We start from the raw sequence: 72,089 nt of genomic DNA, 5'->3' as shown, positions 1-72,089 counted from the left end.
TAATGATTGCTTTTTTCTGATGGTCAGGGTGCCAGCTAGAATAACTAAGATATGAATTAGAAAAGGTAGCCTTCCTATGAATGGTAGATGTCAAAGTATGCATAATGGGATCTATTTTTAAATTTACGTCTAAATATGCAATCTCCTGTTTGTTGAAAACATAGGTGAATTTCAAAAAATACACTGTCTGGTTAATGTACTCTACAAAATTATTTACTTCTTTGACACTACCTTCCCATACTATGAACAAATCATCTAAAAAAACGGGTATAGTGCCGAATGTTAGTCTTAAACCTACTTGCAAAAACATATTCCTGCTCCCAATAAGACATGATATAATTAGCATAAATGGGGGCACAAGCCGCCCCCATAGCTACACCTGTAACTTGCTTGAAGTAATGTCCCTCAAAGAAAATGTAATTATTGTTTAAAACTATCTCCATCAAGGTAATGAACACATTTATTCGATCCTGATCATACAGTCCTGTTTTTAGAAGTTGCCACTCTAACCATTCTAAACCTATATTATTAGGTATAACAGAAAAAAGATGAACAACATCAATAGTAACCATAATAATGTTGTCATTGATTTCCACAGTTCTAAGTTTATCCAAAAATTGCCAAGAATCCTTGGTGATGTGGTCAAATAATTTGATCCCTTTTTGCAAATGGTAATCCAAAAATTTACTTATAAAGCAAGTTTTACTACGTTTACCATCTACAATGGGCCTAAACTTAACATCCTCTAGCCCCTTATGTATCTTAGGGATCCCAAAGATGCAACTCACCACAGGATACTCGTTATTAATAAAAAAATACTCTGATTTGTCAATTTGTCCTTGCATCAGCAAGTCCTCAACTAGGAGATCCACTTTAGAATAGGCAATATTAACTTGGTTTAAACTACTTTCCTCATATGTATCCCCACTTAACATAATTGACATATGATTGATGTAATCATTTATATCCATGACAACTAAACCACTGCCCTTATCGGGTTTCATGAATCTAATAGATCTATCCCTGATCAATTCATTTAATAGGCCAAATTCCTCCTTGCTTAAATTATTTGCATTATTAAATGCCTCAAACCCACAAGCAGTCTTACTCTTTTTAATATAATCCCTGATGTCAAGTTCACAAATCTTCTCAAACAAACCGACTGCATTATTAGAAATAGGCATAAACTTACTGGGCTTTCTTAAAACCTCCCCTCTCCGTCCAATTCCATCATGAAACATCAACTTCAAATTCATCTTCCTTGTTAATAATTTTAAGTCGATAAGAATATCACTCAAATGACCCCTAACAAGGGGAACAAAGGTAGATCCCTTTGATAATAATTCTACATGTCCAGTTTCAATGACTTTACTGGAAAAATTGTCACTTTATAATGGGCCTAAACTTTAAAATAATTTAATTAATAACAATTTTTAACATGTTAGCAATAAAATTAATCAGTGTAACTAAACATACATAGGATATGCATAAGAATTTTATAACTTTGTTTTTCTGCTGAAATTGTTCGAGATCAAAAATATTTCTGTTCCTGCCATTTTATTAGGGATCAGCAGGTGGCATTAGTGCCACATTTTTAGTGTGCTCTGATGTAACTGTAGTTTTGATTTATTTTGCCTTTTTAAGAATAAATACATTGTGGCTTGTATGGGAGTATTACAGAATTGTATATCAAGATGGTAACAAACATTGGTAATTCTGAATTTATTTCTATGTAACTGAGGTTGCTTCTACGGCATTATGATGGCTGTCTACATTTTGAAATTTATGATCTCATTGCGATGCAGGTATTCCTGAAGTTTCAGTATGTTGTGCTGTTCCGTGATTGAAACTAGCATAACTAAGTATTTTCATCTGTCTTTAAGGGTTATAAGTTGTTTTAAAGATATTTAATGTGGTACAGATTTATCTTTGAAATGTGTTAATGCAGGGGTCAAAATGGTGGGGTCAAAAAGTCCCGTACTCTTATGTGAATTACCCATCCAAATTTTTGCCATCATTTTTTTTCCTTTTGTTGCCACCAGGAGATTTGTTTCTGGAGCTAGTCCTGGGCTTACATCTGGTAGGTACAGCAGCCTCTATGCGGCCATTGACATGGTTGTATAGAGTTTCTGAGAGCAATTCAGCATAGGCTACTGTGTTCATGGGATTTTGGGGTACATGAAATTTGACAAACCATCACTTAATAAAAGGGTAATTTGCCTTGGAATAGTTCTTAGCTGTTAGTGATTTTATGGAAGTTGATTTTAATTTCAAAGGAGACAGATTTATGGTCAGACTTCACCTGGGAGGACAAGACATTGAGGGGGCACTCTCCCATATTTTTGAGGACAAGGTCCAGTGTGCTGGAGTCTCTAGTGGGCATATTCACTATTTGGGCAAGGGTGTTTGCATTTACAAAATCCAGGAACCTCTGTGCCTGTATATTTGAGGCTGTGTAGGATTCTTAGTCTACAGAGGGATAATTAAAGTCTCCCATGAGTAGGGTGTTAGGTTGGATGGTAAGTGTCTCCAGTAGGTCCAACTACACATTATGAACTTCTTGGGACATGAAGGGTGACCTATAGCTGACTAAAATATAGTACAGGATTTTGTCTATGGTGATCTGCACATGGAGGAACTCCAGCAAGTCTTCCTGTTTGACCACTCTAGAGGTATGTTTGTTACTGATGTATATTGTGGCACCTTCACCTTTAGTCCTTATCTGTGCAGCTACTGGTCTAAATGTGTGGAAGACACTAAAATCTTGCACTTTGGAGTATACTCTGCTGCTTTAAATCATGTCTCTGTAATTGAATACAATCTATATTCTCAAGTATGATGAAGAGCTGGAGGGAGTGCAGTTTTTTTTTTTTTAATTTAGGTTCCTGGCATTGAACAGTAACATTTTGAGGTTCAGTTGAGTTGATTTTGCTATGTCAGTAGGGTTGTCAGTTTGGCATTGCCTAAAGAAGGCCATATGGAGGTGGATAAAGTTTTAGCCAGCATTCAAAAGCCTAGAGGGGAAATGTGCAGTCTATCTTTGGCAAAGCAACGTGGTCTGTTAACCATGTCCTCCTAAGCTGACAAATATTGGATCCCTTTAGAATGACTTCAGAAAGACAGCCAGTTGTTGAAATCAATATCTTTTTCCACATATTGCGGCATCATCCTCAGTAATGGTAATATGCTGCTCAATTCCAGCCTGAGACAGTCTGAAAGCTCCATAATGCCTCTCTTCATATAGTTCAGGAAGGTACATCTCAGGTAATTTTCACTTACGTGGACTATGATATAATCATACTGCTACTTGTGGCATAATGACTGGAGTGCATGCGTGATTTCACAGATCCTGGCTCCAGATAAGCAACTAACAGTTATTTTATCATTCTTCAGCCTCATTGGCGGGGCATCAGTATATCTTATATATATATAGTATATAGTGGAGTCTGCTATGATGAGAGTAGCAATGTGGTGTTGCCGCTGGGTTGTTGAGGAACTCCAGATCAGAGTCACTCTGGATTTTTGGTTTATTTGTGTTTGGATGTGTTGGAGTTATAATACATAGATAATGTTAGATAAAGTATCCAGGTCAGAACTGCTGACATTCCTTTTCTTGTTCAAAACATAAAAACACTGCAGACATTTCAGTCAAATGGAGATTAATGTTGGTTTCACTGAACTTCCACTGGAAGCAGCGCAATGATAAAACATAGTTATTCCTGGTTGTTGCATTCAAATTATGCTGCAAGAGTGAGTAACAATACAAATTTCGCAGACACTCCAGAATCTTCAAATTTAAGGAAGTGGTTGTGCCTCAATTTCACCCAAGTGATTGTCTTACAGATATATACATATAGAAATCAAAAAGGTAACTAAACTTGTCAGCATTACAGTGTTTATTACAGGCCTTTTATTCTTACCTCTTTTCTCAGCTGCATGGATTTAACATGTTTTCTAAATACAGTAATAAACCTGACAATTTATACAACCATTTCACTCTTAAAGGAGAATGGCAGCCTGTACCCTCCATATCTATATATAGCTTTATTCACCCTAACACATTTTCACTTGACAGTGTAAATAAAGAAGTTATGTACTCACCATAACGTTCCATGTGAGTTGTTCATCTCGCATTCATTCTTACAGATGGGTTTGAAGCCGATCCTTGGCTCTGAGTCGGTCTACTACAAAGCTCGAGGTCTTCAGACAGCTCGAGGCCAAGTCCCTATCCCATGATGCACCTTGAGTTACCTCAGGTCTTGTTTGCTGCCTCTAAGAATACCATATGCCATTCTATCCGTTTTTTTAGGTAAAAACCATAGAAAGTCAGAGCAACCATGATAAAACTAGTATCTTGGTCCTTGAAAAACCCTGAAGGGGTTAGGAGAGTGGGAAGTAAGAATGAAGGTGAGATGAACAACTCACATGGAATGTTATGGTGAGTACATAACTTCTTTATGTGAAATTGTTCTATCTTGCTGTTCATTCTTACAGATGGGTAGCGTCCCAAGCACCATCTTTCTCGGGTGGCTCACGGGAGTATATTTTTCAGGACAGTAGAACCAAAGGAGGCCCTGTCCCTGGAGTCCCTATCAACTTTGTAAGGAGTGATAAAGGTGTGATGTCTTGACCAAGTGGCTGCTGCACAATTATTGTCTATAGGAAGCCTAGCAGAAAAAGCAGAGGATGTGGACAGTGCTCTGGTAGAATGAGCCTTAATTTTTTGTTGTAAAGGTAAATTGGCAGCTGAATAAGTGAAAGTGATGCAATCAGATAACCATTTAGATAATGTTGTTTTTGCCACTGGCATACCTTTCCTAGAATCTGAAAAGGAAACAAAAAGTTGTTCTGATCTTCTGAACTCCTTGGTTCTATCCGGGTAAAATCTGAGCTGTCTATGAACATCAAACTTGTGCAGCATATACTCTAAGTTGTTGGTGTGTTTGGGGAAAAACACTGGTAAATCTATGATTTGGTTAAGGTTAGCTTCAGTACAAACTTTAGGTAAGAATGAAGGATTTGTTCGCAGCGACCCTGTCAGCATGACAAACCAAATACGGAGGTTTTATGGACAAGGCCTGTAGTTCTGATACTTTTCGGGCAGACATGACGGCTACTAAAAAGATAGTCTTCCAAGACAAAAATTTAAAATCACGTGAGGAAGCTGGCTCAAAAGGTGGGAGAATAATGTGTGAAAGCACAACATTTAAGTTCTATGGGGTATAAGGGGATTTCACTGATGGACTGAGGTGGAAGGTCCCTTTGAAGAAGGCTTTGGATAGTTTGTGTGAGATTATGTTCAATCCTTCAATATTAAGATGAAAATTAGAGATGGTGGCAAGCTGTACCTAAGCTGTAGCTGCTGCTGCTCCTTCATTGAAAAGCATAGTCAAAAATTCTAATACAGAGGAAATGGGGGCTTGGTAGGGATCAGTATTATTCTGAGAAGCTCATATAGAAAATCTCCTCCATTTGCTAAGGTACAACTTCCTAGTGGAGGATTTAAGAGAAGATATTAAAATATGCTGCATTTCATTTGAGAGGTTATGGAACCCGGCTATGTTGAAAATTGGAGCAGCCAAGATGTCAAATTTAGGAAATGAAGGGAGGGATGAAGAGCCCCCGACAAATGCGTCAGAAGGTCTGGAACTGGGTCTAGAATCCAAGGCTCTTTCAACAGATGAAGACAAAGGAAGGGGAACCAAATCTGATGAGGCCAATGAGGGGCTATTAGAATGATGGTCCTTCCCAGGGCTTTTGCTTTCTGTACTACTTTGGGTATCAGGGGAATTGGTGGGAATGCATAGAGAAGACCTGTAGGCCAATCGTGTACGAGTGCATCCCTTGGGGAATCTCCTGGAGGGGGAATCAGGGCAAAGTAGCTTCTGCATTTTGTGTTCATGTGGGAAGCAAAAAGATTGCAGCAAGGCTGGCCCCATCTGCAGAATATTCTCTCTGCTATCTCTTTTTTGAGGGACCACTTGTGAGGCAACAAAATTGCCCTGCTCAGTTTGTCTGCAATCACGTTGGATTTCCCCAGGATGTGCATTGCTATCAGAAAGTGCTGGGTGGATGTAGCCCACTGCCATACTCTTAGGGCCTCTCGACAAAGGGGTTAGGACCTGGTTTCTCCTTATTTGTTCAAGTACCAGACCACTGACATTTTGGCCGTCTGAATCACAATTGTCCCCAAAGGGAGAGAGTCCTGAAAGTACTGCAATACCAAGAGTACTGCTCTCATCTCCAGGACATTGATATGCAGAAGTGTCTTTTGTTCGGTCCATGTGTCTTGGCTGTTCTTGAAAATGCCCCCCACCCTATCAGGGAAGCATCCGTTGTCACTGTAGCCGATGGTGAGGGTAGGATAAAAGGATGACCTATCGTTACTTGGAGAGGTCAACCACCACTGAAGATCCTTTTTGCATATGTTTGTTACAATAATGAGCTGAGACATTGGGAGCTCTTGATAAGACCATTGTATGAACAGCAGCCATTGTAAAATCCGCATGTGCATGCGACCCAACAGAATCACTATTATTGCAGCTACCATCATCCCTAACAACTTTAGCACTTCTGATGCTGGAGCCTTGTCTCTGGATATAATGTTCTGGATTTGCTGACGAAGTAGTAATATCCTTTCTGATGGGAGTTTTAAAGTGGTGGTGGTGGTGTCCAATTCTGCTCCGATAAAAATGATATGTTGCGATGGAAACAAGACAGATTTTTCTGAATTTATAGTAATGCCCAGTTGATTGCAAAGAGTAAGAGTGTTGTCCCTGGCTTGTATTAGCTGATGCTTGGTGGTGGCGGTGAGGAGCCAATCGTCTTAAGTATGGAAACACCTGGAATCCCAAATGCCTCAGGTGAGCCATGTCCAGACATTTGGTGAACACTCTGGGAGATGTAGTGAGACCAAAGGGCAGGGCTCGAAACTGGTAATGATTGGTTCCAAGCCGGAAGTGCAGATGATCCCTGAATGGTCTGGCCATTTTTATATGGTACTCATCCTGGAGATCTATCAAGCACATCCAATTGTCTTTCCCTAAGAAGGGAAGTATCGACTAAAGTGTGACCATCTGGAACTTCTCTTTCTTGACAGATCGTTTTAGTCTGCTGAGGCCCAAAATAGGTCTCCAGTCCCCTGTCTTTTTTGGAACTAAAAAGAATCTTGAGTAAGTTCTGGATCCTAAAAACCACTCGATACACAAATCAAATTTAACCACAACTCTCTCCAGAGATAGCAGCACCTGTATTGCAGTCCACTGAAGAAAGACTTCACCAAACGTGTAAAAATTCAATTAATTTAATAACACAATCACAAAGAAATGAACAAAAATAGCTTGTCTCTAGCACCTCGGCTGCCATTAGCCTTTAAAGAGTAACTTTAAGAGGGTGGCCTAATGGTTAAGGTGTTTGTCTTACAAGCACACGGTGCAAGGTTTGAGTCTCCCAAGGGATAATTGGCTAGGCTTAAAATGGCTCGCAAGGGCAGTTAGCTTAGTACTAACCTATGAACTCAAAGAAGATTTTAGAAGTCCTCTATCAGTTTTCTTTCCTTTTATGTAGTACTCTGCTAGAAAAGGAATGGCAAATGGAGCAGCTGTCTTGCAAGTGCAAGGATCCGAGACAATAAACACAGTTTACATGACTATCTGTCACTGACATCTTTTGTCCACACTTTGGACATTTTTTAAACCCAGACTTGGGATGTTTGTCTTTTTCCTTGGTCAGCCATGTTAAATCCTACAGTACCAAAAATATCTAAATGTACACCAACAGACTGTAACATCAAAGAAGAATGCACACACACACACACACACACACACACACACACACACACACACACACACACACACACACACACACATACACACACACACACACACACACACACACACACACACACACACACACACACACACACACACACACACACAGTTTTGCAATCTTAAACTACAGTAATTAGCTCTTAAAAAACAAACGGGCTGTATATGAATAAATGTAAGATAACTATAACTATCTAAACACACTCACACAATATCTAACATTTATAGAAGCTTATGAAACACTATATAAAGCTATATAAATTATCCTAATATTTTTATAAAGGAAAACCAAAGAAGGGAAAGGGAATACTAAAGGCCTATAAAAAACGAAGGCCAAAGGGAGTATAAGAAAAAGTCAGAAAGGGCTAACAATCTATCAAGCTATTAATATTTTAAAGTTTAAAGTTATAACTATCAATATATAAAAGAGAAAATAGTAATTCTTGAGAAAATATGAAATACTGGCATGAGCTGTGCTAGGAAACCTTTGTCTGTTGCAATGGCAAACTAGATATGAGGTAACTCAAGGTGCATCATGGTATAGGGACTTGGCCTCGAGCTGTCTGAACACCTTGAGCTTTGTAGTAGGCCAACTCGGAGCCCACCTGTAAGAATGAACGTCGAGATAGAACAACTTCACATGTACAGTTCACTCGTTACTCATTTTACACTCCACTTATTCCAATAATTAAGTTACCTTGCAGCCTTTTTATATGTCTCTTATTTTTTCTGTCACCCAGAGACAGAATTTAACTTGGTCTCCAAAATGTAGCATAGAGGTACAAAGCCATGGTCATAGCTTACTTTAATGCTGACAATATCCACAGCAGGCACCCACAACTTGAGTATTAGCCAAAATAAAAGCATCACTCTGCCACTACAGCCATTTCAGAGTCATGGTTTAAACCTCACTGGTTCACAGGTTTGTACTAGGCTAATGAACACAGGGGCCTTTATAAGTCTAGCCTTGCATTCCACATATATCTGCCAAGTTTGGTACCCTAAGGTTATTTTGAGAGGTAGATGTAGGCTAGAGCTTGGGTGGTCAAGCATTTACAGGCTGCCTCTGCCCATAAGAGACATAGGTGGCAGACCATGGCTGCATTTCTGATTCCTCATCCACTGGTCCAATTTATGTTTGAATTGGGTTAGGGAAGAACTGTGCTTTATATGGATAGGAAGCCTACTCCAGAGAAGGGCTAATTTCTGTGGCACATAGTTGTCCCTCAAACATGTCCTATTTATGTTGCAAGCAAGGTTAAAGTCTCTAGATTAATTAATTCAGATGCAATTTGTTTTGTGGATACACAGAAGGTCCATCAACGTGAGATCTAAGGATGCCTTGTAGGCTAGGCATAGATTGCCCCTCAACAGTCTGTAGGAGACTCTAGGCATAGGGCTTTGAGACAATCTATGGTGGACAGGTTTACACTCTGTATTCTTTTTCTGAAGAACCTTTGTAGATAATCCAGTTGTTGTATGTGCTTTATGTATTTATTAATCAAGTTAAGTCCATTAGAAACAAGTACCCTTTTTCAATGGTAATTCAGTGCACTGTCTGGTTAACAGACTAGCTCAAAGTCAGACAGAAGGCAAGCAACCACCCTCATCTCACTTTACCAATCCTTTTATAGCTTTATAATAGGAAATAGTGTGCTTCTTTTCACATTTAGGCACTTTATTGTTGAGTTCATTTGTAATTCCACCAGTGCTTGCAGGTTTTACTTCTGCTGCATCACGTACTCCTGTCTTACTGGAGATCACTGTGAAGCTAACATTGCAGTCTTATAATAGTCTCATCGTCTTTACAGTGACTGTTAAATGCCTTCATATCAGCTAGAAGATAAAGGTAGAAGTACACCAGTACTGGAAGATTTTAAGTTACACTGCTGTATCAGCACCCAAAACAGCCGGTTTTGTTTGTCAGCTGTTTCAATGTTTGTTATTTTCTGTCTTGCAGAGTCAGCTTTAATGGTTTCCTTATTTCTGGATTCTACCACCTGACATAAATTATTTTAATCACATCATTCTGCCTCACTAATCATATCCTCCAAGCATAGATTAACAGGAAACTCATTGACACAGTCTTTATTGACTTGAACAAAATAATCTGATTCAGTGCAACATCAATTTCTACAAGACTCGACAAAATTATCACCTATTGTCCACATATCCACAATGGAAGCACAACTATGCCAAGCAACACCCATTCAGAGTTAAAGAAGGGGCCCCTGTCCCATCCTCAGCAAGAGTTCCCAAGGGATTAATCCCTGATTCCTTGCTGTTTGCTTGTTTCAACAATTGCAAAACCATTCTCTTTTACATTTTGGCACTATTTCATGTTGATGACATTGCTACTTGGATGCTGAAATAATTTTGAATCTGCATTCGTGCCAGACGTAAAATCTGATATGGCATTTTTACTCTTTCTTGTTTTCCTTGTGTCAAACATTAAATGTCAAGAAATCTGGTGTCACTATCTAGTACAGATTTAATGCTAAGCTCAAGCTTCACAGAATTGGTCCACTATCTTGCCATTTGGGAGAAACCTTATGATAGATATGAAAAGATCCAGCAGCAGCAGCAGCCAGTAGGACTGAAACCACAGGCTTTCAGTTAGCCTGGCATCAAATACTTTCCCGGGCCACTAGCCCTCTCCTTTATAATGTTCTGCCATCTAGTCTTCCCTCTATAGCTACTTTGCCTCAGGGTTTTACATTAAATATCCCTTTAGATTTTCCTCCCTTTTGAAGATCTGACACTGAGCCAAACAGAGGATTTAATCTGCACATGAAAAGGACCACGTACAAAACGGCAACACAAATCAGCAATTTCATGGGAAGCAATAGATATTTCACATCAAACACATCACAGGAAGTGTTCAAGGGCAGAGGAAAGTTTAATAACACTGAATAAAGTTAATTCTTTTTCTGGTATTGACTTTAATAAGATTGATCCTTTCAAAATTGACTTCATTAATTTGACTATTTCTACTGACCATTACAACTTATTTAAGAACAGTTTCACCTTCATGTCCATATTTCAAATCAGTTTTTGTGTTGTTTACCTGAAAGCTTAATTTAAGTTTGCTCTTTAAAGATGTAGATAGATCTAATGCTAACCATGTTTAAAAAACAAAGAGTGTGTACAATCTGCCAATGTACCCTGCATTTACGCCATATAAATAGATTTGTAAGTCTGCAGTGTTTGATAATAAAATATGAAAATGCAATATTTTAACAGCAAATGTTCAAGTTCTTGAACATAACCACAGATTTTCTGAGGCTTACTTATAACAGAGATTTGAACCCGCGGTAGTGGTGCTGCGGTAGCGTTGTTGCCTCACAGCAAGACGTTGTCCCTTTCGATTCTCAGCTAGAGCGTCTTCTGTGTGGAGGCATGCGTGAATGGGCGTGCCTTCGTTGAAGGTTGTGCATCAGGGTGGTAACTCGGCACGTAAAAATCCACTACCAAATATTAGCAGACTGGAGTTCCGCTGTGGCGACCCCTAACGCCGAAAGACATAACAACTTATAACAGAGATTTGATTATTATTATATTAATTACCTTGTTGTCCAGATAAAATATAAGGTCACAAAATGCTTTGTATGAATATACAGAAAGCCAAGTTTTAAAAATTTCTACTTTCATTTTAATAGTAATCCAGTCTTACAGACAAACAAAAAGTTTAGAGAAAGGAAAGATGGGAAGATTAATTAGAATAATATCAGATCTCAAACTGTTTTTATCAGAAACTGAAATACTGAAAATTATGTTGAGGTAGACAGATTAACAAAATGATTGGTTAACACTGATATTTACTGAAATTACAGTAGGAAGAATCAAACCATTTTTGTCCAAGGAAATTTTAATGAGAGTTTTTTATTAACTCATTCCACCAACATTGGTGCAATCAAGGATATTATTAATAAAAATGGAAATATTTTTAGACACATGGAAAATGTAACTGATTTTATAGGAAAAAGACCAACTTTTGAGTATAAATAAAACACAAATACTAAGAAAATAACAGAACAAGCTCACAGTTCAGATAATGAGAGTAACCAAAACAAAAAAAGTAGTTTCAAATGTGGACAATGTAAACACTGCAGATTTATTAATGAAAGCAACCAGATAACACTCAATTACAACAGAGTTATTTCTAGTAAATATTTTAATTGCAATACAGAAGATTTAGTATTTTTAGTAAACTGTTTATCTTTTGCAGCATATTACACAGGAAAGACAGAAATGCTTTTGTAAGGGAATACATAAGCATGATTATAATATTATGACAAAGGATTTAAATATTGCCTTAAGAAACATAGCCAAATCTGTCATAGTTTTAAGAAACAACAAGACCCAAGTGTTAGCAGGCACTGTTATTCCAAAGATGTAGTCCAACGGAACACTTCAAGGGTAAGGTGACAGAAAAATTCCTCAAACTGTCCATACAAGTTAACAAGTACTTCAGCATATGAGCTTGATAGTCCAGGATTCTGAAGACTAGAGATGAAGAAAAGAAAAATTATCTTTCCATACCCATGAAAGGATTTACCATCTTTGTTCAAAGGTGAAATATTAGCATTGACTAGAGCTTTATTAGCTTGAGAAGAAACCTAAAGAGCTATTTAGGTTTCTTCTCAAGCTAATAAAGCTCTAGTCAATGCTAATATTTCACCTTTGAACAAAGATGGTAAAGCCTTTCATGGGTATGGAAAGATATTTTTTCTTTTCTTTTCTTCATCTCTAGTCTTCAGAATCCTGGACTATCAAGCTCATATGCTGAAGTACTTGTTAACTTGTATGGACAGTTTGAGGAATTTTTCTGTCACCTTACCCTTGAAGTGTTCCGTTGGACTACATCTTTGGAATAACAGTGCCTGCTAACGCTTGGGTCTTGTTGTTTGTTTTATTGGATTATTTCTTTGTTGCAGACCCCAGCGCTAACCTGAAGCAAGACAGGATTTATTGATAGTTTTAAGAAAGTTATATTCTTTGGATTAGAAAGAGTTTACCCTAACAAGACAGGGGGAACTGGGAAACAAAATTAGAATAGAAAGAGGGGCACTGGGAACTAACTTTGGGTGGCATGATGCCAGGGAATCTTCTTGGGCTAGGCTTATATAGACTCCAGGGCAATTAGCCTAGTACACACCTATGAAACTATGAACTAAAATTAAATTCACTGGGATTCCCAATCATAGGATCATAGGAGGTTACTAGGCAAATGGCCCTGGGGACCTTACAAGCCTAGCCAAGAGTATATCCCCCCAAAAAATCTCAGTCAGCACCTGTCACCCCTGTCAATGAGGGACACCGATGGAACCCCTGAGATGAATTTGTGGCTTCCCATCCACTCATCAAGGTTGCACTTGAAGAGGGTCAGCGAAGTGCTCTGCTTGACATGTATGGAAAGTCACATATTAGGTTCAGGCCTTTTCAGCGGGTAGTGCGTGAGGAGTTAGACTTACAGATATGGAGCATCTCTAGTAGGGCAGGGTCTGAGATTGCCTTGTAGGCAAGACACAGATCACCCCTGAGCAATCTGTATGATACCGAGTAGAGTGATAGTGATTTGAGCCAGTCTGCATAGGACAGGTGTTGGAGGCCATGGATTCTTTTTGTGAGGTATTTCATTGGCATTTCCAGTTGGTGCAAATGTTTGGAGAGGTACATCCCAAATGGGACATTATAGTTAATTATTGGTCTAATGAGGGAGGATTATAAAGAGGTAATAACCTCCTTTTTTCTGGATGCAATCCCTTTACTTATGAGATGAACCAAGTAAAACCAAGTAAAATTTCACACTCCTCAAAACCGAGGTGGAATCCTTCAAAGCCCCCGGGCCTGTGGAAAATATGGCCCAGACCGCAGAATCCTTTATAAACGCATTCTATGAACACCTTCAGGAATGCATGGATCATGCGATCCCAAATAAAACCAAGACCCAATCCTCCAAAGGCAGACGTCCTGTCTGGTGGACCCCAGCCATAAACAAACTATACAATAGAAGGAGGAAGCTACTAAATGATAGAGCAAAATCCCAAAAAGGGAAGGCATCACTGATCAGTATTAGCAAAAAACTATGAGCACTCATAAAATTGTCTAAGGCCAGCTTCGAGAGAAAAATTGCACAGGACACTAAGGATAATCACAAGGCTTTCTTTAGTTATGTTAGGAACCTGGGTGGTAATTCCCAGATATGCTCAGAATTAGTCCAAAATGACAAAAATACACCGAACCCACAGACATTGCCAACATCCTAGCTGACAGGTTCAGCGCAAACTTCTCCCACCAAAGGGCAAATATCTATCCCAGCAGAGTGCTGCCCCTGACATCTCAGATGCTCAGGTAAGAGCCGCCCTCTCCAAAGCAAAAAACACAGCATCAATGGGACCAGACGGTGTCCCAGGCTGCATCCTACATGAACTCCAAGAAGAACTAAACCCAAACATAAAACTACTGTTCAATCTCAGCCTTACTACAGGATATGTGCCCAAAGAGTGGCGTACAGCAACAGTGGTCCCTCTCCATAAAGGTGGTGCCTCAACGGATCCTGGAAACTATCGCCCCATAAGCCTGACTAGCTTGGTCTGCAAAGCTATGGAAAGGATCATCATGGACCTCATAGATAAAGATATTGGGGACCTACAGACACTGGATCCTACCCAGTTCGGCTTTGTTAAGGGTAGATCCTGCCTCTTAAACCTGGTTGATTTCTTTGAAACAGTCATCAAGGCCATTGACGAGGGGAAGGTGGTCTACACAGCCTACCTGGACCTCGCAAAAGCCTTCGATACAATACCCCACTCGGGCATTATAGATAAGCTCACCAGCTTAAATATAAACCCCTATGTCACTAGATGGATTGCAAACTGGCTCAAGGACAGAACCCACATGGTTAGAATTGCTGGAGCCATGTCAGACTCCAAACCAGTTACAAGTGGTGTCCCACAAGGCTCAGTCCTGGGACCTCTCTTGTTCGGTATATATTTCTCGGAGGTACAGACCAACACGGAAGGACTGTGGCTGACCAAGTTCGCAGATGACTGCAAACTGGGCGCCATAATCGACTCTCCAGCCGACACAAGCATCCTCCAAAAGGGCCTCATAGAAACAGACAACTGGTGCCAGAGCCATGGCCTCAAGCTAAATGCCAAAAAGTGTATAGTCATCCCCTTTGGCAAAAACAAAGTGCCCACAAATTACCACATAGGTGGTAATCCATTAAGTACAGAAGAAGTAATTAGGGACCTGGGGACCCAAGTTGATAGCAATCTCTCATTTGACAACCACGTGGCCAAAGTAGTTAGAAAAACATTTTATATAGCCCACCTAATCATGAAGGGATTCACATCTAGATCAGGGGAGGTCATTGTGCCTCTTTACTCATCCCTCATCAGGCCCATAATTGAGTACAATGCCCCTTTTGGGATGTACCTTACCAGACACCTGCAGCAACTGGAAAGACCCCAAAAGTACCTCACCAAGAGGATCAAAGGGCTTAAACAGATGCCATATGCTGCCCGGTTAAAGAAACTCCAGCTCTACTCAGTGGCATACCGTCTGTTCAGAGGCGATCTGTGCCTGACGTATAAAGCCATGTCCAACCAGGAATTAATGGACATGCTGCACCTCAGAAAATCCAAATCCCATCGAGCTACATGCTCGAGAGACTTGAACCTCAGCACTGAAATAAATAGGACATGCTGGAGGGACAGATTCATAACCCAGAGGCTCCCTTCACTCTGGAATAAAATCCCAGTCCAGGTTAGGCAGAGTCCCTCATTGCCTCTCTTCAAGAGGAATCTTGATGAGTGGATGGGAGATTGTAGGTTTATCCCGGGTATCACTTCTGTGTCACTGTTAGACAGAGGCACAGTATACTAACCTCGAAAAAGGGCATAGCAAAATAAATTTAAAATGGGTGGCGAAAGCCAAACACATTCTGGCTAGGCTTATAAATGCCCTAGGGCAGATAGCCTAGTATGAACCTATGAACCTATGAAGGCTTTTCTGACCACTGCCACTAAATGATGGTCGAATGTGAGGTTGTTATCAACCTGAGTGCCCAGGTCTTTTACCACAGGTTGTGTGCTTAGAGAGTTGCCATTGATGTGGTAATCAGTAGGGGTTGTGTTTTTGCTGAATGGTATGATGATACATTTTTTTGCATTTAGCTTGAGGCAATGACTATGGCACCAGTCATTAGTTGCTGTGAGACCCTCTTGTAGTATGTTGACATCATTTGGAAGGTCAATGACAGCACCCAACTTACAGTCGTCTACAAACTTGGTCAGTCACAGGCCTTTTTCCTCTGCCTGTACCTCTGAGAAATAGATGTCAAACAGTAGGTAAATGAGAATATATCTATTGCTAGTATTTTAAAGCCACATGAAGCCAATGACTAAGTCATAACAGGTAAACATCTTACCACATTTAAATTACAAGTATCATTTTAAGTGATTATCCTTTTGTCATTATTATGTTGATACTGCTTCTAATTGTCACTTAATATTTTTTATTGAATTTGAAATCCTAATAAATATTTATAGTTAGTTATTTGGAGTTTGCTCATGTACACAACTGTTGTGTTTTTAGTATTTGATTGGTTAATTATACATTGTATCAAGAGCTTATGGGTATAAACTCTTGTGAACACAGCTCATTTAATCAGTTTTGAAGAAGTCCATTTTTGGTATGAAAGTGCTAACCTTTGACAATAAAATGTTAACTCTGTGTGGTGCAATGCATTTTTTCTTCTTGGGAGCCATACCTCTCAACTGTACAGATTTCTACAGAATGTCCAGATTTTTGCTTCATACTGTTGGCCTGTTCTTCATAAAAAATTTGTTTTTCTGGCAAATTACTGGGTATTGACGTGACTAAATAATACTAAATAATGACTAAATAATACCAAATAATGACAGACATTTGAGTTTCACACTTCATGTCCTTCAGAAAATACATAATAATGCAAAACATGTTATTCTAGCAACTTTCTAAGCTTATAGGTGCAATACTTAAATTCTGTTCCTATCTTTGGGCCTTTGTCCCCACCCCCATTCTTTCTGGCTTTGTCCAGATTTCTTGCACTGAGAAGTTGAGAGGTATCCAAAGAGAAGCAAACAACTCAGATAGAAATCCACCAGCGACTTTAACCGGTAACAATAAAGGCTCTCCTCCGTATAAATAATAATGGCAATTCAACTCTCTCCAACACCCTTTGATACAGGCAAATGTAATCCACAGTTGGCACGAAGGTGTAAATATACGTAGTTTATTTATAATAAAAATACACAAACAGATTGAGCGCTTTCATCTCCTTCACGGAGACTTCATCAGAATCTTTCTTTTACAAAACCAAAGAACCTATAAATACCATTCAGATAACAATCATTGTTTCCTTATTGGCTGACCATTTAATTACTACAACTTTTAACCATTGCTGGTAAAATACAAATTCAATATACATGATCTCATTTTATGTGTATTCAGTTTAAAAAACAGAATTTGCAAGTAGTAGGCAAGAAAAACTATATACAATATACAATATATAGTTTTTGTATACATAGGTTTTCTATTTACAATCAATTTGTACATTTTCTGCTATTAATCAACTTATATATTATATATTGTATATAGTTTTTCTTGCCTACTACTTGCAAATTCTGTTTTTTAAACTGAATACACATAAAATGAGATCATGTATATTGAATTTGTATTTTACCAGCAATGGTTAAAAGTTGTAGTAATTAAATGGCCAGCCAATAAGGAAACAATGATTGTTATCTGAATGGTATTTATAGGTTCTTTGGTTTTGTAAAAGAAAGATTCTGATGAAGTCTCCGTGAAGGAGATGAAAGCGCTCAATCTGTTTGTGTATTTTTATTATAAATAAACTACGTATATTTACACCTTCGTGCCAACTGTGGATTACATTTGCCTGTATCAAAGGGTGTTGGAGAGAGTTGAAGTGCCATTATTATTTATACGGAGGAGAGCCTTTATTGTTACCGGTTAAAGTCGCTGGTGGATTTCTAAGTTGAGAGTATGCCTGGGACACAGAAGTTTTCTTTGGTTCTTGGTTTGGTCTACTGCTATTTTTTCTGTTTTGCTAATTTTAGTCTTGGTTCCATATCATCCATCTTCTTTGTCCTCAAATCAGTCCCTTACCAGGTCAGGTAGGAGGAAAGGGAGCAAGACTGATGCACCTGAACTCCTTGTTGGAGTCCCCCATACAATATACTGGGAAAGAAGATGGCACTGATTTGCCATCATCCACTCCATTTGTCCCCATATTCAGAGGTGTCCTTAAAATAAGGCACAGAATAGAATGGCCCACACAGCCAACATCTTTTCATGAGAGAATCCTTCAAGAAGCCTTTTAGACACCCAATCTTAATCCTGGGTGGTATCCTCCTCTGCAAGCAAAATGATTTACCTTGTTGTCAGGACAGCACCTATTCTAAGGAGACCAGGCAAGATCCTCTTGCTCCCAAGGATTGGGCTTACTTGTTGAAGGCTCCAATGGTAAACTCTGTTGTTGCTGTGGCTGTACTTACAAAGGTTCCTATTCCACTGAGTACTGCTTTCCATCCCCTGAACAAGGAGTCCAGAGTGATGGACTGATTTGAGAAGCATGTTTGCATGTCCTCCATAATATCAACAAGGACAATAACCCATCTCTCATGTAGCTTACACTTCCAGCAGATGTTGGCAGATGTGTCACAGTAACTAGAGGAGTTGTTTGAAAGACATTCTGAAAAAAAGTTAGAGTCTCATATGGTTGCTATAACTTCTATATTCAATGTCACCATGCAACTTGCTTTAAACTTACATATGGTAGTGCTAGGGAAGCAGTCACTGGTATAGCTTTTCTCCAACAGTGGTTGTGCCTTTCAGTTTTTGATGAAGGTCAGCTCTGTTTGGATCAAATGTCAAGGGGAACCAGCAGGATACATAGAAGGTAGCAATACTGTCACAACTGCTGGCATAACAATTCAGATTCTTCAATGCCTTTTTTAAAGGTGAAAAAATAGTTATAGAGCCATGTCACCAACAGTAGTAATGGAATCAGAGATCTATGAGTGACCAGACTGTGGAAATTTCTAGAATAGATGCTGGCCCAAAGACAAGAACAACCAGAATAAAAAAAGCAGCAGTACCATAGTCAGTACCATGGTCATCCTTCAGAGGGACTGCATTAAAATTCCTAAGGTGTTACCTGACTGTCCCACAATGTGGGAAGTTAGAAGCCATTTGTCTCTCCAGTTGGATGCATGGCTGGCCATTATGCATGGCAAGTTGATTTGGATAGTAATATCCAGAGGCTACACAATTTCTTTCCACAACCCTCCCCTACTCCAGTCTTTCTCTTCAAAAGCCATACATCCAACCCCATCAGGTGTTTGCAACACAAAAGTCTTAAACCTAATAGCAAGTCAGCCATTGAACATGACCCCGCTGAGCAGAAGGGATCTGATTATTACTGGAGATTCTCTTCTAGTTCCAAAACAATTCAAAGGAACTCAGGAAGCATCTCTTTCTAAGTTGCCTATGTAAATGCATAAATATGTTCCTACACAGTCTTTCCTGAGGGTAAAAGTGCAGGCAATCCTTTCTTGTCTGGCAAAATGAGACTGGATGTGGTCTTTGGATTTCCAAAATGCCGGACGACATATCAGGATCACCAAGGAGTCCAGGAGGCTTCTACTCCTTTGTTAGGAGACACTCATTGTCACTTCTGGATGATTCTGTTTGGTCTCACCTCTGCTCACATGTTATTTACCAAATGATTATCTGCACTACCTGTGAAGCAGGGCTAAAATCGAAGATGTTTCCATACTTGGATGACTGGTGCTTAACTGCACCAACTTCAGACAGCCTACTTGCAGCCTGAGAGTGTTTTCTGACTCTTTTACAATCCTTATGGATATCAGTAAAAACTGCAAAGTCCAAGATGGAACACTCATAGACATTAATCTTAACTGGATGTATTGGATGCACCATAGGCACACTGCCCTACAAAACATATTTTATTTCAGGCAAAATTCTTCTTCTGCAAAGGGTAATTTCTTAACTTTTTAATGATAGTCAGTCACAGCAGCTCTCTGTCTTAGAAGATATGGCAGTTACTAATTACATGGTTATTCTTCTAAGGTTCTGCAAGAGGATTCTATTGTGGACTTTGTCTATGTTAACAAATACCATGTCTTATCAGAAAACACTTCCAAGGTATGCATTATTTCCTCAGCCTACTCCGAATCTGCAGCTTATGAGTATCTGTCAACATGGATGTATCTGCCCTAGACTGAGAAAGGTATTGTTACAGCCAGACAAATCAAGGCATCTGCTCACAGGCAAAGACCAGTCTACGCATCAACATTCTGGAGATGAAAGCAGTCCTAATGACCCTGCTGGTGTTTCAGGACTCCTTTTACCAATCTGCAGAATGCAATCCATACTGACAATTTGCCTGTGGTCTAGTATATAAACAAAGGGGGACTCATTTTTTCCTACTATGTTTAGAAGCAGTGAGGATATGGGAATAAGTTATGTCACGGAATTGCTTTCTAACATCCAGTCATATTCCTGGGAGCCCTATTGATGCCTCAAGAATGGTCCCTCAGCCTATCAGTAACAGAATTTTTTTTCTCACTATGGGATGCCTTGCTGCAGCCTCTCAGCATCTCTTGACTAATGTCAAATGCAGCAACTTCTGTTCTATTATTCCTCCATTGTGGGAATAGTTTAGAGACTCTCTAACCCAGAAATGATACCTGGCACTCGTATGCCTTTCCCTATTTCTTCTTAAACTTCACTGAGAAAGCCAAGCAGAACAAGTCCAGAGTTATTTTTATTGCCACATTCTGGTCTCAACAAGTGCAGTCCCCTACTGCTGTAGTCTCATCATACAGAGAAGCCTCTAAGTCTGAGGCCCTTCAGATCTCTGCTTACTCATCCTTCTGGTAAGTCTCACATGCACCTTCACTCCCATTGCTTAACAGCATGGTTATTCCTATTCCAGTAATGGACATGGACCCGTCATATTTACCTAGGGTAAGACTCACATTCACCTTCATTCACATTGCCTAACAGCAAGTTACTCCTATTCCAGTAAAGAACATGGACCTATTATATCTCCCTAGTGTGGCCTAAATCCACACTCCTGCCCAGACACTCAATACTGGAAAAACATTCAAGAGCAAAATGGGCATGTTTTTCTATATGGGCTACTTCCAAAGGGATGGGTCCCTTTACAGCTCCAGTGCATACACTTTTAGATTACCTTTTCTACATTTTTGATGAAGGCCCAACTTACTCTTTTATAAACGTCCACTTTGCAGCTATATTCAACTTCCAGCGAACAGCCAACACTTGCGGGGGGGGGGGGGGGATTCAAGAAGGTAACATGATATAAAGACATTCATGTCACAGTACTTTCTCAAACTCAGCAACTGCCCTAACAAAGTGCTGTACAGTCCTCTACTACAAAGGGCTAGCTGAATGCTAATGAGGCATTCTGGGGGTTGGGGTTTGAGATGTATATGCTAATTAGCCCTAGAACTGCCTCCAGGAAAGCATCTACAGGGCTAAGTGATTCGAGAAATTGATAGGCTGAATAGATCAGTATAGTTGTCCCCATGGTTTTACAGTACTGGCACCAAAGGCAGTACAGGAATTGAGGGGTGGGCTGAAACACTAAACTACCAGGAAGTCCTCTACATGGCATTGCCATACCAGCAGATATTACAGTTAATGTATTTTAACAGCACCAACATCACAATGGGGATCGGGAGTGGGTGGGGGAACACTACGTGCTAGGGATTACAGTTAAAGTGCTGTAATGGCACCAACATCACAATGAGGATGAAGTGGGGATACACTAGACTCCAGAGCCTAATAGATACATGCTGCAATGGCATCCCTGTAATGGCTGAAGTACATTATATGCCATAATGGTAGTTCAGCTGTTGTAGGAGTGGATGAACCTCGGGAGGGCGGATAGGTTAGGGACAGGTAATGGGACTGCAGTGTGTGTGTGTGTGTGTGTGTGTGTGTGTGTGTGTGTGTGTGTGTGTGTGTGTGTGTGTGTGTGTGTGTGTGTGTGTGTGTGTGTGTGTGTGTGTGTCTGTGTGTGTTGTGTGGTTGTGTGGTGTTATATGTACTTGTGTGTCTGGAAGAGTGGGGGGGGGGGTAGAATGCCACTGCTTACATGAGTAGCTATTTACAACCATGATGTACAGATCAGCAATGTTCTGTATGTTGTGGTAGTAAATGTGATTCAGACAAACACAAATTATCCAGTAATGAGATCTTACCTCATCACAGCTAACATGTATCTGAACTGGAGATGGGCATGTCATGGGAGAAGGACTTTTTTAGCATGAGCCCTACAGCTCATGCTAGGCACTTTAATGAAGTCCCAGGCTTATCTCTGCTTTCTTTGAAAGTTTACAAAGTGTATTTGATAGTTACTTTCCAGAGCAAATGTCTGGGCAAGGATCTTGTTCCTCCATGAGATTTATGATTTGTTTTAGAAAAGTTTACCTGCCTTGGAAGACTCTCTTTCAAGTAGCTATTAGTTCCACTATAATAATTTTTGAATTCCAGGCATTGTGTATAAAGCCACCCAACCTAGGCTTTGATAAAGATAGTGTGGTAACCTAACCCTTCCTTTTTGCCTAAGGTAGACAATGAGACAAACCTTAACCATTTCATCTAGTTGTATATATTCACTCTTACTCTGACATGAATATATTTTACATTGCATGAATGTCCACACACAACTAATGTTTTCTGTGTAAAGAATCAAATAAATTGGAAAGAGTCACAAGTTGTATCTTGTTTTTAATGAAAACATTGGATTACAAAGTTACAAAAGTTACTTTGTTGAAATGGCTTACTGACTGAATCAAATTCTGTTACAAAAAAAAATATGACTGATCCTGGTGAGTACAGTACACTCAGCTAAAGCAGTGTGACTGAATCTCAGGCATCTCCCAAAAATGCATCATTAAATGATACTTGCGCAGTTGTTACATTGGCTTTGCTGAATATTTTCACAACATACTATAAGCTGGATGTGCAGTCTCAGTAGATGAACAAGTAGTGCATTTACCTTTGGTGTTGGATAATCAGAAGGGAGTGGATTCTTTTACCATACCCTGCAGTTGGATTAATTTAAAAAGACTGGCACTGCAGTAAAACATAAGAGCAGTGCTGCACTCCTGAGTGGACTGTCATTTATATGATACAGCTGCTGGTAACTTAGATGGATGTAAAAAATCCTGCAGCACTTATCAAAAAAAGAATAGGGGGTTTTATTGATATATATATATATATATTACATATTATTTACATATTTACAAATCTCATTACACTATAAACTTCAGTTTAAGCACTTCTCCCACTCTTTTATCCACAACCAAAACATTTTCTGCAGAATCTTTGTCAAAGCACATTTTCCATTGTATTTAATTTAATTTAGTCTCTAGTTCCATATAGTCCATGAAACATAAAATATTACTCTGCCATTTTCTTCACTTCTTCCTGTTTTCATGCACCATAATAACCAAATTCTATTATGTCCATATTTATTTGCTCATATTTTAAAAAACTTTTCACCCTATTATGTTTACATATTTCTTTCCACAAGTTATTAGCAAGTTATTAACTCTTTCACATTTCAAAAACACGTGCTCAGTAGTCTCAAACTCTCCACATTTATTACATATTCTGTCTTGCTTTTTCTTGTATGTCATATTTGCCCTAACTGGCGATTTTCCAATAGACAATCTCCATAAAAATCATTGCATTCTTTAATCTTTTCATAGCTACTATATCTCATCATTATAGCTTTTTTCTTATCTATTTGTAAATCTTTCCATGGATCAATGCAATACAATGCTTTCATAATACTTAAGTACCTTTCCTTTCTATTTTTCTCACATATACTCTTTTATTTTCCATAACACAATTTTGTTTTAGTACTCTTTCATTTCTTCATTTACAATGCTTTTACTTGTTTTTTTAACTTCCATTCCTTCCCACAATTCTTTGTATTTATATTTATTATTTGTTTTATTTTTACACTTGTTAACTAGGTTAGTCTGAATGGGCCCAGAGAGCCCTTTTTCAGCAGAGACCTGAGGAGAAATGTTCCAGGAAAGTAATTAAAAAATAAGAAAAATCTAACAATTGGTAACCTCCAAACTCTGGATCCCACCCAGTTTGGGTTTGGGAAAGGCAGATCATATCTTCCGAACCTGATCGACTTCTTTGAGGCAGTCACCAAAGCTGCAGATGAGGGTAAGGTGGTTCACACAGCCTATCTTGATCTCGCCAAGGCTTTCAACACCATCCCCCATTCTGGAATTATAGCTAAACGCACTAAACTAGGTATAAATCCCTACGTCACAAGATGGATCGCCAACTGGCTCACTGACAGAACCCACACTGTAAAAGTTGCAGACTCCAAATCTGACCTCAAAGCAGTGACAAGTGGAGTACCACAGGGTTTCACCCTGAGATCTCTCCTGTTTGGTATCTACTTCTCTGATGACTGCAAACTAGTAGCCATAGTCAAGTCCCCAAATGATGTGGACATCCTACAAAAAGGCCTCACTGAGACAGATGCCTGGTGTCAGAGCTATGGCCTCAAGCTCAATGCCAAAAAGTGCAGTGTCATCCCCTTTGGTAAAAACTCTGTACCCATGAACTACCACATAGGCAGCAATCTACTTAACACCGAATGTGTGATAAGAGACCTTGGGACCCAGGTGGACAGTAGTCTCTCCTTTGATAGTCACATCGCCACAGTAGTCAGGAAGTCCTTCTATGTGGCACACCTCATCATAAAAGGGTTCTCATCCAGGAAAAAAGAGGTCATTGTTCCCCTCTACTCGGCACTCATTAGACCCATTATAGAGTACAATGTCACTTTTGGAATGTACCCCACAAGACATCTGCAGCAGCTGGATAGGCAACAGACGTACCTCACAAAGAAGATTACTGGCCTCAAACAAATGCCCTACACTGACTGCCTCACAAAACTCCAGCTTTACTCCGTAGCATATCGCCTACTCCGAGGTGATCTCTGCCTAACATATAAAGCTATGTCAAACCCAGAGCTGTTGAACATGCTACACCTAAAGAAATCCCAATCCCTCCGAGCTACATACTCTAGGGACCTAAACCTTGTCACCACAATAAACAGGACATGCTGAAGGGATAGATTCCTGTCCCAGAGACTTCCCATACTCTGGAACAGGCTACCCATCTATGTCAAGCAAAGTTCTTCATTAGCACTCTTCAAGAAAAATATTGATGAGTGGATGGGAAATAGGAAATGTACCCTGGGGATCACTTCTGTGTCTCTGCTTGACAGTGGCACAGGAAAATAACTTTCTTGGGTGGCGTAAGCCAGGGAACCTTGTTGGCTAGGCTTATGTAGGCCCTTGGGCTGATAGCCTAGTACCTACCTATGAACCTACCTATGAATTCAAGTTGTAAGATACTTAACAGTACAAAAACAGAGATAAATATACAATACAAACATATACAAAGCAAATGTACAGTATTTTGAGAATGCAGTAACAATATCTTTGAGAAAATAGGGTCTGTATCACAATGGCGAATACACCTTTCAACAAACGGCTGTTTGAGAAAAGCTACCCAGCAAAAGATGACTAACTTAAACGGCCATTTCAGCCAATTTTTTCCTAGGCGAAAAAAATGATTGGCCAGCCACAAACCTGACAAAATTTAAAACCCTCCAAAGTGGGGGGGGGGGGGGCTTCAGCCACCAACAAAATATACCAACTCCGAGATCGCACTACAGTGGGGAAAAGGGTAAATTTTTGAGGATGGCCAAGCATTTTTTTTTTGCCCTAGGAAAAAAATTTGCTGAAATGGCCATTCAAGGGAGTTGGATTTCACTGGGTAGCATTTGGCAAAGGGATGTTTGCTGAAAGGTGTTTTTGCGGTCCTGATATAGACCCAAGAAATTTGGTTAGCATTAAGTTATTTACAAGAAATGTAGCAATGCCTAAAAAAATAAAAATATAATATAAATATAATATAGTATAATTTATATCAACTTTTTATTTTCCTTCATAATTGCTTTTAATACCTTATATAAAATTAAAGATGCTGCATGTAATATTGGTTTTATTAAACCAAAGCCTCCTAGCTCTTCTTTCATATATAGTATCCATCTCTTGACTGCATCCAGTTTAGATCCCCATATAAAAGAAAATATAATCAGCATTAATTCCTTTTCATAAACAATATGAATGATATAGATGATAGCAACATAATCAATTGTTCCTATTAGCATGGTGTTCAAGTGTGCTTTTTATATGAAAATCTATATGATTACCAAAAAACAGTCATATCCTTTACTTCTTTGAGTACATTATCCTATTGATGTTGTCTGTATTCATTCCTTCCAAATATTATTCCTAACATATCTATATATTTTTCATTAAACTCAGTACCTCCTATCATACCTTCAAAACCAAATCCTTTACTTTTCTCTTTATTTATTCTTAAACCATTTTTTAATTTATACTTAAATTTTCATTTACTACCTCCGTCCATACTTTATTTTTAACAATGACATTTTATTAATTTCCTTCATTATCATAACTAATGAGAAAATTGCACAAGTAGCAGGGCAGCCCTGCTTTATTCCACACTCTATTTTTATTTCTTCCCCAATCCAGCCATTTACATTTAGTTTCACATAGTTACTTTCATAAACAGATTTTATTACTTGTAATATTTTTTGCTTGGATTATATGCCTGCAACATTCCCCATAATAATTTATATTGAATATTATCATAAGCTTTACTTATATCCCTTATCATAACCTTTGCTTCTACATTTTTGTTTATGATATAGGTTCATAGGTTCATAGGTTGGTACTGGGGTATCTGCCTGAAGGCATATATTAGCCCAGCCATGTTGTGCGGTATTCACCGCTCCATTAGTAGTTCCCTAGTCCTTTGTACTAGCAGCTAGTTCCCTTGGCCCCTATCTAGTAGTGCTGTTGGTGTGATCCCCGGTGTGAACTTTCTGTTACTCATCCACTAATCAAGGTTCCTCTTGAAGAGTTATAGTGAGGGGCTCTGTCTTATGTAGATCGGGACCCTGTTCCATAGTAAGGGAAGTCTCTGGCGAAGGGAATCTATCCCTCCAGCATGTTCTATTCATTGTTCAATCAATTCAATCAATATCATCAATTATTTTTCTTATTATCTATAATAACTCTTGACTTCCTTTTCCTTTTCTTGCAAATACATTTTGGTCATATATTATATCCATTTTTTAACCTTTTTTCTTATTATTCTCATAAAAAATTTATAATATGTATTATTTAACATTATAGGTCTCCAATTATTTTATCTCCTCTTTATTTCCTTTTTTAAGTATACATTTTATAACTCCTATACATATCTCTTTCTCTTTAATTCCAGTTTCTAACCATTTCATAATGTCTATAAAAATTATTTTTTACCATTCCTTCATTTCTTTATACATACCATATTCAATTCCATACAGTCCTGTTGCAGAATTCATGTTAATATCTTTTAGAATTTCATTCAATTCTTTCATATTTTTTTTGTTCTAAATACTCATTATCTTTGTTATTTACTTTTTCACCTTTATAAATTTGCTCTTTGTTTTCTTCTGTTTTAAGAAATAATTCCAATACAGTCTTTCATTATTTTGTATATCCCTTCTTGCTGTCTTATTTGCTTACATTCCTTATTTTTAATGCTCTTATTTTTCTTTCTTTTATTATTTTACTGAAATATGGTGCAACTTCTTTCTTTCCTTGTAAACAATATTTTTGTTTATATAACAAGTTGTGAATTTTAATTTGATTCATTTTATATATTTCTCTTTCTTTTTCATAAAAGGATTTTTTTCTTCTCTAATAAGTCTTTGAATGTTTTTTGACTTAATATCTTAATATATATCTCTCGTTTTCTTTTTTCTTTTCTTCCTTATATATTCTAAAACTCTTTTTTATATTTGTATTTAAAAGTAAACCACCAAAAAGTCCATTTCTCATAAAACTCTCTCATATTCATATGATTTTTTTCATAATTTCATAAGTTCTTTTTTCTCTTCTAAATCTAATTAATTTTCATTAATTCTCTTTATTCATTTTCCTATTCTTATGTATTCCTCATTTTCCTGTACTTTAGCAAATATAGCCACATGATCTTAAAATCCAGCATACTCAATTCCTTTTTACACTTTTAAAATATCAGAAATGAAAAATAACGAAGTTCTGCCTAATTTCATTATTTTGTAGGTCCAGTGGTTATTCTCCCATGCCCCTAACGTTCCACTTCTCATAATTTCTTTGACCATTTCAACATGACAGTTGCTCTTATTCTTTTCTAAAATTACAATTACAGTCACCTACCACTGTAATGCCCATATTTACACAAACATATTCAGGAATATTTTTAAACATCATTTCTCTTTCTTTTTTGTTATATATGCATATAAAGCTATACTTCTATACACATATTTTTCCATCTCAAGTCTATTACTGTAACTCATCCTAGTTCCACTATGGTTACATATATTATTTTAATGCTTGCTTGACATAATATGCATATGCCAGAGCACATATCTTTCCCCATGTTCCAAGCTACTGCACTATTCCAACGTTTTTTAGTTTGTGTTCTTTCTTCCTCTGTTAATAATCTGATATCTTCTAAACAATAATATGTGCATCTACTGCAGCACACCAGTGTAATATACCTATTCTCCTCTTAAGATTTTCATACTGTTCACATTTAAAAATATTTTCAGCTTTTAAGAACAGTTACAATAAAATGTTTATTCCATTTCCTTTCTTATTTTCTGTAAGCATTATATATTTTTTTTCCTTTTTTAACTCTTTTCCCGGTTGAATTATTTTTCTTACTTATGCCAGTCAGAATCTTCCTCACTTGCCTCATCTGTTTCTTTCTCCTTGTTAATTTCTTTAACTTCATCTGCAACCTCTTTATCAGTCATATCTTTTTGTACATTTTCTTGTATAACACATTATTCTATATCTTTCTCCTATATAACTTCATTTTCATTTTCTTGCACATTCATTTCACATTCTAACTATGAATGACCAGTGTTGCCACATTTTTTGCACTTTAAATCACTTTTTTTGCATTATGCCCTGTTTTACCACATAAACATCTTTTTATCACATTCATTGAGTATATGATAATTTTTCCAGAAAAATAACAAATCTTTGGTTGACCCCTGTATTTCACAAAACCCATATTACCATGAACATTAATAATACTAGGTAAATGCATAATGTGAAGCTGCCAGCCCAACTAGCTAGAATTTTGTAAATAATTCTGTGTCATTTGTAAATATTAATATGATCCATAGGTTTGTCTTACAAATGTAGGTAAACTGTATGTTATGTACTGAGCTTCAGAAATGTAACCACAGTGCATCCTGCTGGAAAACAGCATAAATGTATATGGACTATATGCCTGTGCAAATGTATGTTTTCATAGTAGAAGTTGGGATATACAGAGTTAACTTGCAAACTCTGAGAAAACAAGTAAAGAGTTTTACCATGTGCTATAAAGTTAATAATACAGCAACAAGACAGAATGTCTACAGCTAGAAATTCTTTCTATTGTCTGGAAACAGAAATAATTACAGGTTTCAAGGGTAAAAGTATTTAACTGGTTTTAGGACTTCCAGTTCCAGGCAATTTCTTTAAGTATTTTTGACACAGAGGTGTTAATTTTTAAAATTTCTGTTAGACTCAAAAGTAAAGGCAGAAGTGACAAGAATGATGTAATCTGAGATAACCCAGCAGAACTGTTTGATAGTAATTTAAGAACGATCTCAGAAAGTGTCTGTGCATTTTGCATCTTGTCTTCGATCTGTAAACATCTATTCAGCACTTCTTGTCTTGCTCTGTAGGTAAGTCATTTAGAACATAGTTTCTCTTAGAGATAGATAGGAATATAGTAAGATTAGTCTAGATGTTTTCTGTATTTATGTGAGACTGTCCTCCAATGTTGTTTTAAAATATTTCCTGTGATTCTGGACTCTGTTTTCACTGTGTTGAGTTACTGAATATTGTCATCTTCTTTTATTATTTAGTATTAAACATGTTTAAACCTTTTCATTGTGGCTGGTTTGTTTAGAGATATTTAAGCTCTTAGAGTACTTGCATATGTATTTGGGGACACTGTACAGGCCACTGTTGAACATCCTTAAAAGTTTGGTCACACTTACCATTTGGATAATAGTAACATTACACAGCAGAGTTGGTCACCCTTTGGGAAGGGCCTTATAGTAGCTGATAAAGAGCTGGTTGGTGGCAGTGATTATGGTTTTATAGTCTGGGGAGAAGGGGGGTATAGCTAGTGAACCTGTGTCAGTCTTCCCCCAGGAGTGTTTGTGTGTTTGTATATAAATCAAATCTCTAATTGTGGGTGTGTGTCAGCTACTTGGGAAGGGACATGAAGCACTGGTTGGACAGAGAGGGTGCTGGAGCTTTTGGCTTGACCACTCAGCTGAGATCTTAGCCCTATAGCTGTGCCAGTGGAGAGTCTTATTGGGGATCTGGAGAGAGAGGGAGAAACCAGCCCCAGACTGACTGTGATCTCTGTGTGCTCTTAAGAGAAATTGTACTTTACTGTGTGTGTACTTGTCATCTTCCCATTATGCACATCCCTCACTGGTGTTAGTGGTGAAGATTGAGGCTCCATGATTACTGGGCCAATGCAGGGGCATCACATATTGTTTGGCAATGGTGGGATAGCTACATCACGTATTAATTGGTTGATAGTGGTGAGTTAGCCACATCACATATTAACTGGCTTGTAGTGGTGTGGAAATTGAATTCCTGTAGCTTGTATACAGTGATCACTAAAGGTGTTTTTGTAGTCTAAATCAGCCATGCAGTGAATATTCAGAGTTTATATCACAATTGTTTTATTTATTTTGTTAGCTTAGTTAGTCAGGGAGAGCAGGCAAGCATGTCAGCAGAGGAGTATGGTAAGCTGACAAGGAACCAGTTGGCTGAGATGTACCAGGCTAAAGGACTGGTGCATGCCAACCTGACTAAAGCAGACATGATTGCAGCTTTAGTGACAGCTGCATCAGAGAATAGCAACCAGTAGGACAATCAGACTGGCCATGGAGATGTACAACTCTCAGAAAATGGACAGCACAACCTTTCCACAGAAGACTTAAAAATCCATCTGCAGTTTAAGAGACTTAAGTTGGAGGCCAAGAATTTGAAAATAGAAGCAGCAGAGAAAGTGAGTTGTCTAGAGACTGAAGGAAATGCAAAATTGTGATGCCTGGATGCTGAGGAGAAGGCGAGGCAGAGGCAACATGAAAAGGAGATGCTGACTCTTCACCAGAGTCATGGAGGTAATGAGGATGGGAGTAACTGAACCCCAGAAGCAATAAAGATCAGTAAATTGCTTCCACAGTTTACAGAGGGGGATAATTTTGATAGTGTCATTCATATCTTTGAGAGGGTATGTAAACAGTATGATGTTGACCAAGGGCTCTGGGTACAGTTTCTGACCCCCCCCCCTTACTCCATGGTAAAGCTGCAACTGTTCTTTACAAACTGTCTGATAATGCTTGTTTAAATTATAATGTTGCAAAGAACTGTTTGCTAGAATTTTGTAAGTTAACACCTGAAGCTTATAGGAAAAAGTTTTGTGAGCATAGACGCAAGGCAGATGAAAGTGTGTGGGAATATGTTGCTGAACTAAGCGCTTATTTTCATTGGTGGGTAAGTGGATGTCTGGTCACCACTTTTGAAGGGCTGGTAGACCTTTTGGTGAGGGAACAAGCCCTTAGCACTTTGCCTGAGGACATGAGGATCTGGTTAGCTGATAGACAATGCCTTATTGTAGATGAGTTGCGGAGAAGGGAGACCTATACCTAGCAAACAGGGCATCCCTGCACAGGAAAGGGACACCCAGTGCTGCTCATGGGACTAAGGGAACCCATGGTGGGCAGCCTAGACTGCCCCAACAGAATCTGTTAGTAGCAGGGGAAACCACTAGTCTAAGTACACATCCAGGACCTAGGGTTAAATGTTTTAAATACAACCAGTGGGGCCATGTAGCATATAGATGTACACAGAGGCAAGGTGGGGAACAAAAGGTGGGAGAGCCAGTAAGTAGGAATGACAAAATGCCAACAGTAAATAGTCTTCAGACAACAATGGTACCAAACCACCACAAGAGGTTATATCCTATCTTAGTGAATGGCAAAGAGACCATTGCTAAGAGAAACACAGCCTCTGACATAACCATTGTAAAGCTTGCAGTGGTTACAGAGGAGCACTACTTGTCTTGACAGTCTACTCCAGTCACAGCTTTAGGAGGGACCCCATTCCAAATACTTTTGGCTAGGGTTCACATTGACTGGGAGGGTGGAAAAGGAAGGCAGCAAGTAGGGGTGTTTGAGGATATCCCTGCAGATGTCCTGATAGGGAATTATTTTGATAATGCAGCACCGTGTGTTCATGCAGTTACATGCAGTCAGGCTTGGAAACAAGCAAGTGGGTCTTGTAGCCTGGGGGTGAACCAGACAGACCACACACTTGCAGCCAGGACTAGTGAGGTGGTTACTTCAGGGAGGGAGCTACCCTGTAGCAGTAAGACTGAAGGTGAACCACAGCTGCTTTTGGGTACTGATGTTCTCTTGAACAGAGTGACTGCAAGGAAAGAGGTGAGTAGTAGTACCCAGGCTGATAGTGAGGCACCGCTGTCAGAGGATACCAGATCTCCTGTGGAAGGGGAGCTGGGAAGGATTACAAAGAGAGAGCTGAGACAGGCTCAGCTCTCAGACCCTACATTACAAGGCCTGAGAGAGGGAAGGGGGAATCTGTATACTGGGACAAAGGGTTATTGTACAAAGAGTGGACCCCTGAGGGAGGGCTAGAGGGTGAGAGAATACAGCAGTTGCTAGTGCCCAGAGCCTACCAACTAGCACTTCTAGCCATAGCCCATGATATTCTCCTTGCAGGTCATATGGGCGTAAAATGTACATACGTACTATGCAGAACTTCTATTGGCCTGGGATTTCCAGAGATGTAACAGGGTACTGCAGGAACTGTGAGCAGTGCCAAAAGGTAGGCAAGCCAGGAGACATGGTGAAAGCTCCTTTGGTGCCTTTGCCGGTGATTGAGGAGCCATTTCAGGGGGTCACTATCAATATTGTGGGGCCTCCAAGTACTCCACATTTCACAGGGAAAAAGTATATCCTAGTGGTAGTAGATTATGCTACCAGATCCCTGAGCCAGTGGTTCTATTCTCCATTGAGGCTGAAAAAGGTGGCAAATACTTTGTTAGAGATTTTCAGCAGGGTAGGTTTCCCAAAAGAAATACAGACTGACAGAGGTACCTGTGGAAGTACTGTGTGATGAAGCACCTAAAGACCATTCCCTACCATCCCAGACTAATGATCTTGTTGAGATGTTACACTCTACACTAAAGTCCATGCTATGGGCATTTGCAGACCAGTTTAAGAGGGACTGGGACAAATATTTACCCCATCTGTTGTTTGCTTACAGAGAGGTTTCCCTGGAATCCAGAGGTTTTTCACCCTTTGAGTTGCTGTATAGGCATAGGGTGAGGGGACTTCTAGGTTTAATTTGAGATGAATGGGAAGGTGAGTGTGAATTTCACAAGAAGTCTGTTGTGGCATATGTCCTAAACCTCAGGACAAGGCTCAAGGAAGTCATGGGCATGGCCCAGGGGAGCCTGGCAGAAGCCTAACAGCAGAAAATGTCAGGTATGACAGGAATGCTCAAGCTAGAGACTATGCTGTAGGGCAGCTAGTAATGGTTTTCATTCCTGCCAGACTCATCAAGCTGCAGGCAGCCTGGGAGGGACCCTACAAGGTTAGGAAGGTCAGTGATGTTAACTACATGGTGGAACTGCTAGGCAGGAGGCAGGGGCACAAATTGTACCATGTTAACATGATGAAACCGTACCATGATAGGGAGGCCCTTGTGCTGAGTATTTGCAGTGAATTGCAGGAGGAGTCTGAGGGGGATCTGGTGACTGATCTCCTCAGTGAGGCTCAGAATGACACCTCAGTGGAAGGGATAGCAATGTCCCAGCAGCTATCTACTACCCAGGTTTGAGAAATCCGAGCAGTGTTACAGAAGTTTGGGGACATGTTAACTGAGAAACCAGGGTGCACCCACCTGGTGCAGCACCAAGCAGATGCAGGGTATCAAAGACCTATTAAGCAGACCCATTATAGGGTGCCTGGGAGAGTCAAACAGACTCTGACAGAGGAGATACAGGAAATGTTGTAACTAGGGGTAATTCAAGAGTCCAACAGCCCCTGGGACTCCCCAGTGGTTCTGGTGCCAAAGGAGGATGGCAGCACTAGGTTTTGTGTAGACTACAAGAAATTAAATAGTCACACAGAGTCAGATGCTTACCCCATGTCTAGGACAGATGAGGCCCTAGAGCAGCTGGGTGGGGCTAAATACCTTACCACCACTGAACTTACCAAGGGTTACTGGCAGGTGCCCTTGACTCCCAGTGCTAGAGAGAGGTTAGCATTTATGACTCCATTTGGCTTTTATGAGTTCACAAAGATGCCCTGTGGGATGAAAAAATCCCCAGTGACTTTCCAGAGGCTGGTGGATCATATCCTAGCAGGAGCAGAAGGGTTTGCCCTTGCTTACCTAGATGATATTGCCATCTACAGCCATTCCTGGCAAGAGCACCTTCAGCATGTCAGGGAGGTGCTGGGAAGACCATAGAAGGCAGGGTTGACCATTAAGCCGAGCAAATGTCAGGTGGGTATGGCAGAGGTCTCCTACATGAGACATAGAGTGGGGAGTGGTAAGATCAGGCCAGAACCTGCCAAAGTGGAAGCCATTCAGGCATGGCCTGCATCTGTTACCAAAAAGTAGGTGAGAGCATTCTTAGTGACAGCAGGGTACTACAGAAAGTTTGTCCCCAGTTATAGTACCATAGCTGCTCCCTTCACATTGCTGACAAGGAAAAACAAGCTAGATAAGGTAGTGTGGACCACAGCATGTGAGCAGGCATTCCAGAAGCTTAAAGAAGCTTTGGTAGGACACCCTGTATTAGCCAGTCCAGATTACAGCAAAGAATTTGTTGTGCAGGTGGATGCTTCGAACCATGGGGTGGGGGCTGTACTTAGCCTGATTTCTTCAGAGGGAAAAAAGCACCCAGTGGTTCATCTCAGTCATAGGTTCCAACCCAGGGAGGAATGCCATGCAGCTGTAGAAAAGGAATGTCTAGCCATAATGTGGACACTGCAAAAATGTCAGCCTTATCTGTATGGAAGGAAATTCACTGTAGTTACAGATCACAATCCCCTAACGTGGTTACACTGAGACAGCCAACAAAATGCTAAGTTGCTAAGATGGAGCCTAGGGTTGCAAGCATATAATATGTCAGTGCAGCACCATAGTGGGTTTAGCAATGCCAACGCAGATGGGCTCTCAAGAAAGGGAATGGGGTAAGGTATACTCAGATAGACCTAACCCTCTGAAGCAACATTTCTTAGGGGTCACTTGAAAAACTAGCTTGAGTTATCAGGAAGGGGAGAAAAGCGAAAAACTGAAAGTCTGCCAGCCCAGCCAGATAGAATCTTGTAAATAATTTTATGTGATTTGTAAATATTAATATAATCCACAGGCTGTTTTTACAAATGTAAAAGAGAACTATATGTTATGATTAAACTATATGTTGTATTGAGCTTCAAAAATCTAACCTTAGTGCACTCTGCTCGAAGAAAGCTGACAAGTCAAGCATTGTATGACTGATCTCAAACTTGTAGACATGATGTCTGGGCTAAGACATTCTTTCTATTGTTTTGAGACCAGAGTTAATTGCTTGATTTTGCATGTATAATGTATTTTATTGCTGTGGCTCCTGCAGGTGCAGGATTACAAAGATATGTTAAACTCTGAGTTTCTGATAGCCTGGGAAATAAAATCAGAAAAGTGTCAAAAATGATGTAATCTAAAATGAGTCAGTAGTGATGTATTATCAATTTAAGACTTTCTCAGAGAGAGAGAGAGAGAATGAGGGCATTTTGAATTTTGTCGAACCTAAACACATTAACTAACCAGTATTTTGCTTTGCTTGGTATGTATGTAAGTTATTTAGAACATTGTTTCTCTTAGAAATAGATAGAAAATAGTAAGATTAGACTAGCTATTTTCTATATTTATGTCAGACTATTCTACAGTATTATTTTGAGCATTTCCCTGTGATGTTTGAACTCTTGACTAGCACTGTGTTGAATTGAGGGGATTTGTCTTGTGTTTTTATTATTTATTATTAAATATTTTTAAACCTTTCAACTGTGGCTGTTTTGTGTAGAGATAATTTAAGCTCTAGAGTACATTGTATGTATATAATGATACTGTCCAAGCTACTCCAATAAGCCTTGCTCTTCATCATACTTACTAATTGGATAATAATATTGCACAGTAAAATTGGACACCCTTTGGTAAGGGCCTTATTAGGAGCTGATATTAGTGGTTGGTGGCAGTGATTTCTACCTTATAGCCTGGGCAGGGAGAGGGCATAGCTGGAGAACCTGTGCCAGTCTTCCCCAGGAGTGTCTGTGTTTTTGTATATAGCTCATATCTCAAAGCATGTGTGTGTGTCAGCTACTTGGGCAGGGGCACAAAGAACTGGTTGTACAGAGAGGGTGCTGGATGTTTTAGCTTGACCACTAGGCTGAGACCTGTACCCTATAGCTGTGTCAGTGGGGAGTCTTACTGGGGATCTGGAGAGAAAGGGAGAAACTAGCCCCCAGACTGACTGTAATCTCTGTGTGCTCTTAAGGGAAATTGTACTTTACTGTGTGTGTGTGTACTTGTTATCTTTCCCAATGTGCATGCCCTACACTGGTGCTAGTGGTGAGGAGTGAGGCTCCTTGATTACTGGGCCAGTGCACGAGCATCACAAACAGTATGAACCAGACCATGAAAGATCTTTTTTATCCGGAAAACAAGGAAGGCTTGGGCAACAAAGAATTACACTAAGTCAAATTCAGGGTCTGCAAATTCTGAAACTCAACAAACTAACTATATAAAAATCTAAGTGTGTACATACAGGCATTCTATTTTCTGCACCAAAAAAAGAGTACATTATTCTGTAAGCTCTTCATAAGTGACTCTGAATGGTTTACCTTCTTCAAGACTTTAGAATCCACATGACTTGTTCTGGCAACAGACCCAAAAACTAGAGATGTCCATCCACATTGTGGACCTGGAATACTTTAAATACTGAATTCCTGACATTTTTATCAAATAAATAGTACACAATGAAGAAGTAGTAGTACTCAAGTCAGCCCACTCCTTTCAGCCCAAGTGACTCTGTTCCCCTACCCTAACCACAATTCCTACCCACCCCTACACTTCTAAACATATATCCAGATAACTCCACCCAACTCTAGCTATCCAATCAAGATACCCAACTAATTAATCCTTCTATTCAAATAATCCCCTCCATCTATCTCTCTAACCCCTATAATCATACATCCAACTCAGCCTAGTAATACTACATCTCCCTCAAAGACTATCCTTACCCTCTATACTGGCAACAAGCCCTCACATACATATTCAATTAATTAATAATGGTTGCAATATCCTTTCTCACCTCTTTACTAATACTTCTTACACATGCTGCATCAATATCCGCTCAAACTTTAATATATTATTCATCCTCAGTTATCTCCACCTCCACATATCTGTCTCAGCCTAACAATTTCTCTAATACCCCCCAGGTATTTCACAATACCATAATATACTACTCAGCTCCTAAAATCCTAACCACTCTGTATACTACACCACACCTTAAACCACTTACAACTGTTACTATAAAAAAATATAATACACTATGCTCCTATCTTATCTCCATAGTACAGTAATGTGAAGGCATCCACCCAAATCCTGGTTCCTTCCCTAACCTACACCCTAGAACATGTCCTATAAGCCTAAATATAATAACACTAAACCTTAAAAGCCTACACAACAAAATAGCCCCCTTCCATGCCTGAAATGACCAGTACAAACCACATATCCTAGCCTTAACTGAAACTTGGCTAAATTCTCAGTTAAAAGACTTAGAAATCATACACCCCAACTTTAGTATAGCAAGACTTAATAGAAACCATAATAGAGGTGGAGGGGTAACCCCACTTTACCCTGACACCTTTAATATAATGCCTTATACTAACAGCATCCCCATATTCGCAAATGTAGATACTCATATCCATTCTAAATCTTAATAGGACCAAACATATCTGTGTCATAATACTATAAATTCCCCCAGCCAAAATATACTCATACTCGAAGACATACTATCTTGGATCTCACAAATAATTAAACTTGAGATGATCATTTTAGGTGATGTCAACATCAACTGGCTAACATTCTCAAAATACAACCAATAGTATTACCCTTTATAGCTTTTCTCAAATCATTAATTGTCCTACTCAATACAGTAAAATTATACCTAACAATGCACAATAGACTGGATTCTTATATCCTATCCTGATAAAGTTATTACTATTGGCTTCCTTCTCAGCACCCTAAGTTATCACCTATCCATGTATGTCCTCAGAACCACCACTCACCTACCTAAAAAAGGGTTCCTATTGCAAGACCGAAGACGCATTCTTTCTAATGTGTCTTGGTCGAACATAAAAGACTGAAAAGGCAAAATATCAAAGCGGCTTTTAAGCAAATTCTTTCCCTGGGAAAGAATTTGCTTGGCTGCTTTGTTACTTTGCCATTTTTGGCATTGTAGTGCAGTCTCAGAGTTGGTATATTTTAGTAGGGGGGTGGGGGGGGTGCAGCCCTCCACTTAATGTAATGTTTTAAAGTGTTTTCTTTTTTTTTTTTTTTGTTGGAACAGCAATTTTTTTTTCCCTTGGAAAAAAATCACTGTTCTGACAGTTTGACTGTAAGCTTTCACTTACATAGGGTCGATTAATCACTGTTCACTTTTTTAAGAGTTCGGTGATGTAATATAGACCCCCTAAAAAACACACTCTGAAAAGTGTCCGCAACCTAACCTTTCTCAAAATAACTTCAATGGACTATTGAAGAATATAAATCGGTCAATTCTGAAACATCTTCCTCTAGATGTAGCAGTACAGTATTTCAACACTACTCTTCTAAGTATACTTAATGCCCTTCCTCCAATGCGCACAAAAAGAATCAAAAACAATCCTGCTCCTTGGTTAACCAAAGCATGTAAAAATCTCATGAAGTAAAGGGACATAGCCTGGGGTCACTGGAAACAAAATAAAAAAGAAAATCTACAAGTATTCAGACATTCTGTAACCAAGTAAAGAAGAAAGTAAATATAAGGAAACAATTATATTACATCCACATCCAACATGAGCATAGATATAACCCCCCCCCAAAGATTCTTGTCTTCCATCTCATCTCTACTTAACCCTGGGACCAAAAATGAACACTGCCCTTGCCCTAATGCCCCACCTTTACAAATAGCTAATGACTTCAACACTCACGTTATACAGTCTATAGCTTGCACTGAATTGTACTGAACTGGACGTGTTGCCTTGATTTAAAGCACACATTGGAATATTTCAGGGCTCACTGGCTCTCATTGTCTGCATACTACTTGTGCAACGATTTACTTGGTGGTTTGTGCATTTTTTCATCTTTTACTACAATCTATAGCTTCCTTGATCTCAAATCCCCTCAACCTTAGTTCTAATTCCTCTACTTCCACAACAACAGTCAAACCTGACTCAGCTTCACTCCCTGACCGTCACCACTATAACCGCCCAAATTCTCATTCTAATAACTCAGCCAATTTCTCTCTTCAACCCATTCCTACAAGTCTCATAAAACAATGTTGGGAAAACCTAAACCTTGCTCTACCTCAGCAGATAACCTCCCACCAGAGTACCTTAAATTAGCTGCTGATTCCATTGCATACCCCATCAGTATTCATAAAAGATCCATCTCTGAATCTAAAGTTCCCACCATCTTGAAAATATCATATATCATTCCAATCTGCAAAGGAGGAAGCTCTACTGAGCTAACTTCCATCCTATAGCCATTCTATCTCCCATTTCCAAAATATTGTAAAAATGCATTCACCAACTGCTTATGTAATACTTTCTAAATAACAACCTACTTACCCATACCCAGCATGGCTTCCATTCAAGCCTCAGCATTTCAAAAGCCCTCCTATCCTTCATCCACACTTTAAACAGTGCCTTTGCAATAGCATTGGGTGACAAGAGTGTTAACTTTTCAGTTGCTTCTCAACTTTTTGAACTGTGGATACCTGTGCAACTACTGCTACCAAATATATAGCTCTGTAAAGGTTTCCCTCGTGCAGAGTGTATTGTCCAAGCCTACACCACTGTCATCTTACTACATACCTGCACAGCTGCTAATACATTCTTAAAAGATAGCCCTTCATTCCTCACTCGCACACTCCCTCTCATCCTCCACCATCTCTCTTCCCCACACCTCGACCTGCCTCTCTCACCTCACTCTCCCCACAAATGCACCTCTATCCATCTCCTGTGCTCACCTCTTACTGCTCTCACCCCATAATTTCACTGAACCTTACCCCAAAGTTGGTTAATCTCAGACCTTTTTTTTTTTTTTTTGCTTCCATTCCAGCTCATACGACCCATTCTGCAAGCTCCTCTCCATCAGGAAGTCTTCTAAACTCATCAGCTGTACCACCATCCGCCTCCCTGATTGAGGAGGCAACTCACTTGTCCCAGAAAAGAATAACAAACAAGAGAATTTACATTTACAGCTCGCAGCACTACTGCATGTAGGCTCCAGTAGTTTTATAACTATTATAGCCTACAGCTTAGAACGCCTCTACTCTAGCTCTTCCTGTTCAGCGTGCACACTCACAGGAACACCCTTTCCCTTTTGCTATTCTGCCTGTTCTACCTGCTATCCAGCACTAGGTGGCAGCAAAATACTACAATTCCCTCTCCCAATATCCAACCAACCCGTTCTTCTCCACAACCTCTGTCTGACCCAAAAAGGATTCAGACTGTCCCTCTTTCCACACTAACTGTCAGTAGTTAGAGCCATTGACCAGTTTCTTTTAACCTGCTGCTCACAGACTTGAACTGATTTCAGACTGTAACATACCTGCCTGCAGTAATTCACTGTCAAGCAACTATTTTGGCTGTTACCCTAGTTTTTACAAGATAATCACTGATAGCTTCTCGCTCATCTCTCTGGGGTCTCAACCCGCTCCATTCGTCCTAAAGGCTCACTCCGCTCCCCTACCCTGCCCCCAATTCCCACCGCCCCCACTATCTGTACACTTATTCATCCCCAACCCCTCCCACCCTCTACCCCCATCCAGTCAACTCGGAAGTATATCTCTCAACACCCACTTCCATCCTCAAATATACCCCACCCACTCCAAAACAATGCCCCCTATCTCATCACTCCCTATATTCCCATCATAGGTTCATAGGTTCATAGGTTTATACTAGGCTATCTGCCCTAAGGCATTTATAAGTCTAGCCCAATTTTTTGTGGCTTACGCCGCCCCGTATATGAAAAAATACTGTGCCCATTAGTTTGTTGTGCCTCTGTCCAGCAGTGACACAGAGATGATTCCCGGGGTAAACCTACGATCTCCCATCCACAGGTCAAGATTTCTCTTGAACAGAGCCAGCGAGGTGCTCTGCCTCACATGGACCGGGATTTTATTCCACAGCATAGGGAGTCTCTGAGTGATAAATCTATCCCTCCAGCACATCCTATTTATATCCGTGCTAAGGTTTAAGTCGCTTGCTCTAGTGGTTTTGGTGGATTTGGATTTTTTGAGGTGGAGCATGTCCATTAATTCCGGGTTGGACATGGCCTTGTATGTCAGGCACATGTCACCTCTGAGCAGATGGTATGCGACTGAATAGAGCTGGAGTTTCTTCAATCTGGCAGCATATGACAGATCATATGATATGATATATCATAGCATATGATATATCAGCCCTACTATTCTCTCTCACTTGTCTTCCTTATCTTACACAAATCTTTAACCCCTACCTTATTTTACTTTCATATTCCACTGTCACATACCACCACACTTCCACATCAGCTTTCACTTCCATTTCTCATTAACTCTTCTCTTCTAATACAGCCCTACTGTTCAAACCTAAACTAATACCTACCCCACCCTCTCAGTGCTCATGCCTCAAACTTCATAGCTAAAAACCCTTCTTCTTTCATAACCCAAATTCACTGTTCACACTAAGCTACCTCACACTTATCCTCTCCTGTATCTCACTTTCCAGTGACATACACCCCAACCCCGGACCCATCAACATGACTCAACCCATCACCTCCCCCACTCAACCCCAAACACCCAAATCCATTTGCCTCACAACATTTAATGCCCAAAGGCTTCAAAATAAATTTCCTAACCTCCATGCCTGGCTTTCGCACAACCACCCTGACATAACTGCCATCTCTGGGACCTGGCTCAAACCTTTTATAAAAGATAAAATTCTTCCACCAGGTTACCAAATTATTTGCAATGACAGACCACATAAAAAGGTGGGGGTGTAGCTATTATCTACTCCTCCTCCCATACCATTACTCCTTACACCAGTCATATCCCAAACTTTGCCAGTGGTAAAACTACAATAGGGCTACTAAAAATCAACAACCAGAAGTCCATATGCATAGGCCCCCTCTATATTCCCCCAGGCAATAACATCCAAACACTTAAATATATCCTCTTCTGGTTTTCCTCACCATCAAAAATGAGACCTATATCCTTAGTGATATGAACATTAACTGAGCCTCTATTAACTCTCAAGTCCCCTAATCAATCTGTTCAGTTTATCCCAACTAATAAACACTCCAACTAGGCCAAATAAAGATGGTACCTCCGGGACCATCATTGATTGGATCCTAACATCCCATCCCGACCTTATCTCAAATGCTGGAATACTTCCGGATGCTCTCAGTGACCACATACCAGCCTTTGCTAACCGTCTCCCCTCTCCTCTACAAAAACAACAGCACTACATTCAAACCCACAACCTCTCCTTCTTCAACCCTCTAACTTTCTCAGAATGTCTGAAGCATACTGACTGGACCCCTCTAAAAAACCTCCTACTCGACAATGCTGTATCTTATTTCAACCAGTCACTCCTAAAGCTACTAAACCAGCAAGCCCCCACTTAAGACCAAACTCATCAAAACCAATCCCTGCTCCTGGCTCTCAAAAGAAACAAAACTAACAATGCAACAAAGAGACAAAAAAATGAAAGCAATATGAGAAAAACAAAACACCTAACTCCCTTCTAGAATTTAAGCAACTCTGAAATCCTGTAAAAAAAGCTAATAACAAAAGACTGCAAAGCATACTGCTCCAAACATTAACCCTTGCACTCATGTAATCCTAAAAAATTTTGGGACTCAATCTCCTCCATCCTCCACCCTGGTAACAAAGATAACCCCTGTACAAACCCAAACCTCACCGACCTTGTAACAGCCACCCACTTCAACTCATTTTTTGTGGACTATTGCAAAACTATCCTCCTCTTTCCCACACCACCCCTCCAACCCCATCCCCACCTGCCTCCCCATTCCCCCCGATCACTTACCTCCTTCCTCCCCATTCAGCCTAAAACCCATCCCCATTAGCACAATTAAAAGACTTCTCCTCCAGATTAAACTGTGTTGCAATGCACCTGATAATCTACCATCAACCTTCCTCAAACTATTTGCAGACAGCATAGCCTCATTTCTATTATTTTAAATAGAGCCATTCAAGAATCCTATGTCCCATCTATCTGGTGCCATGCTTACATCATCTCACTCCACAAAGGAGACAAAAACACAGAAACCACCAATTTTTGACCTATTGCCATCCTTTCTGCACTTTCTAAAATACTAGAAAAAGCTATCTACTCACAACTGATGCCATACCTAACCCATGGCAATCTCCTCACCCTACTCAACACGGCTTCCGCCCCAACCACAGGGCCATGATTGCCCTCCTTTCCGTTCTTGAAACCATTAACCAAGCACACGACTCTGGTAAATTCATATCTATACTGTTTCTAGATCTTTCAAATGCTTTTGACACCATCTCCCACCCCTTATTCCTATCTCAGCTCTCCTTCCTCTATCTCTCTCCTACCACCATAGCCTAGTTCTCCAGCTACCTCTCTGATCGCCAACAAGCTGTCCAATGAAAATCATCAACCTCTCCCTTCCTACATACACCCACTGGCATGGCCCAAGGTTCTGTTCTAGGTCCCATCGAAAACTAGGTCTCCTTTACAGACACAACTGCTACCTCAGCCCCTCCACCAGACAAATCCTAGCCTCCTCCCTCTCTTATGCATGGCACTCCTTTGTTTACCAATCTCCAGCATGACCTACAATCCAAACTAAAGTCCTGTTACCACAAAATTTGCAAATTCGCAACCAATTAAAAAAACTCATCCCACCATTGCCACTCCTTTCATACCCTGCAATGGCTCGAACTTCCCAACTGCCTGAAATTCCTCCAGCTCACCACTGCCTACAAGCTCATCTTCAAACCTTCAAACTGTTCTTCTCTCACTACAGCCTTAACCCCCTACATACCTAACTGCTCACTCAGATCTGAAAACCAAAATCTCCTACAAATCTACAAACCCTCATGCCCTTCTGGCCCGCTGCTCCCATCCTGCTCTATAGCTAAACAGTGAAACTTCCACCCTTCGCAATATATCTAACCATAACAATTTCAAATCTCAATTATTCTCCCATTTGTTTTCTAAGTGGGAATGCCCATGTTACACTCCAACTTAACCTCTCCCCTCTAAAACCTCAATCTCATTCTCTTATTCCATCCTATACAACACTTAGATACCATTCTTAATATTTCCACTAAGACACCCTTGGACAATTCTCCTAATGCACCTGGGACGACCTATTCTATAATATGAAACTAATTTCTATGTAAAAAAAAAACAAAACATTCATCTATTCTCATATCTATATTTTATTCACACTGTTGAATATACTACTGCTTTGTGTACTTGTATGCTTAATTACAATGTTCTTTGTCTATATGTATCAGGCTGTATTCTTGTTCCCTGATAATAATGCTTATACTACATCATGTATGTCGGTATTATGTTTTTGGAGCTTTTCTCCCCGGGCCTCCACTGAAAACGGGCTCTTCTTGGGACTTCCCCAGTCATCAAACTGAAATAAATAAATAAATAAATAAATAAATAAATAAATAATAAATAAAATATGGCTAGAAATGCAGGTAACTTTGTATCAGCATTATTTCTTGGCCTATCAAAAGCTTTTGACACAGTCTCACACACCATACTCCTGGCTAGGTTCTACAACTCAGGACTTACACATCCTTCTATACAGTGGTTTCATAGCTACCTAAACAATCAAAGATAAGAAGTTATGTACTTACCATAACGTTCCATGTTTGTAGTCCATCTCGCCTACATTCCTGCTGGATGGGTTTGGAACCGATCCTCGGCTCGGACCCGCCGATACTAAAGCTTGAGAGCTTTTACTGGCTTGAGGCTATCCCCTATCCCATGGTGCACCACGGCAATTCCCCAGATCTTGTTTGCAAGAAAGTAACTAAATACATAATAGTAATTATACTATCAATAACTATGTACATACAAACCAAAGGCCTTTGATTTACTGTCCATGCCATGTGTACAGACAACTATAACAAGGTCAGACAACAAAATTGTTAGTCCACCAGTTCCTCCAGGATACAGGAAGGGGGAAGGAGTGTGGGAAGCAAGAATGTAGTTGAGATGGACTACAAACATGGAATGTTATGGTAAGTCTATAACTTCTTAATGTTATGTAGTCCTATCTCGCCATAATTCTTGCTGGATGGGACAGCGTCCCCAGCACCATTATCCTGGGTGGCTTAAGCAAAGCGAATCTTCAGCACAGTGAACCCAAAGGATGACCTGTCCCTAGAGGCCAAATCCAATTTGTAATGAGTGACTTAAGTATGAGGTCTTGTCCAAGTAGCTGCTGTACAAATGGTATCAGTTGGGAGTTTTGATATGAAGGCATATGAAGCTGATACTGCTCTAGCTGAATGGCCTTTTACTTTAGCAGGTAGTTGTTTCCCAGCATTTTTGTAAGCAAATGAGATGCAGTCTGAAAGCCATTTCGACAGTTACCTTGGAGATGGGCAAGCCTTTGTTTTTGTCTGAGAAGGAAACAAACAATTGATCCGATTTCCTGAAATCTTTAGTCCTGTGCAGGTAAAATCGGAGAATTCTATGGGCATCTATTTGATGCAGTCTGTATTCTGATTTACTACTGTAATTGGGGAAGAATACTGGTAATTCAATAGTTGTGTTTAGATTATGTTCTGAGCATACCTTAGGGAGGAAAGAAGGATTAGTTCTTAGGAAGACTCTATCCTTATGGAATATAATGTAAGGAGGTTGAATGGTCAGAGCTTGCAATTCTGAAATCCTCCTAGCAGATGTTATAGTTACTAAGAACAATGACTTCCAACTCAACAATTTCAAGTCGGATGAAGAAGACAGTTCAAATGGTAGAGAAATCAATGAGGTCATAACTAAGTTTAAGTCCCAGGTCTCCGGGGGTTGCCTGATTGGAGGTCTGAGAAGGAGTACTCCTTTCAAAAAGGTTTTACATAAAGAGTGGGATATAAGGATTTCCCATGTTCCCAAAATAATAATTTGAGATGGCAGCCAACTGAACTCTAATGGTAGCAGCTGCAGCTCCTTCTTGAAAAATAGATGCAAGGAAGGACAGGATAGACTCTAAGGGTAGTAGAGTAGAGAACTATGTCTTGTTTAGCTGCCCAAATGGAAACCCACCTTTTCCATTTGCTGGAATATTATTTCCTGGTGGAAGGTTTGTGGGAAGAAATTAGACTGTGTTTAACAGTAGGAGAAAGGGATATACACCTGGCTATTCTTGGAACTGCAGCAGCCATGCTGTCAATTTCAGGGTTTGGATGGTAGGATGGAACTGTCCTGATTGGTGAATCAGAAGATCTGGAGATGGTTCCAGAATTCATGGTTCCTCCAAGAGATAGAGCCACAGGAAGGGGAATCAGACTTGGCGAGGCCAGTAAGGAGCAATGAGGATCAGGGTACTCTTCAACAGTTTTGCTTTCTGAATCAATTTTGGTATGAGAAGAAAGGGTGGAAAAGCATAAAGAAGTCCTGGAGGCCAACTGTGGACCAGACTGTCCCTGGGTGACAACTGCGGATGGGGAATGAGGGCAAAGTAGTTGCTGCATTTAGCATTCATGTATGTGGAGAATAGGTCGCAGCAAGGGTGGCCCCATTTGCGGAAAATCTCTTCTGCAACTTCTGTTTTCAGGGACCACTCGTGAGCCATCAGAATTGCTACACTCAGTTTGTCTGCTATCACATTGGTCTTCCCGGGAATGTGCATTGCTACCAGAAAGCATTGAGTGTCCATCACCCATTTCCATATTCTTTGTGCCTCTCGACAAAGTGGGTAAGGCTAGGTTCCCCCTTGTTTGTTTATGTACCACACTACAGACATGTTGTCTGATTGAATCATTGAATCGCAATTGTCCCAGTGGGAAGAAAACTGTGAAGTGCTTGCAACGTGTATAGCACTGCTTTCATCTCCAGAACATTTATGTGCAAGTGGTTCTTGTGATCATGCCAGATACCTTGGACCGTCATTCCCAGATAATGCCCTCCCACCCTATCTGGGAAGTGTCCGTGGTCATGACTGCATATTGTTGAGGGAGAAGAAGGGGACAACCTAGATAAAGCTGATCTGTCAGTAACCACCATGTTAGATCCTTTTTGCAAGAGTACACAGTGAGTATTTGGTGGGACAAGGGTAGATCCTGCATTGACCACTGGGCAAATAGCCACTGAAGTACTCTCATATGTAGATGGGCTAAGGGAACTAAGAAAATGGTGGATGCCATAGTCCCCAGGACTTGAAGAACTATCCTGGCCTATACTTTGTCTTTGGTCAGCAAGAGTCTGACTTGGTTGTGCAATGGTACTGTCCTTTCTAGTGTCAGTTTTGCTGTCATGCTGGATGAGTCTATGTTTGAGACTAAGAAGACAATGCACTGCAATGGAGATGTCAGATTTTTTTAGAGTTACTGTAATTCCTGATCTGGAGCACAAGGATAGAGTCTCGTCCCTGGCTTGAATTAGTTGGTGCTTGGTGGTAGAAGTGAGGAACCAGTCGTCTAAGTACAGAAACACCTGGAATCCTTGACATCTCAGGTGAGCCATGACCACTGCCATACATTTGGTGAACACTCTGGGGGCTGTAGTGTGGCCAAAGGGCAGAGCTAGAAATTGAAAATGACTTTCTCCCAGCTGAAAGCGTAGGTGCCTTCCGGAGCACGTGTCCATTTTGATATGGTAGTATGCGTCCTGAAGATCTATGGAGCACATCCAATTGTCTTTTCCAATAAATGGAAAAATTGACTGCAGAGTGATCATATGGAACTTCGATCTTTTTACAGACTTGTTTAGCTTGCTGAGATCTAGAATTGATCTCCAGTCCCTGGTCTTTTTTGGAACTAAAAAGAATCGTGAGTAAGTTCCGGATCCTATTTGGTCTGTGGGGAATTCTTGGATGACTCTTTTTGAGGAAACAAGATGACCTCTGATGTTGCACGGTCTATATGATTGGGTGATACATCTGCTAAAAACCAATTTGTAGGGGGATCAGAAATAAAAGGAACCAGATAATGTCTGGAAATTATATTTTGTACCCATCGATCTTGGGAAATTTGTAGCCAGGCACTTTGGTACAATGAGAGACGACCCCTGACTGCCTCCAGAGATGGTTAGTTGGGCAACCCCTCAGGGGAGATGAAAGGGATGATCAGGGAAAGCATCTTTATCACCCTGGTGTTGTGGACTCCCACTGTTGTGAGCGCAGCATCTTCCATTATAACCTCCCCCTCTGCCTCTAGGGGAGGGCTGACCTTGTGCTTAATGGAAACCTTTTTGGGATTTATGGAGCCACATTTTCCCTCCTGTTTGACCCTTGGGATAGGGTCTAGAAGGAAAGGAGAAACGGACTCCGACAGCAAATAAGGTTTTCCCTTCTGCTCTCACCTGGTCAAAGTATTTTTTACCTGACGTCCAAAAAGAGTTGAATCATCAAAGGGGGTGTTGATAAAGGAAGACTTGAAGGATTCCATAAAATTGCATAGATGCATCCAGGAATGTCTCCTAAGAGAGATCCCTGCTGTGGCCACCCTGCTACCTCTGTCAGTTCCATAGGAAATCATCCTCATGCAGGAGTTCGCAATAGAAGTAAAGGTGGAGAGCTGCACAGGTACCTTGTCAGCAGATCCCGAAGCTACTGAACCTTGAAGGGTATCTCCCAACTCCTTTAGGAGATCCCTTTGAAGCCTAGTAAAATGGGACAGGTAATTTAATGATCATAAGGTAAATGCTGCTGAAGAAAAGGTACGCTTTCCATACCTATCCATTGTCCTAGACTCTTTATTAGAAGGATGGATATTTGAGGATGTCTCTGATAACTCCTTCTTCATGGCCGCTGCTACCACCATAACATCGACAGGTACTCCCTTAATTAGAAAAGATTTGTCTTTTGGAGCGGTCATAAATTTGTTTGACCTCCTTGGGACAGGCTCCACTGTGTCCGGAGCGGTCCAAGCTTTCCGAGATATCATATGGCAGTATCACCCAGGAAATGGAAGGTCAGGAACCAAAAGCCTCAAGGTACACTGATTCATCCTCAGTATGGTTAGAGGTCTTCCAATCACCCCTCTGTCTAAGGATTTCAAGGATGTCTGCAAAGGAGACATCCTCAGAGGGGGATCTTGGGGACCCTTTTGACTCATCCAAATCAGTGTCCGAAGTAATAGACTCAGGTGAGTCAATGTGCTTCCTCTTATAAAGTCTCTTCCGAGAGACCTCTCCAGTAGGATAATCTTGGGAGGTTTCGGAAGAGGGGACACCTCCAATAGGGGCTCCTTGGGGCTCTGGTTCCCTACACTTAGGGGCAGACAGGGAAGAAGAGGTTGCTGATGGCTGCTGGAGGGATACTGGGTCCAATGGCAGGGCTTTAGCACTAGACAAAGGTTTCTCTATCGCCTCAAAAGCCTTACCACCCCACTCTAAAGAAGACCTCCACTCTGAGGAAGTGGAAGTTCAACTCCAAGTAGGAGGCCAGGTTCTGAAGCAGACGTGGGAGTCGAGCTTACATAAGCCGAAGCACCAAGAGGGAGGGTCAGTTCTGAAGAAAAAACAGGGTAACTATCCCTCTCGGAGTCAACCCAACAGCGTTGGCTCCCAGACTCCTTGGCTCCAGACTGAGCTGATGAAGATAGAGTTATCAGTTCCGAGGAAGCAGGAAGAATTCTTGGAACTGAAGGTTCAAGCACTAAAGGATCCGAAGCATTAGACTCCAAGAGTGAAGCAGTTGAAGGAGGAGCATTAGACTGAAGATGGGACGGCTCTGAAGCCTTTGGCTCCAGAGGTGCTAAAATATTTGCCAGTGCCAGGTCACAGAGCAGCCTCTTCCCCACCTGCTCGACATCCTCATCAGAAAGTGTCCTGGAGGAATGGGTGGAGATAGATGGAGATCTCCTCCTTTCCAAAATCAGAGATCCTAAGGTTGGTGAAACCGATTCCAAACTTGATGAGTGTCTCAACAGAGAAGATTGTCTTGGCACCGATGAAACAGACGGCACCGATACTGAAGAAGAAGAAGAATCGATGCTAGAACTCTTCGGCTCTGTCCCTTTTGATTTCTTTGATATTTCCGAAGCTGGAACCAATGCAGATTTCCTTTTATGACTTTTAGGAACTGTCTGACCTTGTTCCAGCTGTTCTTGGAAGGAACTAGTCATAAGGCCCCTATCTATAAAAGTTTCCTTTTTCTTTCATTAAGAACCCTAGTGCTCAAAGCATGACAGAAAGTACAGGGTTCTTGTAAATGAACCTCTCCAAGGTAGTACACACAACTGGTGTGACTGTCAAGTCAATGACATTTTTTGAGAACATTTGTCACATTTTTTAAAGCCAGAAGGGCGGTGTTCTCTGTCTTTATCCTTAGACATATTTCTATTGAGAAGAAATAACAATACAACAACAAAAAACAATAGAACAACTCTAACTAAAACAGGCCATACAATGCTTAAGAAATGGGGACAGAGGAAGCAAACACTCATGACAATCACTCAGATAATAAGGAAAAAAATTGTTAAATAGAAAAAAATGAAGAAATATAGTCAAAAATATCGAAAAATTTCACTTAGCCAATGAGCCAGTAAGAAGACAACCTCGAAGCTTTCGTTACAAATGAGATTTGGGGAATTGCCGTGGTGACCTATGGGATAGGGGATAGCCTCGAGCCAGTAAAAGCTCTTGGGCTTTAGTATCGGCTGAGTTGGAGCTGAGGATCGGTTCTGCACCCATCCAGCAAGAATTATGGTGAGATAGGACTACATAACATCAAACTGTAAAATGGTTAAACACCATCTCTCTCTTTCTTCACGCCCCCACATAAGTCCCACAGGGTTCCTTCCTTGGCCCCATACTCTTTCATATTTTTAAAAAAACATGTATACTTCCTCATCCCTAGGAGCACTCGTACAATATGCAGATGACTCTATTATCATATGTTCCTCTCCCACACTTCCCCAACTGCATTCCACCACACAACAAACTTTTACTTCCATTGAAACCTGGCTGACCAACTTGCAATTCTTTCTTAACTGTAAAAAAACAAACTCATTCTCTTATGCCAAAAAAATCACCATCTCGACATAAACCAGTTAAAAATCCTTTCTGCAGACAACAATGTTATTGAAATAATCCTCCACACTAAACTAGCAGGAGTCATTATAGACAATCAACTTAAGTTTGAGCTCCACATCCAGCAAAACATTAAGAAAACCCACCAGAAACTAGGTATCCTTTATAGGAACAAACACTTCCTGAATACATCAACCAGAGTCACTCTCACCAAAGCCTTCCACTTCCCCTCCCTACTATATGGTGCCACAATTCTTACTAACCTAGTCTACTATCAGATCTAAAATAGAATGTTGCTACAACAAAGTGGCCAAGTTTGCCACTAACTCAAAGACCAACACACATTATTGTAGAGCATTACATATGCTACAATGGCCTGAATGCACTAACCACCTCCATTATATCCAGCTCTTATCCTTACACAACATCATTTATAAACCTTTAGCATGCCCAGCCCAGAGTTGTTTAGTGAATCCTTACAACCCCAACAGAACCCTGAGGTCTGAAGACAAAAAACTGCTAGCTGTTTTAAATCCCTCAAAAGTACCAGGACAAAGCTTATATACTTAATCTGTAGCTAAAGTCTGGAACTCTCTCCACCTAACTACAAGATTAAATACTAATCTGTCTGCCTTCAAATCCTCCTTAAAACATCATCTAAATAATAACTAGCTATGCTCCTGCTCTATTCCTGGCTAACTTAACCTTGACTTTTTTACTCCTGGCTGATCTATTATTGGCTAACTTAACCTTGACATTTCTACCCCTGACTGACAAAACTACCAAAAACCTATATCCTTACAGCTGACCATGCAGCTAATCTCCTCCTTACACTATTCCCTCATCTTTCCACAATGCCTGGTCTCATCTATTATAATGTAATGGCTACTCAACAACATATGCCCTGTGTCAAATTACAAGAAAAACTGAAACTAATATGTATTATCCTGTGAAAGAATGTAAAATACATATCCTCTGTTTTAATGAAGAAAATAATTTATTATATGTATGTACATGGATGCTTGAATGTATTACACTGTATATGAAGTTAAACTGCTTGAATGTATTTTTCTATATATATGAAGTTAAGCTACCTATCCCTGTATAAATTAAAGATATAGCAATATGTATGCACATAATTGTAAGTTCAGAGCTCTTGCTCTGATTTCAGAATGGATATTCAGTACAATATCAGAGACAAAGAAATAGGGGAGTATTTATATTAATTGCTAGAGAGACTCCAATAGTGACAGAAGAGGGAAAACACAATAATGGTAGAATCGTGGTAGTAAGTGGCTACTAGCAAGGGAGGAGAATTATGCTGGCAAGAATTTATACTCCACCAAAATCTGCTATTATGGAGTTTAAGAATATTTTGGGAAAATAATCTGCTTTCAGCAGGGATTATTACTAATAGGTGGGGACTGGAACTTGATTTACAATAGTGAGGATGTATCGGGTGCCTAGAAGGGAAACTATAACAAAAGAGGGTAGATTTCTGATTTATGAAAATATCTGGTATGGAAGACATGAATTCAGTATTCTTCTTTCGGCTTTTGCAGGTTAGGGGATGCCACAGCAGATCACCTATCCGCTCATGACTGGCATTGGAGTTTTATGGTGTTGAGTTGCCAGCCCAGTGTCCAACCTTCCACAGAAAGTACACACATGCATGCACTCACACCTAGGGTCAATTTAGAGTGTCCAGTCCACCTACAGCATGTCTTTGGAATGTGGGAGGAAATCGAAGCACATGGAGGAAACCCACGTGACCACAGAGAGGACATGCAGACTCTGCACAGAAGGCACTCCAGCCAAGGATCGAACCAGAGAACATCTTGCTGTGAGGCGGCAACACTAACCGCTGCACCACCGTGGCGGCCCACATGAATTCAGTAGCATGACCTTACATATTATTCCACAAGTTACAATAACTTGGTTAGACTAGCTAGAAATTATATTTCACAGGAACATGTGCATTTAATTGAAAGCTTCAATGCACATCCAGTAACTATTTAAAATCACCCCCAATAAAAACCAAGATAAATATGCAGGATAATAAAGTACACGAATGAGACACTAGTGCTTTCTCACCTACCCATTTAAAAGAGAGGAATTTAAGGAATAGGTAGTGGCAATTGTTCGACAGTTATTAAGGAAGGTAGAAATTTCTTCAGAACAAATAGCTACTGAGTTGGATAAAATAAAAATGGTGTTTAAAAATAGGATAGAAATAAAAGAGAAAGATGTGGTTAAAATGTAATATGAATTAGTTAGAGGGACTGACAAAGGTTAAAGTATTGCAGGATAAGGGGAATTTCACAGAACAAGAAGAGGCACAAATGCAAAGTGATAAAGAGAAAATAAGGGAGCATTTGGATAATATGTATGAGTTTAGAAAGATTGCTATTTAGTAACTATTTTTGACAATAACTCCAGAGCACAAAAACTTTAGCACAATGATTTAGACAAAAGAAAGTAGAAAGAATTGTTACCAACCTTAAGGAGGCTACAGCTATTGTACAAAGCAGAGAAATTAGGAAATAAAGAAAGTGCACAAATGGAAATATTTATGGAAGACTTAATTATGCCAAGGTTGGAAATAGATGAAGCTCAACAACTAACAGTTAAGATAGGAGGAGATGATATAAAAATGGTGATTAATAATAAATCTTTATAAAAGTCCCTAGGAAAAGATAGCATTCCTGTGGAAGTCTGGAGGTTAGGAGGGAAGAAAGTGATAAAGATCTGGAAGATTCAATTTAACAGTATTTTAAAAGGAGGGTAGAGCCAACATCTTGGAAGAAAGCTGTGGTGGTTGTGTTACCTAAAGATGATAAAGAGCAGAAGCATAGCTGGCTCAACCAGTGCTGTGTGCAGGTCCCATGAACTAGTGCCCCACCCTCTCAGATCAAATAAAAAAATAAAAAAAGGACATCTGCAAAACTTGATGGATGTTTCCTGCAGACAGTATATGATCTGGGCCATCCTTCTCCCTCATCAAGTGAAGAGAAAATGCCCATTGCTTATACTGGTACACCAACCAGGTGCCCAGATGCATACCCCCCCCCCCTTCCCCAGCCATTCAGGCTCCATTTATGTGGCCTGCCCATGACAGCCTTTCTTCACATTTAAGTGAGTAAAAATAATAAACAAATAATTTCTTCTTTTAAACTGTAGCAAACTGCTTGCTACAAATGTAGCAAACAGTTGCTAAAGTTTATACCCAGCCTTTTGAATTAAAACAAAATCTTCTTTTGAACACTAGCGAACTGCTTGTTAAAAACATAACAAGAAGGTGCTACAGTTTAAACCCTGCATGGACAGCTGTTTGAATTTGTATGAATTAAAAAAAATCTTCTTTTGAACACTAGCGAACTGCTTGTTAAAAACATAACAAGAAGGTGCTACAGTTTAAACCCTGCATGGAGAGCTGTTTGAATTTGTATGAATTAAAAAAAAATCTTCTTTTGAACACTAGCGAACTGCTTGTTAAAAACATAACAAGAAGGTGCTACAGTTTAAACCCTGCATGGAGAGCTGTACCGCTCAGGTTTTAGTTAAATATTTTTTTACCATTTTACTTTTAAATTTTAGCAAGCTGCTTACTACAATGTAACAAGCAGTTGCTATCCTTTAGACCACACATAGAGCACTACAGCAGTCAGGACTGACTGCAATTGCAATACCAGCTTTTAAAAGCCAGTATGGATGAAAAAGTGATTGGGATTGGCTAATCATGCCCTCCCCCTACACTTTGCATCCAGTGCAGGTGCTTCTCTCATCTCACCCTTGCTACGGTCAGTACTGGTAAAGGCCCATCAGACCCATTTCAATTTTAAACCAATGATTATAAAGTGTTTGTGTCTGCATTAGCTAAAAGAATGACAAAGCTTTTGCCAAAATTGAAAGATATTGATCAGTGTGGCTCTGTGGAGGAGCGGCAAACATTGATAACATTAATAGAGCCATGATGATCCAGAGGAAAACAGAATGAAAGAAAATACAACTGTTGGTGGGTCTTGATGCGGCCAAAAAATTTGATAGAGTAAGCAGGATTTTATGAATAGAGCAATGGAAGCATATGCATTCCTCAGTACAATAATACAATTAATGAGGGGGATATATAAAGGATTGAAGGCAAGAATTAAAGTGGGAGGGTTCCTCTGTGATAAGTTGTGTTTGAACAGAGGAATCAAGGAGGGTGTCCTCTTTCCCCTTTATTTGATTTCTATTTAGAGCCATTGGCAAAGAAAATAAGGGACTCAGAAATGCAAGGATATAACTGATATGGTAATCAAGAAAGGTTGGCTTTATTTGGAGATGATATTATTTTGCACCTGTTAAATCAGAAAAGGACATATCTGGGTTGTGGAACATTTTGAGACAGTCTCGTGTCTTTTCAGGATATAACATTAATGAAGATGAAACTAAGGCTACAGCCATAAATTATATACTCACACATTGGCTCAGCAATTACCATATTTTTGGGGACATGATAAAATAGACAGTCTGGATTAAAAAGGCTTCCGTTGTGCCGGCTAAGGATATGTGGGAAGAGACCAAACAAAAGATAATACAAAAACTGATAAACTGGAACCTCTTGTTTATGGATATAGATAGTCAGATATAAGCAGTGAAAATGCTTTTGGTCCCTTTACTTTTATATACAGGTCAGGCATATTTTTATCAATCAGAGAAGAAGTTGTTGACAGTAATTAATAAAGAATTGAAAAAATCAGTTGAGTAAATGGCTGTAAGTAAGGAAATAATTTTCTGAGCTGGGACACAGGATATAAATTACTTAGGTATAGTAAAGCCTTACTAAGTTCAATTCTGTTGGCTGCCAAAAAATCAATTACTTAAAAATGGAGATCAGTCTAAACCAACTGTATTTGAAGTACTGAATATTATAAAAGAGATAAAGGAACTGGAAAAGGGCACAAGTAAAGTGGGATAAGTTGATCCTTGCAATAGAAGAAGGCAATTTAGAATTACCCGATTTGAGGGGATATTTTAGAGCTACGCAGTTAAGGTTCATATACATAACACAAGCAGAAGGTTATAATTCAAATTGGAAAGTGATGATAATTAAGTGAGGGGAAGTTCAAGAAATAAAGAAAGAGTGGGAGTTTGGATGCAGATCCTTAAGGAGAATAATAACTATACAGAATATTATATTCATAAAGTACAAGGAAATATTCAAAGAACTAAGCCAAAACGAGAATGGAGAAAGGAGATTTTTGCCAATAGGAATGACTGCATATAGGGTACAGGAAATAATCAAGAGAGGAATGGAATATTTAGACAGGGAAATGTAATACAGTGGGATGAGGTCAAGAAGATTTTTGGACTGCAGAATAGACTGTCTTCTATATCAGGGACTGAAATCAGAGTATAGGCAAAGAGAAACGGATAGGGAAACTTAAATGAAAGACCAGCTATAGTAAAGTTTTTAGCTGGATCTAGAACAGAAGCTGATGTTAAAAAAGAATGATTACTAGGGCATATAAAATACTGCATGATAAGTATAAGAATTAATGAGAGGAGGTTAGAATAAATTGTGAAGACAGACTAAAAAAGTAATTTACAAGGGAGCAATTGGATGACATATATATGGCTCCAAAGTATGTAACAAAATCAAGAAGGTTTAAGATCTTTGCTTGGAAATATTTTTATACCCCAAGCAGACTTCAAAATATTTTTCCTCAGGTAGACAGCAAATGTTAGATGCGTAATGGGGAAGAAAGAGGTAACTTTGGCAGATTTTAAAAATTCTCTGCAGAGTACTCTGCCAGAAATAGTGGGTGAGCAAATGACTGTAAATAAGGAAATGATTCTTTTGAGCTGGGACACAGGATATGAATTGCTTAGACACAGTAAGACCTAATTAAGTTCAGTTCTGTTGGCTGCCAAAAAACAATTAACTGAAAATGGAAATCAAAGTCTAAACCAACTGCATTTAAAGTATTAAATATTATAAAAGAGATAAAAGGACTTGAATAGAGATTTTTAGGAAAGAGAAGGAGTAAATTATATAGAACTAAATGGAATTGTGGGAACACATACAGAATAATGTTCAGGAGAAGGAGAGTTGAAGTTTAAGGGAAGATAATAATTCAGCAGATGATTTAATGTTGGATTGATGATAGTTACAAGAAAAGCTATGTGGTGTACAATGTATGTAAATGGGAAAAAAGTTAGTACGGTTTGTTTTGTTTTCTGTTAATGTATGTTTGCCTATGTCTTAAGTGATAATTTAATACAGGTGTTTTTTTTTTAATCTGCTAATCCATCTTCAGCAAGTCATTTTGATACGAGTATCTATGTGTCTTCTGAGTCCTGGGTTTTTCCCCTATGATCTGTGGTGGTACACAATCTGGATACCCTGTTTGCAGTGAATGAACTCCAGTGTTTGTTTTGACAGCTAACTTATTTAGAGGGACTAGTTAATGCTAAGACCCAGAAAAAAATATTCAACTCGTATCTTTGGACTGCCATAGCTTACAGTCAAACTACAATCTGCTGAGAGCTAAGGCTTTAGGGAACAGCATAACTGGATATATGCTGTGATACCTGCTTCTTCATTTTTTTTTTGCTTTGGATTATTCAGGTTGAAATAGACTTTAGCTGCAACTTGAATCCCATAAGCTCATACTCTTCCTTAATTCCACAGATTTATGCAGCACTACCTGACATTAACTTCTCAAGGTCAGGGTCATCTGCCTCCCTCTTCCTGATGATGAAGGGTGCTGCAGTATGGGAGTGAAACAGGGTGCCACCACTGCTGCCCATAGAAGATGGCTTGGATGGGTTCCAAGCTCAATTTTCCTCAGTGCATACCCACAGCATCCAAGGAGTTGCACATTTTAATGTACAGCCACATTTCCTCATGTGATGTAACAGTGGACTTGTCCCCCACCCACCCCTGGTAGATAGCACCTCCCTGTGATCCTTGGTCTTCATTGAGGATTCTACCATAGACAATGTGGCCAGACACATGTTCCCTACCAGAGGCGTCTGTTTTAAGGTAGATGGTACTATTTCATTTAACAGTTTGGACAATTTTTTTTATTTTTTGTAACAATGGCTAAATTAAGTAAAGAGACCAAACAGCTCCTGCAACAGGTTTTCAGATGTTGTCAGTTCGTTATCTGATGGGGCTTCGTTCCTACTATTCTTTATTTGGGATTCAGGAGAGGTGGAGAACCCGGAATGCTAGAACCTACAATTTTAAGTCTTCTTTGGGGTTGAGAAGCCTGTGGTCCACAAAAACAACAGAGTTAAAGAAGCCTTGAAGAAAAATATTCACAGAGAAAAACAGCATGAAATGTATTACTGAAAATTGAAATTCTGTTTCTGTACCGCAGTCTGCTGTGACATGTTCCCTACCTGTCACCCTGAAAAGAGATGAGCAAGCTTAACTTAAGCCTTGTCATCCTATCATTCCCAAGTTTGCTTCTGTAGATGACTAAAGCCTCTGATTAAACTTAGGCTGCCTGGATTAGAGGACTTTACCTCTTTATGCCAATAGAGATAGCACTGTTTTTCTTTTTCCTCATTTCTGTCATGGTCTTGTAACCTTAGACTCTATTAATTTGGATAACACTGTATAACTAGATTTTCTTGTTGTTTCATCAACAGGATGCATATAACTGATATTAGATTTGGTTTGAACTGCTATTCACATGGCTACTTCCAGATTACAATGGTTTGTTGATCTGCTTCAGCATATGGCTGTGCAATGGATTAATCACTGAAACAGCAGCTGGACTGATATTTTGGAAACCTAGAATAGAACTTCATTTTCCAGTGGACCTGCTTGTTGTTTGGTTCATTGTATTGGGATGCTTAAATATCTTTTGAACTACTGTATTTGTTTTGAAGCCAAGGGAATTATAATCTGTGGCTCCATTCCATAGTTTAGTCAGGCAGTGCTTTCCTTCTGAGATTGATATTAATTTAAAGTATTTTAAATTCAATTATTTCTAGTATTAGGATACATACTTTTAATTGAGAGGATTAGTTCATCACTTTCAGGTTTTGAAATCATTGTGGATGCTATCTTTAGTGACTTTATAGCAATTATGTATTACTGTATTACTGTTTAGATCATTTTTATTAGCATTTAATGTGACTTAATTATTATTAAGATGGGGATTGTGAATTTTTGTGTTTTGTATACTGTTTTTTTTTGGGGGGGGGGTTCTTACCAGGTATTATGACTGTGTATAAAAGTAAGTTGAATGCCCTTGAGTTAAAATCAACTCATGGTGACTCTATGACTAGGCCCCATTGGATTATCATAGCATATTACAGAAGTAGATTGCCCAGCCTTTCTTCTGTGTAGATACTGTGCTGCCCAGCTGAGTCCCAACCAGGTTTCAAACCCAGGTCTTCCAGTTGGTAATCCTGTGCCTTAACCTCTATGTTATTGATCTAGACACACACACACACACACACACACACACACACACACACACACACACACACACACACACACACACACACACGTGTGTGTGTGTGTGTGTGTGTGTGTGTGTGTGTGTGTGTGTGTGTGTGTGTATGGGGGGGGTCTGCTTCTCTTGTTCGAAACTGGGAATAGCTGACTATCACTAGTACCTTAGTTGTATCCACATGCTTAGTATGTTTGCACACTGTGGAATATCAAGTGTGATCAAGCAGTGGATACCACAAGCCATTCTGTTCTTGCTGTTATGTCTACATAATGTACTTCCACTTTTGTGATCCTGACATATGTTCTCATTTTGCCTTTCAGGAAACATGTATCCAAGACACCATGCACCTTTCACAGATGCAGAGAATGATATTATACTGGAAGGCCTCTGGCAACACCATGAACTCCTACTGTCTAGGGAGAGGCAAAACAGGGAAGAGTGGGCAGCACTGTGGGGTGACCTTGTCCGTGACATGAATGCCACAGGTCATCAGAGCAGGATATATGAGCAGGTTACACACTGCGCAATGGAAATGATCAAAGATTCAAAGAAACTTTATTGTCATTTAGGAAACACAAGTGCTACCTAAAATTTCAAGTGTCAGCTCTTTTACAGGAGAAAAACAAACACAAAAAGACAAACGTGATAGGTATTAAAGAATAAACAATAACTATAGTACAAAACTAAATATCTATAGATGTCGCACATGCTTGTACACTATTTGTTACATTGGACAACACTGACTACTAGATAATTAACACATGAAAAGAAAAGTACGGTATAGACATAGGTGAGATTGGGTGATATTGCACATAAAGAAGTGACTGGAATTGCACTTAAATGAGAATATATTAATTTTAGTATGCAATAAATAAATAGAATTACTGTATGAAAAAAAAGAAAAAGAATGAGAGAGTAATAATCTATTATAGTTTTGATACACCTAGATTTATGTCTGCATTAATGAGTCTTATTGCAGTTGGATAAAAACTGTTCATAAATCTGGGGGTCCTGCAGCGGATACTTTGTAACCGTCTACCAGAAGGAAGTTTACTGAACCAACCATACGCTGGATGAGAAGTGTCACTCAGTATTTTGTGGGACCTTATTTTACATCTCAGTTCAAAGAGCTCCTGTAAGGTAGGAAGACTAGTGCCCACAATCTTTTCTGCTGTTCTTATTATTCTTTGCAGCTTCTTCCTTTCAACCATTGTGCTGTTACTGAACCATACAGTGCAGTTGCTGGTGATAATGCTCTTGATGGCTCCTCTGTAGAAGGTAATTAGAGCATTCAGAGAGAGCTTTGCTTTTCTCAGCCTTCTTAGGAAGTGTAGTCACTGGTGGGCTTTTTTAATTAACTGGCCTTTATTTGTACTCCAAGAAAAATCCTCTGATATATGTACCCCCAGGAAGCCAATAATAATTTATTTTGTTTTATTGACCTTCAGGTCCAAATTGTTGTTATTGCACCATTCAGTTAAGGAGTTGACCTACTTCCTATACCCACTCTCATCATCACCACTTATGAGTCCTACCACTGTGGTGTCATCTGCAAATTTGATGATGTGGTTGTTGCTAGCTTTCACAGAGCAGTCATGGGAAAGGATTGTGAATGCTGCATGCAGAAGAGCAACAGATGTAGCCAGGGATTGTGGCATCACCGGTGGATGGCATGTAGTGGAACAACCACTCTCAGCCACTGAGAAATTCCTGGCAGACCTAGGCACACACGACAGCTCCCAGTCATCCATCACTCTGGGGATGTGGGTGCCACAGTTTCCATGGCAGAAGAGCATGCAGGTAAGCTTAGTTTGATCACTATTGCAATACTGTAGCATTCAGTGTGTCAGGATGTACATACTTTTACGTGAGTGTGAGTTCTTTATTCTTTGGGGGGGAGGCTTTAACTGCAGTTTGACTCTCATGCTCAGATGCTGACCAATATAACAATTAACACAGTAGCTACTGTAAATGTGAGATATTTGGGCATATTACCTTGTTGTGGAACAACATGCTGTGGTGCTGACATTACCTCTCCCTCAACTTTTCACAGGTCCGTCAGGTATCGGACAAGGCCATGGTCCTGCTCCTGGTAAGCACAGCACTGTTTTGTTATAGATGTAGGTTTACAGCAATGTAATCCCTAGCATGCCATCCCAGGCCTGCTGCCTGGATTGCTGTACTGTCAGCATGATTGCCAACTGCACAGATATTTTCTGACTGTACATGTTAGAGTTATAACTATGCCTTGTAGGTGTGACCACAGTGATAGATGTGACAGTTGTCAGGACATTACAGATTGTCATATGTGTCAACTGCGCAGAGTATTCACAAATATTAACAGTGTACCTCATTGTTGCTGATGAGATTGCTGTGCAAAGAGCTTTTATTTACAAGTAACTACAGCTGTTTGTGGGAAAAGTAATGTCATCTTGTCCTACTATATGAGGTTGGGTTTTCAACAGGTCTGTAATAGTGACAACAGTGTATGGAGCTTTACATACATTGCAACATAGTACTGCAGAGCATAATAGTGCAGGTAATAATGTACTGTTTTTTTGTTATCACAGGTGACCGGGGGGTTGGTCTCTGTCTCCAACACAACCTGATGTCAGTGTCTCTTCAGACTCTGATGATGATGGTGGCCAGAGTGTGGCACAGGTGGGGGTTTCAGGGGCTGAATCTGTCCTTGAGATTGACATCCCTCTTCTGCCCTCATTGTCGCCACACACACAGTCAGTATGCCCACACATACCCAGTCCCCAGAGGCCACAGATGTTGGACAGTCAGAGGGTGGGGGCATTGAGCAGGAAAGTGTGGCAACTTTGGCTCCAGTGAGTGTAGACACTGGCCATAGCCAGAGAACTGCTGTGGTTCCACACAGGCGGGTTGATAGGGGGTGCCTGTAGGAGGCCTGCCACCTGTCCACCACCTGTTGCAGGTATCACATCATGGGTCACTCAGTGCATGTTTCGGGCCATCATGGAGGCACAGGCACATTCTGAAATGACTCCAGTTGTATGCTCAGGGTTATGCGTGCAGCACAGTCTGACATCCTTGACTACCTCCACCACATTGCTGACACCCTGGATCTGTTCACTGATGCAGCAGAAAGAAGGTGGGCTGAGACAGAGCGCACACCATCTGTCTTGGAACGCACAGTGCCTGTGCTGGAACATGTGGATGGAGTTGAGCATCAGACTCGTGGATGTAGTTCAGCAACCCCATCTGCTGAAAGTCCACGTGGTCCTGAACAATCATGCTGCTGTGGTAGCAGTACAGCCACTGCTACAGAGAGGCATATGCTGCCCACACTAAGACATGGCAGGCCATGGGCTCATGGCCCTGGGCATTTCCATGGAGGACACAGTCCCAAAAGACAGCAGTCACCATCAGGTACTAGCACCACTTCTGACCTTGGGCATGGAGGTGCCAGTGCAACTCCTGGTAGAGCCAGTTCCCATGTTCGGGGCCGGAGATGGTGAACTGTCAAAGCTGTCCAACATGCACACATGTAGGGCTGGCACTGAGCTTGACTGTATACACGCACAGACTCAGACACCACTATCAAATGCAGGTTGCCTACAGACAAACATGGCACATTTTCATGGTCCATCTTGCCTACTTCCCTTCCTGACTCACACACACATGCTGTCAAACTTTTAGGTCAGCCTAGGCTTCCTGCACCCCCACACAGCACCCTATGCAAGTGATGAGACCTGTGCGACATCTCTGCCATCCTTGTCATTGACGCAAGGAAATGAAGCTATGTGTCTGATGCACAAGGCAACTATATAAATTAAAATGTACTTGTGTAATGCAGTGTTGTTTTGCCATGCCACTTGCATTGGTTACTGACAGATACTGTATGCTGACACTTGTAATGAGTAAGCCACATAATTTTGTATACCTTATGTTGTATGATGTTGTAATGGCTGTATACTTACACAATGAAAGGTGTGACACGGACCTGTTTCTGTTTAAATTTCAGAATTCTGTTGGGGACACTTATGGATACATAACTGCAATAAAAACATAGATGTCACAGCACAGGATGGAATGTCACCATACAAGAAATATGTCTTCAGAAAGGTACAGCACTATAGGTTCATGGCTCCATAGGTTCATATGTATTTAACAGGCAAACAAGGACAGTGGTGTCATTCATCCGAATCATGCATCCTTAATCTGTGAAAAAGTCTGATATCTTCATAACCAGGGTTTTGGCAGCTAACACATCTACAAGCTGTGGTGATGGAGATGACCCATCTACATATTTCCTGTGTCCACTACAGTTATTTGTCTGACACCAGTTATGATTGTCTTGTTCTACATCCTATTGTGTAACTTGAACATGATGTGTGTCACAGCAGATGTGTGCTTCACATGCATGGGGAGGCCTGTTGCATATAGGGTCTACTGTCTGTGTTACATACTTGTCTATCCAGCATGTATTATTTATATCACAGTGATGATTTTGAACAGGTAAGACATGTGTTAGTCCTGTCATGGATACCTGGGAGATGCACAGCGGGATCTGACACCTCACTGTATGGCAGCCATACACATCCCCTCCAAAGCATTTAGGCGAGACACTACACATGTACGGTCTTGACACGAACTCCATAGGATATGCTATCTACAATGTTTATTGGTTTACCATGCAACCTGTGTGGCTGCTATAGCTGCAAGATATGACTGTGTAGTGACAAAGCAAGAGTGCCATTGCACCCAATGATAGGTGTGGTGAGTGACAAAGTCTGTATAACAGTGACAGTCTGGGATTTACATCCCATACCTTTCTGTATAGGTTGTACTAAATTGAATGCATCCCCACATCTTACCGAGTGAAAGTCAAAGGCTACATTACTCTCTGTGTCCTTAAGTCCATGACTAATGGATCAACTGTGTGCAGTGTGCAAACACTACTATATTTTCCAGAGGTGGATGACTTTTCAAAGGATTGTACTGTTCAGTCATTGGCATTTAGTATTTGTCAGTGGCTCAGGCAACAGCTGAATGTGTGTCTCAGGACATCCTGGATAACTGTTGGTTCTGTGAGAGATTCATCACCTGCTAATGTAGTCAGTCAGAGGCACTGGCAGTGGCCGTGACTGCAGAGAAGGAAACGGCTAGAAGGGGTATGCCATTAATGATCTCTGTGGAAATCCACTGGTGACTGGCGTCATTGTAGTGTAGGTCTCCCAATGCTTTCTTCCCAGATTATGATTCAGACACTTGTATATCCACCAGCTGGCATAACACTCTGTAGATAACCTATACAGTTTTCAGCAAGGCCTGCTGGCCTAATATTGTCAAACAACTTGTCAGGCCATGGTAGACAAAGTGAGTCCTATTCCCATCATCCATTTCATAGTGTAACACTCAGTGGGGTCCACTGGTTAGAACTGGTAGGCATGATCTGCTCTTGAGAAAAACAAACTGTGTTTGGTCCAGTGTCAGTAGGTGTATGACATTGTTACTGATCGTATCCATGCTAACTCATTTCATGACATTTCATCTCACACGACTCAGAGATTTGGGGACACTGCTTGGCACTACATGCTAGTTGTCTTTTGCGCAAGAAAGTATTGCAGTTTCTTCCAGCATGTTCCAAGAAGAGACTCATCCAAGGTGCATGTACAGAGCACAGACAAACAAATTAGGGAAGTATAATATGTATACCCTGTGAAGGTAAGGTGGGGGGTTTACACAGGTATTATGCAGTTGGACACTACCCAAGTGGTGTGTACTGGAACACTGACTCCCCAAATGATGTTAACATACTACAAGAGGGTCTCACAGGAACAAATGACTGGTGCCAAAGTCATGGCTTTAAGTTAAACACAAAAAAATGTATTATCATACCATTCATCAAAAACGTGGCCTCTACTGTTTACCACATCAACGGCAACCCCCTAAGCACACAACCTGCAGTGAGAGACCTTGGTACAAAGGTTGACGACAATCTCACATTCGACCATCATGTAGCAGCAGTGGTCAGAAAAGCCTTCTACTTGGTTCATCTCATAAGTAAAGGGATTGCATCCACAAAAAAGGAGGTTAAATCACTATCATTCTACTCTGTATCGTAAAGGCAATCTTGGACCCTGCGCTACTACAGATGCTCTATATCCGTAAAGTCTAACTCCTAGCACATTACCTGATCAAAAGGCCTAAATCTAATATAAGACATTAACAAAACCTGCTGGAGAGACAGGTTTGTCTCCCAGAGGCTGCCCTGTTTCTGGAATAGACTCCCCATACATGTCAAGCAAAGAACGTCGCTGACCCTCTTCAAGTGCAACCTTGATGAGTGGATGGGAAACCACAAATGTGTCCCAGGGGTTCCACCTGTGTCCCTCATTGCCAGGAGTGACAGGTGCTGATTGAGGTTTCTTTTCTGAGGATAAACTCTTAGCTAGGCTTGTAAGGGCCCCAGGGCCATTAGCCTAGTAACCTCCTATGATCCTATGCCACATATCTTAGGCATATCATACCATGCAGATATGTATCCAAAACAAATGTTAGTGTTCTCGCATCATGTCACACAACAACCAGTGTGCTGTCTGGTTGCTTGACAGGCATCATACGTTTGCAAGGCCAACGTAATGTCAGCAAAGTTGTATAAGTCCTCTATGCATGCACAGGCATCCACATCTTCACTGCAAGGTGTGGTTGTAAACCTCGTACATCAGCCTGTTAACCCCAAAGGTGTGGCAGCATGACCCTGACTTTGCACGACCTGCTGATGAGATGTTGGGAGTGACCATACCCCTGTACTCCTATGATACATAAGCACAACGTGTGACATATGTGACTGCATTTCCAACCTTGCTGCCATGGTGTCTCCAACAGCAGTCATTCCATATGGCCATGAGTATTATGCCAACATATGCAGCTCACATCCTGCACCACCTACACCCACATCACACACCCCTGCATGTGCGCAGCTCCTTACCAGACACATTGCCAAACAACAGACACCTCAGACAATCCCTTCTCTGGGCAGCACAGTACACATAATACTGCATACACCACACCCTCACTGGTCAAACACCTGAGGCAAACACAAAATTGCATCTCTTAGTCATAGGTGATTATATCGTGAGACACATTGATGCCTGTGTCAAGTGGCTGCATATGGGAACGATCACAGATAGCTGTCTGTGGGTTGACACAGTAGACCTTACCACACACTGCCACAAATCAAGGAATATCAGTTAACATAATGTTGGCATCATAGTTCCTGTAGGTGTGTACGACTACGGACATATGTCACCGGACTGTACGCAGGCACATGAATGAGCTTATCCAGTCTGTGTCTCTCATGGGTATGCGCACAGCTTTCAGCTACAGTTGACCCTCATCTACAATAATGGCTCCATACACATGGAAATTGATGGAAGTCAATAATTGCCTTAACATGTGGTGTCATTGTAAGGGAATCTACTACATGTCTGCCTGGGATGCCTTGCTCAAGATGCACCAGTGATGGTCTTCTTCTCTAACCCCTGAGATTTTGAGTACAGGCCAAGGCTGCTCACACCCCCACAATGCATCTTAGATACACTGTCGAGGGTAAAGTTGGCAATGAGAACACCATCTTTATACAACATCATGGTTATGCTGCTACATGGTATGACAACACTGAAACCCACTCTGTGGAATGTGTCCCCATCCTGGAATATGCAGACATGTGTGCAGTCAAAGGCATCTGGTTCAAGTCTGTGGATAGCACCACAGCCATACCAGACTACATGTCCATCCACATCTTCAGACCTCAAAATGACAGTGTGCAAGGTAATGCGTGTGGTGTATACATACTCATTAAGGATAGATACACATCCAGATTTTGTGAAACACTGTGATTTCCTGGAGACACCGCATGTGTCATTCACTACTGAATGGGCTCATAATCAAGCAATAGCCAGCTACAGGACCAGCTCCATGAATCCAGACACATATTGTGCATATTTGTATGTATGTGTGTCTATCAAGATATATCATTACACCATGGTTTGGGTGGCATTAAGTGGCTAACAACTGTGTTGCTTAGTCATGCTGCTGCTCACTTGCTCAAAGGTTAGTCCATGTCCTTAACTACAATGCCCTGGAGCAGTGCTGTGATATCCCCACAAGCAGAACCAATGTACTGTATTGTGTGTTTACCAATATGGGTGACCACTGCAGTCCACCAATATAAGGTCCTCCCTGGTGGGATCTGACCACAGATCAGGCTCATTAAAACTACCAGAAGTAACCCCCCCCCCTGCAGACAATGCAGCCATATATTTCAACAAAGCCATTTATTACCTCCTGGATGGTTTACATAGCTTGACTGCACCCCCCCATCTCAGATGGTACAGGCAAGTATGCAGAGCTCTACACCCCTGCATTATACCAGCAGCATTACAACTTCATGAACTTGGCTGTGCCTAACAGGAGGAACACAGGCTGCTCATGGAACAGCAAACCTGCCTGGTGGACAATCGTCAGGCTGTACAGTAAGAGGTGGTCATTGCTGTGTGACAGTTGGGGTGAGGGTGCCTCCTTAAAAATGAAGTCACAACCTCCTCAGCTAAAACAAGGACAGAGTGTTATTGCAATGATGTGTAGACACAGTAAGTGACAAAATTAGCCACCCACACAAAGCAGAACCACAATGCACAGTGTAGTTACATGTGTAACCTCAAAGGACAGGCCCAGATTGTCAGTGAACTCATACATAATGATGCCACACATACCTTACCTGTAGCCCCACAGGTTCTGCATCAACTTCACTCCCCTGTCCCCACCACATGTGACACATAACATTCCTACAACCTGAACCATAACTTCCAAATCTACAGAGGAGGTCATAAATGGCCTCTCTATGGAAGATACACAGCATCTATTGGACATGCTAACATCCCAGGCTGCATCCTACATGGGATCTGACAAGGATTACTAATGCCATTGGGAACACCTTGCAATCATACTGAAACCACTGTCTGCACCCTAGCTGACTGGACAATGGAAGCTGTTAAACCCTTGCACAAAGGTGATGCATCCACTCACCCCCCAGAACTATAGACCTCTTTGCCTGAGTATCCATATCTGCATGGCTGTAGGGGCAATCAACATGGAGCTGAACAGCACACATATATGTGATCTACACACAGTTTACTGTACACAGTTTGAATGTCTGACAGGAGGATCATGACTGTTAAACGTGGTGGACATTTCCAAGGCAGTCCTCAAGGACCTGGGTGAGGGGACATCAAGGCATACAACCCCCTGGACTGAGCGAAGCCAACTGACTACATCTCCCACTTAGGCATCATTTACAAAATGTCCACTTAGGCATCCACAGTACTATCACTGTAAAGGTCACTAAGTGGCCTACTGATGGCACACATGCTCAACATAGGTGCATCTGCCTCCAATAGCTGATCTGTAAGCAGCAGTGTTCAACAGGGCTCAGTCCCAGGTCCTCTAATGCTTGGAATCCATTTAACCACAATACAAGACAATACTGAAAGTCTGTAGCTAACAATGTTGGTTGATGCCTGCAAACTGTGAGCACTCAGGGTGTGCAAGTTATGTCAATATCCGACAAGAGGGTGTTGATGAACAAATGCCTGTTGACATACTAATGGCCATAAACTCCATGCAAATATATATCTAGTATCATTTCTATCACTTACACCTATGTACCTGGTAAGTAGCACATCAGTCGCAACACGTGATGTACATACTCAGGGACGAAAGAACTGAGCACAAAGACTGGGCACACAGACCTGGCCACACAGGTTTACACCTAATGTGCCTGAGATTACTATGTCTCCCCAGTGGTATGACAGGAATCATATGTCATAACTGAAGGAACAGTCACCCGTAATTGACATACATATAACCTCCATGTACTTTTACCTCAGCATGCCAATATCTGAATGCAATGGCCATTTGGTAATGTACCTTTCCAAGCAGTACTGGCAATTGCACACAACAGTATGGTCCCTTACAAGGGGACTTCAAGTCTTCAGTATGTGTTCAATGGGGATCATCTGCAATGAGTGTCATTGTAGCCTGTGGCATATAGACTACTCAGAGGTAATCTCTGCCTTGCATAGGGGCAATGTGTGACCCTGCTTGATTGTACATGCTGCATATCTGTAGGTGGCATAGTACATGGATTAATCACTCTAAGGACATTAACCTAATATGTGACACTAGGAATACATGCTGGTGGGAGAGATTTGTCTAGCAGACTTTAACACACCTTTGAAACAGAACCCTGCTGAATGGCAAACAGAGCATCTCAGTACACCTCAGTACATACCACCTGCATGATTGGCTGGGAGACCATCATTTCACCACAGGGCTTCTGCCTGTGTCCTCTTGGACTTGGGCAATATGTGCTGATCATGTAAATAAGGGTATAAATTTCAAACAAATTGGGCACAGTACAGAAGGATAATCCAAAGAAGTGTAAAATCCACAAACACCTTTATTGAACATGAGTCAGTCCTATTAGTACACCACTCATAAACGCATTAACTGTTGTCACCGCAATTTTGTCTTATCTAAGAAAGACTTCATCAGATGTTGTAAAGCCAAACTCTCACCCTTTAAATACAAAAGTCATTGACCTATATCCAATCATAGTTTCCCTTCAATTATTTACATAAAACGAATTATATAAATGTTAAAAAACATTCCAAAACAGTTATGCTATTAAAATTAATACTATTAAAATTTCTTGTTCTCACTCATTAAGTTTCTTTAACCATAAAATCATTGTAAAACCTAATAATGACCTAATAATGTATTATAATAATAATAATGATAATATATTGTTTAAATTATAAAACCATGCTGATGTTACCAGAACTTGACCTCCCTCTAGTGTTATATCTTATGAAACACCACAAAACTGTTAAAGTTGTCAAAAACCATAGATAAAACCAAGGAACAAAAAACGAAATGCCATATCAAGGGGGCTATATAAATGGTCATTATTAGGTTTAAAATGATAGTGAGAATGAGAAAATTTAATAGTATTATTTTTAATAGCATTACTGTTTTGGAATGTTTTTAACATTTATATACAGTGGATGTAAAAAGTGTACACACCCCTGTTAAAATACCAGGTTTTTGTGATATAAAAAAATGAGGCCATAATATATCATTTCAAAACTTTTCCCACCTTTAATTTGACCTATAACCTGCACAATTCAATTGAAAAACAAACAAATATGTTAGGGGAAAAATATAAAAAAAATAAAAAACATACAATACACTGGTTGCATAAACATGCACACCCTTAAGTTAATACTTTGTTGAATCACCTTTTGATTTAATTACAGCATTCAGTCTTCTGTATATATCCATGCTCACAGCCTGGAAACTACATACTTCATAGCCCTACCACATTAGCAACAGCACCAATGCCAAATTGCAGGAACTCCATGCAAGGTTCTGTGATACCTTTCTGTCACATATTTTTTTTTCCATTTTTTTTTCTATAAAGCATGTTTGCACACTATGGCATGCTGTGCAAACATGCCGAGATTATTAAAAAAAAGTAATTTAACTTATTTCCTTTAATTTTTCTGACATACAGGATAATAGTTTCGCTAATATGTGCATGTGGTATTACATTTTCAGGGAATTTCTGTCCATATTTTAGAACCCTTTTTGTCTGTCTCCACTCCTGCACACAGAATTTCTCTGTGTACACTATGGACACTGACATGGGGTCCGAACAGATGCTTATCTGCTTGCTGGATCACTCTACCTGTCTCATTTGCATAAGATTCACCTGATTATGAGGCGATTTGCATACCACAGATGTTTCCATGTTGGTGCGTGTGTGCGTGTTGCTCAGCAGTGTTCACTGAATCTAAAAATGTTCACGTCCATGTAAGCAGCACATGTCCATGTAAGATGCCTACATGGAAAAAATGT

General features: G+C 40.2%; 1 pseudogene; it reads left to right on the top strand.

Annotated features, from left to right (window-relative positions):
* The first annotated feature begins 58,764 nt into the window (after positions 1-58,764).
* LOC122793735 lies at positions 58,765-59,000 on the top strand (annotated as a pseudogene).
* The last annotated feature ends 13,089 nt before the right edge of the window (positions 59,001-72,089 follow it).

The sequence above is a fragment of the Protopterus annectens genome, chromosome 2.part0 (assembly GCF_019279795.1).
Source record: "Protopterus annectens isolate FY-2018-M chromosome 2.part0, PAN1.0, whole genome shotgun sequence".
Taxonomy (NCBI): domain Eukaryota; kingdom Metazoa; phylum Chordata; order Ceratodontiformes; family Protopteridae; genus Protopterus; species Protopterus annectens.
Note: the sequence above shows the minus strand (reverse complement) of the source record. Positions and strands in the feature narration are given on the sequence as shown.